The 65,857-nt window shown below is 37.8% G+C and overlaps 3 protein-coding genes across 3 annotated transcripts in view; 2 read left to right on the forward strand and 1 right to left on the reverse strand.

Annotated features, from left to right (window-relative positions):
* Nucleotides 1–2,650, forward strand: part of LOC121267888 (E3 ubiquitin-protein ligase CSU1) — a 6,183-nt gene extending 3,533 nt beyond the window's left edge. The window contains exon 2 of the mRNA XM_041171993.1: nt 1,658–2,650. Coding sequence (XP_041027927.1) covers nt 1,658–2,333 — 676 coding nt within the window. The 3' untranslated portion in view covers nt 2,334–2,650. The remainder of the gene's footprint in view (nt 1–1,657) is intronic.
* A 30,563-nt stretch (nt 2,651–33,213) lies between these two features.
* On the forward strand, nt 33,214–37,060 carry LOC121268072. The gene is made up of 5 exons (XM_041172193.1): nt 33,214–33,638; nt 34,574–34,637; nt 34,852–35,016; nt 36,191–36,256; nt 36,372–37,060. Exons 1-5 carry the CDS (start codon nt 33,349–33,351, stop codon nt 36,567–36,569), a joined length of 783 nt encoding a protein of 260 aa, XP_041028127.1. The 5' UTR covers nt 33,214–33,348; the 3' UTR covers nt 36,570–37,060.
* A 2,671-nt stretch (nt 37,061–39,731) lies between these two features.
* LOC121267153 (transcription factor MYB23-like) lies at nt 39,732–41,660 on the reverse strand. The gene is made up of 3 exons (XM_041171018.1): nt 41,516–41,660; nt 40,932–41,061; nt 39,732–40,269 (listed from the first exon to the last, which is right to left on the reverse strand). Exons 1-3 carry the CDS (start codon nt 41,658–41,660, stop codon nt 39,732–39,734), a joined length of 813 nt encoding a protein of 270 aa, XP_041026952.1.
* Between the last annotated feature and the right edge of the window lie 24,197 nt (nt 41,661–65,857).

Genomic DNA, 65,857 nt, shown 5'->3' on the forward strand with positions numbered 1-65,857 from the left:
GTCAATGACTCAAGTTGCCATTAATTCTTAAAGATTTTCTATGAGATGCAAGTTGAAAGTTTTCAGCTCTCAGGGACCTTCTATGGAGGGTTGGGACATGACAAATCTCTGGTTTTCGTGGGTTTTCTTAAATTTGATGATTTATGTTTGCTTTGAATTCCAACGAATTCTGTACATTCAGGAATTGTTTCTTGAAGATTTTGGAGCCTGGGATTCTTTCAAGCAGCCAAAAAGCTACCTGCTTGTACATCCATGGCCTTCTTTTTGTTTTTCCAATGTGTCCTTGTAACCTTCATATTTTTGTTGTATGGAGGAAGAAGATATGAAAATCATGTTTTTAATGTCCAGTTATCCGTCCATGGCCTTCATATTTTTGTTTTACTGGCAGTTTCTTGTTTAACCTGCAGTTCGTATATCCATGGCCAAATGTCTTTTTTTTTTTTTTTTTTTTTGTTGTTGTCATTTTCACCTCTAAAAGCAGCTTTTATTTTTATTACCATGTAATGACTTTAAAAGTACTTCATATTTATGGTTACCAAACAGTAAGCAACTTTTTAATAGTAGAGCTTTTTGATAAAGTTCTACAGACCAAAGCTCTACAAATAAAAGCTCTATCATCCACAGGAATCCCAAACAAGCACTATGTTTGGTTGTTGAACCAAGCTCAACTAATCTCAACTCATCTCAAACCAATCACTAATAGGGCCCACTACTTTTTCAATTTCCTAAAAAAAGTTAAACCCATCTTAAACTAAAAAAGTTAAACCTATCTCAACCTATACCTTTTGGGATGTGTTAAGGCCTGAGAATGCTATGGCTAGATGGTTGTGGGGTTTGACCTTTTATAGAACTCCCAGAATTCAAATAAAAATAGTTTACATCTTATTCATAAATAAAAGAGATAGGTACCAAGCTTTCTAGATGGATTTCTGTCTAATATCTCTATATCCACCCGGCTGGTTAGATTCCTTCTTATTCGGTTTTCTTTGTGGTTGTAATCTCCCAGCCAAAAGAAATAACACTGCATATTCCTCACTGTACTAACTTGGCAAATCTAGGTTTCAATTTTTATTGTCTTCTCAAACATATTATGTTATGTGCACTTGGATGGTTGGACCGTGTATTCTTGTTCTGTTTTAGCTTGTATTTGATTGGAGAGATGATTGCTGGAAGCGTTAGAATTATTCGGTTTTCTTGGGGGAAGATGGCTTCTCTTGACCACAATTTTTGTTTGGATAATATGCTTACTTCAGTTTGTATTTTATTTGTCATAAAAAAAGTCTTGTTTGGAACATGAAGTCCGTATTACTATGTTATAGATGCTCTGGTGGTGCATCTTGATGGTTGCTGAATTTGTATGTTATAAATTGCATCTCTGGTCGCCTTCTGCATTCTTCATTAATTGCTTTTGGAAAAAAATGACATACGTGTCTTGGCTGTTCTTGATCTATTTATGGAACTGAATATGATTTTGTTATTTTCTACTACATTTAAGAAAGATAAAGAACAATGGTTCTATTGTATTTCATTATACGGGAAAACAGGGTTGGGGGAACCTATTTTGTGCTGCCCTTGAGGTTACATTTGAATGAAGATTTCCATCCACTTCTCTTTCTTTTGCTTAATGGTGTACTGAGAGTGGCTTATTAACTGGCAGGAGGCTAGCTGCTCATACTGCTCAGCAGAAGCAAGAAAAGGAAGAGGAAGAAGAGAAGCTAATGTTGCAGAAAGCCAGAGAACTTGATGCATTTGATCAGCAAAACCATGGTGCAGTGCCACAGTACAATGATAGAAACCACAGCCAAGACAAGAATGGTTTCCATGGGGCAAATAGTGTGAAGGTCACTTCTTATGAGGAAGAGGCTCTTCGGACAATGAAGGCATTTTGGCTACCTTCTGCCACGCCTGAAGCTCCTGTTAAAGTAGAAGCCCCCTCCATTAGTACAGTCTGTCCACAAGGCAATGAGAAACTCAAGCTGAAGACTCTCTTCCCTATCTACTTCACTGAAGACACTAGTGACCAGAAGAAATCCAAGTTTCTCGATAAGACCCATATCTGCCCTAGCTGCAAGGTTACTTTGACCAATACCTTGTCACTTGTGGCCCTTAGCTCGTGCGGGCATGTCTTCTGCAAGAAGTGTGCTGACAAGTTTATGGTGGTTGATAAGGTTTGTCTGGTCTGCAACAAAGCATGTAAAGAGAGGAATTTGGTGAACTTGGAGAAAGGTGGGACAGGCTTTGCTGGCCATGGGGATCACCTTGAAGCCACAGCCTTTAAGCACTTGGGGAGTGGTTCGGGATTGGGTTTGACGAGACCTGCGACGAAAACTTGAACTGCTGGATTTCTTTCGACAAACTGTACACACAACTACCCTCGTCCCAAAAGAGCAAAACGTGCAGCAAGTTGCTTCTGTTTTGATTTTGGATTGGCCGACATTACCCTTAATGCTTGATCTGTTATTGGGGTTTTTATTCTGAGATTGGGGATTACTAATGCATCCTTAACCCTCTCTCTCTCTCTCTCATCTTTAAACCTTAGTAATTTTATGCAGTTTGTTCAACCCCAAACGAATTCTTTGGTTCTTGGACATATATTAGTTGTAGTGATCTTATGACAAAGCATCAAAAGGATTTTCTCCTCTTACGATTATTACTCTCTTAAACTGGTTTCAGTTATCTGCATCGGGGTGTAGATTTGGACGTGGATATTGGAATCCGGATATGTATTTTTTTTGTAAAAAAAGGATTTTTAAAGTTGAAATAATAAAAAACAAAAATAGAAACAAAAATTTAAAAGAAAAGGTCACCGTCACCCCCGAGGGGGAATCAATCCATTGGTTAGTTTGCTGTACAGGTGTGTGATAAGCGAAGATTATAGGCTGAGATGTTTGTTATAAAGCTAGTGGCTGCGTCTACAGTCTAGTGTGCAAGGGTGAGAGTAGGTCCAGTTTTGAGTTGGCTCATGTATTTGCCTTGTAATTCTTGGCACTTGCTTGCAACCCAATATATAACTCAGGCAACAAAACGTATTAATTATTTTTCTAAAAAGGGTAATGTTAAGAGACATTACAGATTCATATGAACTGTATAAACTTCTGCAGAAAAATTTATGGTATCTTTTAACCTTTCCCTTTGTGAAATGATATACTATTACTTGGAATGTGACCACTCAGGCCGAAACAAAAAGGTCAGCCCCTCTCTCCCTAAAACACAAGCCGCTTGAACTCCACCAACGGCCCAGCATAGGGGGAAGAGCATCAGCTCCACTCCGCCGCGCCCATCTCTCTCTATTATGCTCGGTTATCTTTTTCTTGGAAAATGATAGAACTATCGAGAGTTGGGTCCCGATATCGGTCCTAACAGTTTTATTTTTTATTACTTAGTAATTAAGGATGCATTTTTTTTTAATGATATTATGATTTTTTTTTAAAAATGTTTTAAGGATATAAGAAAAATCTATGAAAAAAAAGGAGAATTTGGCTTCTCGGGATCCATCCTTCGATTACACCCTTTCGGCCTACACCATTTTCCTTTCCTTTCTTTAAGCTTTCCTCTCTCCCTCTTTTCATTGGTTTTGCTCTCCATTTTTTCCATATGTCGAATGCTAAATCTATTTTCATCCACCTGTCACCAACACGCACACACCACATCATTGGAATCGTGCCACTCTAATATTCAAAAGCCATGTCTTCATCCCCATTTGATCCAACGTGTAAGCGTCACGCACTATCTCGAAAGAGAATTTGTCACGAAAGAGAATTTGGGATGAGAAAAAAATCCGTCTCAAAAAATATTTTTTCGGACGAAATTTTCCATACCCGTTCGAAGTTTGTTCAAATGGTAAAAAATGTCAGGACGAAGTCATTTTGTCCCTAACAAGAATTTGAATAGCCAACTTTCATTCCAACATAGAATATTGTTCGAACTGTTACGATGTGAGGCTAGTATTTGAACTTTGTCACGTTCGAATGGGTTGAGAAATGTTCGAAGGGGATGCGATGTAGTTCGAATATTGAAAGCATGACCATTCGAATAAGATTGACGTTAGTTCGAATGCTGAGATTGTAAATTGTTTGAATGTGTGCAGTTACGGTTCAAATAATAACTAGAATTGTTTGAAGATGAAAGCTCCTAATTCGAATGACGCTTGAATATGGGAAATAATCGTTCCAACGATGTGACTGTAAATGGTTTGGACGTACAACCTTTTCGTTCAAACAAAATTGGGTAACACTAATGCAGTTTGAATAGGAGTGATTAGCATTCGAATGCTTTGTTATACCTATTTGGATGAGCATAAGATGGACTTGATCCTTTCGAATATTGAACCATATGTGGTTCGAACAATTTTTGTTATGGTTCAAATTTAATTTTGGTAAAAATATTTACGTTCGAATAGAAGTGGGTTCATCCGAATGAAAAAGGTTAAGTGTTTGAATGAGATTACGACTTGTAGTTAGAACTAATATCGTAACTGTTTGAACATCCTGTGTTAATGTTATACCATTCAAATAGCGATTAGGCCATTCCAAACATAAAATGTCGTACGTGTTAAAACAAATGAAGTTCCTTTCCAACAATAGGCAGTAAAGTGAAATTCAAACAGGATATATAATCCAACAATTGTTCATGAAAATTTTATGATACTACAATAAAACTCTAAGTTAGGGTCATGGTACAAAATATTAAAAAAAACTACAAAATGCTTGAAATGGAACTGGAGGCATAAAATGCTGGAACATTGTCATCTGCATCTCTTGAAGCATTTTTTTGTGCTAAATATGCAATCGCATCTCCATGGTGGATCTTCAAACTTTATCTACTTATTTTGTTGACAAGACTCCTACAATAAGAAGCAAAATTAGATTGGCAATATAACAAATAAGAAAAATGAATGGAATTAATATAATAAAATAATGCATTACCTGGTATAATAGCTCCTCAGTATTGGTGCGGAGAAAGTTGTATTCCGTATGATAGGATTTTACTTATTCTTAAATGATGTTTCAATTTCCACCTGAGTAATTTGAAAAATAGATCTAAACATTCATATGCCAAAATTGTTAGGCCATCACTTCTCGAATTTTAGATACTGTCCACTCAGTGTTATTGCATTTTTTGAGATCCAAGAGACTGTATAGTCAAATAATAATAAGAATGAGATATTTCTTTAAGATCATCCTCTGGTACAACTTGTGTAAGACAGGAAGGCGGTATAGACTTATTATTAGTTGCCTTGTAATCTTGTAAGACGGATAATAATAAGTTTATACAAACTTCCAGTCTTGTAGAGGTCAAATGGGTAATGATATTGAGAAATGCTTGACTTTCATGGTTACTTGACTTGTCAAGGTCGGAGAGATTGTGCAGTGCATTAACAATAAAAGCCTGATCGCTTCTTCAAGATAATTCTATATTTATTCTCTACAAGACCAAAACCTGTATAGACTTATTATCAACCGTCTTGTAAGCTTGTAAGACAAATGATAATAAGTTTATTCAAGCTTCTTGTCTTACAGAAAATGAATGGAGAATTATTTTGAAGAAGTGATCGGGCTTTCATTGTTATTGCAGTGCACAGTCTCTCCGACCCCAGATGTAATGCCCCGGTCCCGTAGGGATCGAAGAGTTACTCCCTATAACTTGAAACTCACAATTTATCAATATATTTACAGACTCCAAAATATAAAGTCATCAGAATACTACAAAATCTCTTATTAAAATTCACAAATTCTCAGAAATCTTCTATGAGTAATCCACTATGCTTAAATAATCATCTCACTGATGCTTTATAATCTTGATCCTTAGCTGGACTATTCAAAATCATCTGAAAAATATATGGAGATAAGGGATGAGTTATCAACAACTCAGGAAGCAGAGGACATATACTAGTGTGTAAACATGAACATTTACAGAGTTCAGAATGCAGAACAAAATAATTCTTTTAGAATGCAGAATTAGAATATTGTTTTCAAAATGCAGCGTCAGATCACGTTATCAAAAATTTCAGAGCGAAAATTTGAAAATATTCATAATCAAAATCCCTTTGGCATAGCATAAACTGAAACATCACATCTTATCTTATCATATCAGAACAAATACCATATTTAACCCCCATGATAGGGTTGTGCAAACCCCGGTAGCTAACCGAGCAGAAACAAAATGTGAATCTTCTCCTTATTCATTCTCGGAGTCTTGAGTGTGCACATAGGAAAAATCACACAGAAAACCATTTTGTTTCCAAAGTGGGTCCACCAGAAACAGAAAAGTTGGTACCAACCCGAACAAAGGCCACAGTTTTACACCCGTGGTGAGGTCAGAACGGAACAAAAACAGAAACAGAATGTTATGCCAGAGGTTTTCAGAAATCACATTATATCATATCAGAGTACAGAAAATCTTCAGAATAGAACAAAATCATATCATAAAACATAATTTATGTACAAAATGTCATATTCGCTCTCTTTTCAAAGTTTAGAAACAGAATGTCAAAAATAAGCTTATGTCTACACCAGTCATAACAGAAAATACTTTATTCTTAAACAGAATCTCATGAGTAATGTAGAACAAATAACTGAGGTAGTTCAAATTTATTTTCATAACCAAATATGTATGGTTTCCAAAAATAACCTCAGCTCATTTTATTTTAATGCAAAGTCTAGCATAGGAACCCCGCTTACCTAAACTTCTTAGCTTTTTCAGAATTTTTCTCAAAACTGTCGAACAATAATTAATCGCCACCTATAACATAATAACTCAATTTTTCATAAATTTCCAATCGAATACATATTTCAATATTTAAGTCTAAGATGCTAAAATAACCTATTTAATTCCTTAAGACCTAAAATTTTATAACCTAGAATTATCAATCATCACTTTCTAAAATCATCAATATTGATTTAATAACTTTGACTGAAACATTTAAAAGTCTGACCTATTCATTAATGAAAACAAACTATAAAGTTTAATACTAGATAATATAACTATCCCAAAATATTTTAAAATAAACCATAACTATTTTTAAATAGACTAAATCATATCTAAAGTGTAAAAACAACATTACACCAATATTGTTTACTCAAATCTAACTCTAAAAAAAAGAACTTTAATACCATTAGGTATCATTTAAAAAAAAAAAAATGAGCCGGAGTACATTTAAACAAATAACAAAGAGTTTTATAACTAGAATGGCAAAATGTAAAAATACTTAAAAATAGGTTTGAGGTGTTTTACAGAAGAAGAATCGATGACCAAAAGATAGATGGCATTTTCGTAATTCCAAGGGATGTCATGACCATATAATTTAAAACTATCTATACGATAATATTTTCAATCCAAAGCTTCTAGAAACAAGAAAACAGAAGACACAACAAAAAGAAAGAGGGAAACTGAAAGAGAAGGAGGTGTGTGATGGAGGCTCACCGTGACCAAGGAGGTCGTGAAGGGGCAGGCGAGTGGGAGGTGGCTGAGACACTACAACGGAACACTGAGAGAGAGAGAGAGAGAGAGAGAGAGAGAGAGAGAGAGAGAGAGAGAGAGAGAGAACGGGGAGTGAGAGAGAGTAACCGTGAGGGAAACAAATATGGAGGAGAGTCAGTGGGCTCACCGATCGGCACAGGGTGACGAGGGTGTCACAGCAAGTGATTGCTGCTGCTTTTACGGTGGTTTCCAGCACGAAAGAGGATGGTTTGCAGTGGCTCGCGGTGGAATAACACTGAGAGAGAGAGTTGTACGCATCACGCGGCGTGCATGGGACTTCGAACAGTGGCGCTGGACATCACTGGTTGGTGGAGGCTTAATCTCTGGCGTCATCTGTTGCTGTTGACTGTGGCGTTGCTGCCCAACTGTGGTAAGGCATGGCTCTCGGTTTGACGATGATGCTCTGTCTCCATGGCTCCAAAACAAAGCAACTGCAGTTTCCGCTTCCCATGGAAGTTGGTGATGTTGGCAACCATTTGGGTTGTTTCCGAGGGTGGAGAGGAAGGCTACGGCTGCTTCAGGTGCTGCGGCAAGGTTGCTTCCAGTATAGGCTTGCAGTGGTGCGGGTCTGGGTAGGAATTTATGTGGGGTGGAGGCTGTGGCGCAGGCTTACCATGGCGTGGAGGGTTGGCCTGGAGGTGGGATTGGCTGAGCTACCGTGCATGGGATTCCAATGGGGGCTGCAGCTTGCTGAAGTTATAGCAGGGGCTGCTGTAACCCTAGGACTTGAAAGAGGCGATCGAGCATGAAGGTGTATAAGGTGTATTTATATAGGTGATGAGGAACAAACGAAAATGGAAAAAAAAAGACGTGCACGTGCTTGGGAGTAGAGTCGTGCGGGGTGGGGAAAAATGATCATAAACTATTGGTAGTTGGTTTTTCATGGTTTAACACAAACGAGTGTGGGCCTTTTCCGCCAATTATAGACCCCGACTCAAACTCAAATAAAAAAAATCAACTTGTTTTAAAAAAATTATCTCTTCCCATAAAATAATATTTGAAAAATTTTTCCGGGCTTTTTCATATACTTAACCCGAAAATATAAAAAAAACTTGGCGCTAGGCTCGGGTGTTACACAGGACATGATGGAAAATCTTGCAAATAAATGTTTAGTTTGATTCTTTAAGAGAATCGGGAGGGAAGGGAATCGTCGTTTAAGAGTTATAATCGAAATCATATGGAACTAAACTTTCATCTGACATCATTATGCATACAAAGCAATGTATCTAACTATCTTGTCAGATCGTTTCCTAGGCATCGTTGTTGTTGATTAAATACACTTTATGTGTGCTGAAAATGACAAAAACTACATCACTAAAAAAAAGTTGAATTAGATCCAAGTTCAAACTCATATTATGTAACACTTAACTGACTAGGACGTTTTTTCTTTTTTCTTTTTATTACGACTAATATTTTTATTGTTTTTATCTTATTCTAGTTATAATTTTAGTTAATGATATTTTATTTGCTTGAGTAGTTAAAATTAGTGTGTTGGTGTTATTAACTAATTAGAACTAGTAAGTTAATTATAATGATCAAAATAGTATTTTATAGTGTGTGTGTGTATATATATATATATATATATATATAATGGACTAAGCATCTTTTTGATTTTATTCTAATTATAATTTTTATAACTAATTGTTACTTCCTTGATTAAGTATAACTAGTATTTATTTGATTAACTAAGTATAACTAGCTAGTATTCTAAATTATGAGAAAATTAGGGAGTTCGTCTTCTTCTTCTTCTTCTTCTTCTTCTTTTTTTGATGGAGTAACACTTATACTATGTGTTGCCTATTGTCTAATTATAATTTTTCTAACATTTATATTTCCTTGACAAATTATAAGCAGTAGTTTTTTTTTTATCTTATTAATTATAAATAGTATTCTAATTGTAATCATAAAATATTAATTTTTAGTACTATTATCATGGCATCCAAATTTTTTTACTTTTATTCTAATTGTGCGAGATATAACTAGTTAAAGTTATATTAATTGTAATTAATGTTCTCTTTCTAACTAATTATAGATGATGTTCTCTTTTTAACTTCAATGTGATATGGAATTCTAATTAAATACTATAATTTTTGTTCTTTATACACTTAATTATTCTAACAAATAATATAATAAATCTCAAGTGACATACATATATAGTGGCATCATTATATTAGAAAGCCCAACATGATTGCTAATTCCAACATCCATTATTTAATCCCAACATGGATTAAATCCCAACATGCAATATTAAATATAAAGTAATAAATCCACAACTTATAGTGTGTATCCGCAATTAAGGGTGTGCAACCAGACTGGATTTTTTCGAGATCCGGTTCGAAACCCGAAAATCTGGGTACATCCGGGCAGTTATCAGCCCGGATTACACCTGGGCGGGTGAGAAGAATCCGAATCCGGTTACGGATCCGGTTCTATGACCCGGTTATCCGTAACCGGGTCATTTAAAAATGAAAAAACCATCTCGCCTGCAAGAGTGCAAAACGCTGCTGAGCTGCTGAATATCAAACCCTTCTCTCTTCGACTCGGGCGTCTCTTCTTCCTTTCCGAATCTCTTCTGCCTTCTCTGTTGTACGTGGCGTCTCTTTTGCTGCCTTCTCTCTTTGACACGCCTTGTCTCTTCTGCCGAATCCCTTCGTCTTTGGAAGTCCTTTGCAGTTTGAGCATCTGGGAGAGAGACACGGAGGCTACCATCCAACGTTTCTCAAGTCTAAGCTCGTAAGTCAAGTCCTTCTCTACTCTGTCATCTCTCTTTCTCTACTCTGTCAGTTTATTGTATTTCTGGGTGTTTTAGGATTTGGTTGTAAACGATGGGACCGAGTTATGAACGAGAGAAGAAGAGGGTTTTTTTTTTCCTTCTTCTTTTTTCTCTTCTGCGTTTTCTTCTTTGCTTTCCACTTTCTTTTCATGCTCATTGTTTTCCTTCAGCAAGATAAAGCATTGGGATATTTTGTCAAAAATGTGAGCTAAGAATCGAACTCTCGCTCAAAAGAATTTTGGTAAATTAGAACAGATGAAGAAATCACCACACCCAAAACAGTGTGTGATCATATATATTCACTCAACTTTCTATCTTTTTACAAAAGGATAATTACAAGTTGAAAGGCTAAACTCAAGGCTGTTATCATGCTAGAAATATTTACAAGGATTGCTAAACTCAAGGCTGTTATCACGCTAGAATTATTTACAAGGATTTGACTAATCTGTAGACTTGATCTTCGGATGTGTATCTCCCAAATCTTCATCCATGATTCCAGCAGAAATAATAGGCAACGAATCCTCTGTTTTATCACGCTCCACCCAACCCATTTCTATGATGATGCTTGGCAAAGTTTTCTACTTCAGATAATATATTGGCAAAGGCAAGTTGTTGTGCAAGCGGTGGAGACTTCTCTGGTTCACGCTTCACCCTGTCTTTCTCTCTGTATGTGAAAATGTGTGGGGAAGGGGGCAGGAAGGACATTTAAGGAACATGGAGATTCTGCACATCTGACATGGAGTGTTTAATGCATTAAAAGAATAAGACAAAATGGTCTAATATTTCCTTCAGCAACTCTTGACCCATGTCTTTACATCAAGTACTTTGGTCCTAGCCTACATGACTACATTGGTTCTGATTTTTGTACAATTTTAGATCACAAAAACTATTTTACTCCCCCAAGGTAGATTTCTACAAATACCGAATCTCCGGTTTGCATTGCATATGTTCAGATTTCTAACAATTGAAGGGCGGGCAAGAGATGAATGTGGTTGTAGGTAAGTTTTTCCTCATGTAACCCTTTTTATAGATGTTAAAAAAAAAAAAAAAAACACTTCTAGTGTAGAATTAGTAGTATACGAATGTGAGTAGGCTAAAGTGAAGCCATGCTGTGTGTGAATGTGTGTTTGTTTAAAGCTGCATATAAAAAAAAAGGTGTGTGTGTTTATTTAAAGTCAGATGAAGTAGGAATTTGAATTGATTCTATAGTCCTTTAATCTGTATTATTAACTTGGCTTGTGAATTAACAGATGAGGAATACCTGAGTAATTTTTAAAGCCAATCAAGTGCATGTTTTTTGGCAGTAATTTTTTTAAAAGCAAGTTTTTTATATTTTAACAGATGAGGAATACATGAGTAAAGGATCAGGATGAGGGATCCCAACAAACACTCCATTATAACTAATGCAATGTAAAACAAAAACTAAATGCAGGTGTTGAAAACAAATGCATGTTGCCTTACCTTCCCTTGTCAAGGGAGAGCATGCAAAGTGGGCAGTTTTTAGTAGAATATCAAACTGCCTCTATTTGGGGCCAAAATACATTGTTTACCCTTGAACTGTTATTTGGGGCCTACGTATAGGAGTCTATTACAAAAACTATTTTAGAAATTTTATCTGTAATCTCACCCTCTTTCGATTATATTTGCTTTCATTGTTGGTTCTGGTAAATCAACTTTTGTAAAAGCATATATATTATTTTTCTATTATTGTTGGTGTTTGAAGATGTTGAAGCATGTACATTAGACTAGTTCCTGCATTTCTTTCCTGCCAGAGTAAGGCTTGTAATTTTCATAGGACAAGACAATGAGCTATGATGAGACTTGATGGCCACCCTTTTGCTACAATTTTCATTCTCATGTCTTGTTCACTGGTTAGGAACATACTTGGACGCTCACTTTTTAATTCTAAGCTTGCATGTGTTTTTCAGACCCACTAGAAATGAGCACATAATGGAAAGAGCTCGGCACTTGCTTGGATTGCAAGGACCAGAAGTTTTTAGGCAGATTCATAACTAAACTAGTTTGCAAACAAACCTTGATCAGGATTGTGTAGTTGTTGTAATATATATATATATATATATTTTTCTTCCCGGGTTCATCACAAAAAAAAAAAGGATTAAATCCGGTTACAATCTGGATATCCGGATTGAATCCGGTTATCCGCCTGGATTTTAGCATCCGGATCCAGATCCGGTTATGGCCGAATATCCGGATCCGGATCTGGTTGAACACCCCTATCCGCAACATCCATTAATTCCCAACATGCATTAAATTCTATGTAATCAATCCACAACATGTATTAAATCTCAACTTCCAACATGTTTACTAGCAAGTGTTCGAACAAGACCTCAAACAGATGTTTACACACACACAAGCCATTCGAACACAAACTCAGAGGTGCATTTGAACACGAACCAGAGCTTTCGATTAGTAAGGTCTCTGGAATCATAACACTTCGTTGGTTCAAACCCTCATCGACCATTCACACAGTAAGCCATGTGTGGAATTCCTCTATAGTAGGCATGACTTAGAAAACTAACATATCAGTAAACACACACACACACTCTCTCTCTCACCCCTTACTCTCTCTAGCAAGTCACTGAACTCTCTCCCTCACTGCATATACATCTCATTCTCAAACAAATCTCACTCATATTCTAAAAGAATCACACAAGTAATCCCACAATGTGTTACAAGCATATATCACATAAATACACATTTAAACCAACAATAAAAGAAAATAAGTGAGAGAGAAGCTTCTACCTCTCTCTAGATCTGTCGCACATTGGGGTTTCTTTCTCTAAATTCTTTGCACGATTGTCTCTCTCTCTCTCTCTCTCTCTCTCTCTCTCTACAGAGGCACGATCTCTCTCACTCTCTACCGAGTCTCCCTCTTGGTGTTTCTCTCTCTCTCCGGTCCTCTCTATTTGCTATCCCCTCAAGCCTCAGCGACCAAGGAAGCTCTCTCTCACTCTCTCTCTCCCCAGGCAAATTGATTTCTAAAAAAGGAGGAGGCAATGAGGATAGGAGGTCTAGAATGATTTAAGTGTTTGAACCGTTTGTCCCTTAGAATGCGAAAATTTCATTTAGAGCGCAAGTTTTCCCCTGCATGATGTCAGGGCAATTATTGTTCGAACAAATGGTCTAACAAGTTGTTACATTCGAACATTTATTTGATAATATTATATCCTTTCGAACATCCTCTGAATTGTTTGAACACCAAATTTTTCCTTTATCCCGCATTTTTGCACGTGCTTTAGTTCAAGGCACATTTGTTCTAAGGGAGATGACTAGCATTCGAATAAAATAGAATCGATACTTGTTGACGTTCCAACAATGTAAAAGGTAAATTCTTTTGAAAATTCGTTCGAACGGACAAAAGTACCATTCGATACTTGTTTTTGTTGTCCCTTGTAACACAAATGTGCTTGATGTAAATCTTCTAGGACTTCACTGGCTACTTGGATAACCTTTCTCAGACTAGTGAATTGGCCTTCAAAGATAAAATCATTTCTCCTAAGCCATATTTTTCTCATGGTAATTATAGTACATTCCAACTCCTTTTGTAACTCTCTAATCAAGTTTTCCCATAGTTGCATGAAATCATCTTCTCCATTTGACCAAAGGATTAGAGGTATTAGCCCACACATCACTAGTTGCTAGACAACTTCGTAAGACATGGGCCACAAATTCCTCTTCTTATTGGCATGTCAGGCATAATGAATTGTCTATGGTTTTTTTTTAATGGAGGTTTTTTCCTTGTTGGGACAATATTTTTCCATGCCTTCCAAAGATAATTCTTCACCATCCCTAGCACATCTGGTCCCTACAGTCTCTTCCATTTTTCATCTGAGTCATTCTCCATATAAGTCTCACCCTTCAAAGCCATCCTTGATAGAGCCACATAGTAAGCACTCCTGATTGAGAAGATGCCACTATTAGTATAGTCCTATATTTACTTGTCTTCACCTCCCATTTTACTTATAGGAATGTTGCAGAGCTATTAAGCCTCTCCTTTCTCAAAAATTGCGTTGATAACATTCTTCTTACAACATCTAGACTCCTCATCAATAAGCTCATTAACTCTTGAATCATAGTCTAGGATCAATACAGGTGACTGTAGACAGAATGATGATGGAGTTGGCAACTATTTGTCACCCCCATATTTTGATATTTTTCCTATTTTTGACTCTCCATCTAATGCTCTCTTTCAATAGGTCTATTGTTGACCACAACCTTCTCCATATTAGAGATGGTCCACAACCTAGTTTTGCATCCAACAATTGGCCATTTTTGAAGTATTTTTCCTTGAAAATAATAGCAGCCATTGAATTTGGATTATGCAACACCCTCCAACACTGTTTTGTTAACATGGCTTTGTTAAAACTCTTTTTATATATCTAAATCTCATGCAACCTTTTATGTTTGATTCTCCCATCTTGCTCTAGCTTTTTCATTGTATTATCTTCTCATGATGCTTATAACCCCACCAAAATCTATAAAGCATAACTAAGATATCTTTGATTATTTACATAAAGACCTTGGCAGCTTGAAGACACTCATTGAATAAGTTGGGATAGCCTGTAAGATAGCTTTTATAAGGACTTCCTTTCCATCTTGGGGTAATCTTCCAATTGTTTATCCTTTGCCAAACTCTTTCCTACTACTTCTAAAGGTCTTATATTTCGATCTCCCCACCATGGCTGGAAGCCCCAAATATTTCTCAAAACTCCCATAGACTATACCATCTTCTGCTTGAATAATCATTCTCTTAGCATTTTCTTCTGTATTGGAATTGAAAAAGATGGAGGATTTCTGCCAATTCAATACCCACCCAGAGCCTCTTTCATAAGTGTTTAAGATGTTATGTAACCTCGACCATTTAGACAAATTTGCTTTACAAAACAGAATACAAATCATTCACAAATAAAAGATATATAGTTTATTCTAGTTCCACCCCTTGTCACTATTACTCCTCTTGTGTCACCTCTTCTATCAGATTCATTAATCATGGGGCTCAATCCTTCAGCACACAAGATAAAAAAGATAAGAAGATAGAGGATCTCCTTGGCTTAACCCTCTTAAAGGAAATATTTTCTCCCCAGGCCTCCCATTGACAAACACTGACTAGGTTATTGAACTGACACAACTCATAATCAGTGCAATCCATTTCTCTCTAAACTCTAGCTTCCTTATCACCGCTTCTAGGTAAGGCCATCCAACTCTGTCATCGGCTTTGCACATATCAAGCTTCATTGCCATACTCTCAGTTTTACCTCTTTGTCTAGTCTTCATCGAAGGTAACACTTCAAAGGCTACCATAATATTATCAGTAATTAGTCTGCTGGGTATGAAGGCACTTTGACTGTTAGATATAATATCAGGAAGTACTTTTTTAAGTTTGTTATCTAAAACTTTTGAAATAATTTTGTACAATACATTACACAAGCCACTCACAATAGCCTAAAGTCACTCACAAGCAAATGATTTTTCACTTTAGGAATTAACGCAATATAAGTAAAATTAAGATAATGGTTCATACCCTCTCCATTCAAGAACTTAAGCATTGCATTTACATACCTCATCACCTACTATGATCCAATGATTTTGGGAAAGAAAAGTTCCAAAACCATTTGGGCCTAGAGATTTTAGAGGTGCCATTTGCCGAAAATTTTCTTCAATTTTTGCTCTGGTGAAATCCTTCTCCGTTCTTTCATTCATTTCCCCAGTCATTTTGCTTCCATTGTCAAGAGACACTTTTCTATATCTTCTTTTGATGTGTCATTTGCTGAAGAGCTTCTTCAATTTCTGCTCTGGTGAAATCTTGGCCTATTCTTTCATTCATTTCCCCTGTCACTTTTGCTTCCATTGTGAAGAGAAACTCTTCTATATCTTCTTTTGATGGATTAGAGGATATAAATAGATGATCAAAAAAATCCTTGAACGCTCCTTCAATCTCAGCTGTCTCAGACAGAACCTTATTTGGAGGATCAATAATCTGCTTGATAGTGTTTTTTTCTTCTTCTCTAATTAGCAAAGTATGAAGAAACTTTATTTTAGTCCCCTAATTGGTACCAGTTTCTCTTTGCTCTCTTTCTCCATTTAAGATCTTCTTGCTCAAACGATATACCTAACTCTCCTTGAAATGTCTTGTACTCAAACTCATTGTGATCCCCCTCATCAGCTTGTAAAAGATTAAGGTTTGATTTAGATTGTGAGTTTAGTGAGATAAGTTGAGATGATTTGTAAATAGTAATGAGATATTTAAGTTGAGATGAGATGAGTTAGTAATGGTTTGAATTAAAATGTTTTATAGGGTTTTGAGAAATGAGAGAAAGTTGAATAAAAATATTATAAAGTTAAATTATTTTTATTGTGAGGGAAACTTTCCCCTCTCAAGAAAGGCCTATAGAACCTCGGCCCAAAAACCCAGCCCAGTGAGGATCTAATCTGGATAAGATGCAGACTGTCAACCAGAAAGGGGTGCCGTTTGGTCGACAATATAGCTCAATCTGACACATCGGCAGCCTCCCTCGAGAATTGGGTATGCTTGGGGTATGCAAGGGGCGCAGAGGACCCTCGATCCATCAGCATCAGAGCATTACCGGCTCCCATAAGACAAGTTGAGGCTGAAGAAACTGCCTCATATTAATGATGATGAAAATCGAGTCACTCGACATCATCATGAAACCGACACGGAGCCCCTCCGCATTTAAAGATTCTGATAGGGAGAACAGTGTGAGGACTTCAAGTCTCAAAGCAACGGGCTTGATCTGCTCACCAGACTTTTGATATAAATAGCTGATCCCAGGTACGATAAAGCTATCTGGTTTTTACGTTTCCTTACTTATTTACTACATTCCAAAAAAACTTACTAACTTTGGCATCAGAGGCTCCCCGACCGCCCTCTCAAGCCGCATTTATCCATCTCTTTGTAGGGCCCGTCGTGAAGGCTTGAGTTGTTGAAGCCTGACCCAAGGGTGTGCGAAACACGACATCAACAGTGTCGACATATATGGGATTGGTAATAGATCTTGCGTGTCCTTCGTTCCTTCGTACATCTGAGGCAACCTGGTCCATGTAACTCAGAGGATCACTAAACCAACATGAGAGGGGAAAGTATGCCAGATGGAGGACCAGACATGCGAGAATGAAAAAATTACGGCAGCAGAAGGCCAGACAAGCGAGGATAGAACGCGACAAGTAATGAAGGAGGTTAGCACACCGCCTCCAGTCCCTGATCATGTGGAGGTTGCGAGTGAAATTCGAGACGAGCGAGAGCTCTGAAAGGTTGAGCCAATTGGGCTGCTAGAACTTGTCATTCTCCACTTGAGCTAGCTTAAGCCACGATGACAATCGGTGGGGGAATGGTGTAGGAAGCTCGAGACATGCGACAACTTCTCGCTGAGCACATTGATGTATTCACATGGGATCATGGAGACATGCCTGGGATATCCCCTGAGATCATACATTATAGTTTAAATGTAGACCCAAAGATCCGAGGAGTATGGCAGAAGCGTCGAAGCATCAGCACGGAGAAGAACGGCCTAATAGCTGAAGAAGTAGACAGACTGCTGAGGGCGGGGTTTATCTGGGAAGCCCACTACCTGGAGTGGCTGTCGAATGTGGTGTTGGTTAAGAAGTCAAGCAACAAATGGAGGATGTGTGTTGAGTTCACCGACCTCAACAAAGCTTTCCCTAAAGACAGCTTCCCGCTCCCTCGGATTGACCTTATTGTTGATTCAATGGCGGGTCATCGCATGCTTAGCTTCATGGAAGCCTACTCTGGGTACAACCAAATTCGCATGAATCTTGAAGACGAGGAGAATACCTTGTTCATCACGGACTGAGGCCTATATTGCTACAAGGTAATGCCATTCAGGCTAAAGAATGTGGGAGCCACCTATCAACAACTAGTCAATCGAATGTTCAAAGATCAAATTGGGCGGAATATGGAAGTTTACGTGGACAACCTATTGGTCAAGAGCGGGACCTTGAGACAACATCTGGACAACTTGAGGGAGGCTTTTGCAATATTGCGGTGATATCAGATGAAACTGAATCCAGCAAAGTGTGCCTTTGGCGTTGGGTAGGGAAAATTCTTGGGGTTCACGGTGTCCGAGCCAGGTACTGAAGCCAATCCTGAGAAGGTAGATGCTATCATCAGCATGGCTCCACCTCGAAGCATGAACGAATTACAGAGGTTAGCTGGGTGGATAGCCACACCCAATAGGTTTGTCTCGAGATTGACCGACAAATGCCAGCCTTTCTTTAGAGTCTTGCGGAAAACAAAAGTGTGGGATGAAGAGTGTGACCAGGCATTTGGGGCCCTCAAGAAATACCTCATGAGACTTTCGTTACTTAGCCAACCCAGGTATGGGGAAACGCTTACCCTATACCTAGCCATTTCCCCCCAGGCGGCTTCCTCAGTATTGGTACGCGAGGAAGGCGGGATCCAAAAGCCCGTATACTACGTCACCCGAGCCTATCAAGGAGCTGAAGCCCGATACCCCCGCATAGAGCAGTTAGCCTTCACATTAGTAGCAACCACGCGGAAGTTACACCCTTACTTTCAAGCTCACCTTGTACGAGTCCTCACAGAGACCCCTCTGAAGAAGGTACTACAATGGCCAGAAGCCTCAGGACGTCTCATGAACTGGGCAGTGGAATTAAGCGAGTTCGATATCGAATACGCTCCTTGCTCCACCGTGAAGGGGCAGGTGTTGGCAGACTTTGTCGTTGAGTTTACCAGTTTCCTAATAGTGGGCGATGGTACGCTCCCTATAAGACCCTAGCAGGTATTTGTTGATGGCTCATCTTGCCAGGCAAGGGGAGGTGTCGGGATGCAAATTGTGACCCCTAGAGGGAAAGAGCACAATTACACCTTTAAACTGGCCTTTAAGACAACGAACAATGGAGTGGAGTATGAAGCGTTGCTCGCGGGATTGCAGGTCGCCAGAGCACTAGGAGCTGCCAAAATCGAGGTATGGGCCTACTCCCAAGTGGTGGTGAACCAAGTGTTGGGAGAGTTTGCCGTCAAGAACGAGAAGATAAGGAGATACCTCGCATTGGTGGGAGTAGAGCGGCTTCACTTCAAGTATTTCCAAATTCAGCAAGTACCGAGGATGAAAAATCAGAAAGCAAACAAACTGGCACATGCAGTGTCTGGGCAGGAAGACTCAACCTTGCTGGATAATACAGTGGTTAAGATAGTAGAAGTGGCTGTTATCGGGATTGAGGTCATGACAATATAGCCAGGGGTCCCAGACTAGGCAGCGAATATAGTCAAGTATTTGGAAACCAGCGTGACACCTAAAGACAAGCAGGAGGTGAGAAAAATCAGAAATAGAGCGGCGCGCTACACCATGATCGAGAGAGTCCTGTATTGGCAGGATCACTCAGCCCCACTTTTAAGATGCATCTTTTTGAAAGAAGTGCAAGATGTGTTAGGAGAAATACACGAGGGTATCTGTGGGAACCACTTGGGAGGATAGGCACTAGCCATAAAAGTGATGAGAGCTGGTTACTACTGGCCCAAGCTCTGCAAGATGCCAAAGACTATGCATGAAAGTGTCATAAATGTCACGAATAAGCCCAAATTCCCCATTGTCTGCTGGAGAAGCTGGTGTCGATCACCTCACCTTGGTCATTTGCCCTGTGGAGAGTTGACCTGGTTGGTCCCCTTCTCCCGAGAAAGGGAGGGGTCAAATTTGTAGTGTGGTGGTTGACTACTTCACTAAATGGGCCGAGGCAGAAGCTTTAGCCACCATCACTGCAGGCAATATTACGTGATTCTCGTGGAAATCATAATTTTCAGGTTCGGCGTCCCATATACTATCATCTCCAATAATGGGAGGTAGTTCGACTCTGATCATTACCGAAACTGGTGCGGAGACTTGGGGATCGAATTTCGGTACTCATCCCCTGGAACCCGCAATCCGACGAACAAGTCAAAGCAACTAACAAAATGTTGATGGGACTACTGAAGAAACAACTTGACGACCGAAAGGGAGCATGGGTTGAGGAGCTCCCCACCGTGCTTTAGGCCTATCGGGTCACGGTAAAAACACGGATTGGTGAGACCCCTTTCACTCTCACCTTCGGGCACGAGGCAGTGCCGCTAGCAGAAGTCGGACTTCCTACATATAGAGTGTAGCACTTTGAACGAAAGTCCAATGAAGGATGACTGGAAGAACATCTAGACATGCTGGAGGAAGTACGACTAGAAGCAGAGATAAAAGCTGCTTCAGATAAAAGAAGGGCCTAGAGGTATTTTAACAAGCACGTGCGACCGAGGACATTCCTAAAGTGGGGGAGTTTGTACCCAGAGAAACTGGAACGACAATGTGGGATGAGGGAAAAATGGGTCCCTGCTAGGAGGGCCCCTACATGATCATCGCCACAAGTTGACCAGGCTCTTATCACCTTAAGGACTCCTAAGGAAACTAGCTACCATACCCGTGGAACGCCAAGCACCTGCAAAATTATTACTTACCTTCCTTGTAGGTGTCAATAGGCAGGAACTGGTCCAGTAAGATACTACCCGAACAACTTATCTCCCTACAGGATACCATGGGAAAAGGTAGGCCGTAAGGTTACCTTATCCTCCCTCGCGGAAGGGAAGAGCGGGGTCAGCTTACGACTACCTGAATGACTTACCCCGACCTCTATTGTGACGAAGTGTGGGATCAGCATCGGCGTAACCCAAACCTACCCTGCCCTGTGACGTCAATGGGCGGGAACGGGTCCAGTAACAGACTGTCTGAATAGATTACCTCCCCACGAAGGGTGATAGGCAGGCGGCTTGGCCTCCTCGGCTGGGAGAGCGGGACCAGCCTCTGGGCGGCCCGAATAACTTACCCCGACTCCTCTCACTAGGAAGGAGCAGCCAACCAACTACTGTCTGAACTTACCTCCCTGCGGGATACCAAAGGGAAATGTAGGCCTTAAGGTTGCCTTATCCCTCTTGCGATGGAGTGTTGGTTAGTTCTCAGCTACCTAATGTTAGAAATCTTTACCTTCCTCGTAAGTGTTAACAAGCGGGAGCGGGTACAGGGACAGACTACCTGAAAACTTACCTCCTCACGAGATACCATATGGAAAGGTCAGCCCGAGGGTGGCCTTATCCCTCCCGCGGAGGAGAGCGGGACCAACATACGGCCCTCTCGAATACTTACTTGACCTTCACTGCGAGCGAAGAGTGAGTCTAGCACCAGCTTCGCTTAAAGTATTACCCTACCCTGTGATGTCAACGAGCATAAGCTGCTCTAGTTACAAACTGCCGAAACAACCTACCTCCCTTACGGGGCCAAAAAAGGGAAAGTTGGCCCAAGGGTGTGCCTTACCCCTTCTGCAGAGGAGAGCGGGACCGGCACATGACCCTCCTGAATAAATTACCCTAACTCCTATCATGGTGAATGAGCAGACTGCTCTACTGGCAGCCTGAAGAAGTTACTTCCTTGGGGAAGAAAAAAGGGTAGGCTAGCTTGAGGTAGCCTGAACCCTCCCCAATGGAGAGCGAGTATGAGTCATGACTACCCGAAGAAAGGAAGCTTTATGAAGAAGAAGCAAAGTGCTAAGAAAAGAAGTTGCACAGAGCGTCACCGAACACAAAACATTCGGAGAAGGTGCAACCGGGTACACATATTTACTTTATTACTTAATGTAGGGTTACAAAAAAAAAGAGAAAAAGGAAAAAGGAAAAAGGGGGAGAGTAGCGGGAAATGCGAGAAGAAATATAGCGAGAAAAGCATGGAAACAACACTGCGGGAAAAACTGGGAGCAATATGCGAGAAGTACACAGTCGAACACACAAAATTATTTTATTAACCTCGCCACAATGTGAAAGGCAAGTTACATCATGAAGTTAAGTTGCAAGGGGAAAGTTACATCCCAAGGCTGTAGGAAGTCACTAAACTACAAAGAATGATTCACACTAGAGAACTTGCACATTTTGATAAACCTCCTGCAGTGCCATCTACCTCATTCATACACATAAAGGGGAGAAGTCTTGGGAAGGGTCCAGAGCCCCAAACCTTACCAAGATTGGCCTAATGCCGGAAAGAGACGACCGCAGGATTGCTGAGCCGCACTAAGACAACCAAGTTCGACTGAGTCAACATCACACACGCAACAGGGGTCATGGACTACCATCATTATGACATGCCAATAACGCTCGAAAAAAGTCAATAGGGATATTACGAGGCAGTTAATCGAGTTGTGCGGTGGGCACACGGTTAGGAACCCAACAACAGAGGATTGGCAAGGAACTTGCGCGGGAGCTCTACCCGCATAATCTGACTTGGTCCTAGCGTAGCAACCTCCAAACCTCCAAGTCAAGCCACCAACCATGGAAGATGATGGCGGGGTCGAAGCATGATAAGCAAAAAGGGCAAGAATGAGAGCAGGAGGTTCGAGATCCCAACAATGAAGAATACGCAAGGAAATCCGCCCAGTGAGTCTGCCCTCATGAAGCAGGTTCATTTTTGGTAGGGCTATCACCAAGGCCACTCGGGATCAGGCTCACCTGAGTATGTCGCGTGGTCACAAGGACACTTCGAGCGGGGCCGACGCTCACAGTCCAAAGGTTGCGTTGGGGGTTCTGGAGGAGGAAGATCTTCATCTGCTCTAGGCCCTCCTAGTAGTCAAACTTCCACGTTTCATTTCGTACCACGCTGAAAAAAGACAACTCATTATGCAGGCTGTTGACAGTTGGTCTCTGTGTCCAATTTTCACCACTTCTCGTCTTTCCATTGCTGTTTCTTCTCCGTCAGCGACTCATTGGCTTCGTGGTGTTTAGATTCAAGCCACTTGATCTGCCGATCATCAACATCCAGCTGCCTATGAAGCTCTGGAACATCGGCCTGCAACTGCTCCAATTCTAACTGGCACTGATCTAGAGATTGCTGCAGCTTGTCCCTAGCCTCGCAAGCTAGTGAGGCCTTGATGCAAAGTTGACCAACCTCCCATTGGGATCGGACCAGGTTGGTCAGGGCCTCCTCAGCTACCTCTCTTTGTTCCAGCTCGAAGGCAATACGTTTCGTGGACGTCTGGACCAGGGAGCGAAGGTCGCAGTTCTCTCTCCCAAGTACTGCTAAGCTGTCCACGAGGAAGGCGGCCAAACGCCTCAGTCCCTAAAACAAAAGGCTAGTTAAAAAAGAAAAAAAAGAGAGGGGAGAAGAAAAGAAACGCATGAATGAAGTGGCGATCAAGCGAAGTTTACCCTGGTGAGTAGCATCTTGGCTTTCCCCTTCGCTCTGCGCACACATTCGGCACGACCGCACGGCTTGGTCATCTAAGACCCTCTGGGGCCTTCCCAGCAATCTCCCTACCATCGCCGGCAACACCTGTAGTTACCTTATCGAGAACGTCGCCCACCCGCTGTGCCATCGAGACATGTCGCTTCGATCATCGAGGTTGCATTGACAAAGCCTCTCTGGGTGGGAGGCATTGAGCATGGCGGGATGGTGGTTGGCATTAGTACTGGAGACATTCTCGGGGGCATTGGGAGAGGAAGCACCCACGATAGGTATGGGAACAGTAGCAGAGTCTGAATCAATAGAGGAGGGAGAAGGGCTACGTGGTCTTTCCCTCTTCCCCACAATTGGCAAGCTGGCAAGATGGTGGGAGTCGGGCGCATCGGTCCGCCCTAGGGGAATCCTCGCGTCAGAGCGCTGGCAGGCAGGAGGAACCAGGTATCGACGAAGGCTATCATTTGATAGTAGAGTCTCCGAGTACACTTCGCTGGAATGTGCCACCATGCAAGTCTTGACAATCGCTAGTCTTGCTCTCTCACGAGGATTTGGGTCGGGACGGTGGATTGAAGCATTAGAAACTATGCCCCAGTTGGCACAAATGAAGAACAACCGCCTAACGGTTTGCCCAGCTGGGTATTCCCAACCATCGACTGGCAGGAAGAAGAACTTGTAGTTGTATCCCTTCACCACCTTGTGCTGGCCTTCTATTCGGATCAGCTCTTGGACGGGTTGAAAGCTATAGATACACTGACCCTTCCGCACCAAGTTATGGGTGATGAAGAATTAGCGAGCAGTCAAGTCAGGATAATCGGACCTGACCTCTTCCAAGGCACGATGCCAGATGACGCAACACGAGACCAAAATCTTCCATGCGACTGGAAGAAGTTGCACAGGAGCTAGAGCTAAGAAATCTAGCACTTCGCACACCAGCCAAGGAACAGGCAACCTCAGCCCATAAGAGAACATTGCAGTACTCTGGTACCGTAGCCTTCCCCATCCACTGCCCCGCCGGTGGGTGAGGGTACTTGCAATTCTAGATTTGAGGGAATCCCGTAGGCCGCCTTCAGCTCTGCCAATTCCTTGGAGGTAATTGTCGATCGCTAGAAAAATCCAACAAAAATCATCCGTGAAGGGATCATCATGAGCGGTAGTAGTCGGCACAACGCTAGAAGTTGCCGGGAGAGAGGATTTCTTTGGGCCCATAACTATCTGGAGGTAACCACGAAGGGACTTTGGAAGAATGATAAGGGAATGGGATTGTAGAGTAACGAAACAGAGCCTAAATTCGGAGAGGACACTCAACTAAAGAAGAGTCCTTACATATATATATATATATATATATATAGGGGATTCCCCATATTAAAGTATCATAGCACCGTGCAATTCACACGTGTCCCACTCAAGTACTAGGATCCCTCAGTTAGCGCAATTACTATAAAGCGTATCCCTCGGGATAACATGCAAATGATGACAAGAAAAGATATGAATGTGGCAGGGAAATTAGAGGGGTGCCCGTAAATGCAGAAAAGTGGCGAACGTTGCGCAGCCATATGAGTGGAATACATATGGTCATTCAGCATGCGGTCAAGCAGATTGGGAACTTAATCGAGTCTAAAATAAAGGAGATAAAGGGGCATTGTTTGGTCGATAAGACATCTCAACCTGACACATCGGTAGCCTCACTCGAGAACTGGATATTCGTGGGGTACGCAAGAGGCACAAAGGACCCTCGATCCATCAGCATCAGAGCATCAACGACTCCCATAAGCCAAGTTTAGGCTCAAGAAACTGCCTCATATTAATGATGATGAAAATCAAGTCACACGACATCATCATGAAACCGACACAGAGCCCCGCTGCATTTAAAGATTTTGACAGGGAGAACAGTGCGAGGACTCCAAGTCTTAAAGCAACGAGCTTGATCTGCTCACCAGATTTCTGGTATAAATAGCTGGTCCCAAGTACGATAAAACTCTCTAGTTTTTAAGTTTCCTTACTTAGTTACTATACTCAAAAAATATTTACAGACTTTGACATCAGAGGACCCATCGTGAAGACCTGAGTTGTTGGAGCCTGGTCCAATGGTGTGCGAAACACGACTTCAACATTTATAATATAACTTTATAATATAATTTTTGTTTTGAAATTTGAAAAAATTGAATTATTTTTTGTGTTTTGTTTGAAATTTTGGAAATGTTGTAATAATTAGGTAATAATTAAATGAAAAAAAATTGAAGACTTGAAATTGAAAAGTGTTTGTATTTGTGGTGTTTGGATATTGAGACCAGACAAATTTGTCAGACTTAGCTCTAATATCCTTCTCACTGTTCTTGAATTTTGGATAACTCCATCTGGTCAGGGCACTGACATATTTACTTAGAAACTCTTGCACTCTATCCAATGGAGCATGACTGGCAGCATCATTCAACCAATTGGCCCCTACGATTCTTTCACAATCTACATCAGTAGCCCAATTAGCTTCATACCTGAAAATTCTTGCCTTATTCCCTGACCCTTTGCATCTCTCACTGAAACACAAAATAATTGGTTTTTGATTTGAGCTCTTGACAATGATCCCGTCTAACCAAAAATCTTTATAAATCCTAGACCATTGTGGATTGGCTACAACCCTATCAAGTCTTTTTTTCCTAAAAGTTCCATCTCCATACTTATTATTCCAAGTAAATTTGTGCCCCCTACAACCAAGATAAAAAAAGATTGCTTGTTGCCAATACCTATCTAAAATTGACCATCTGTGATTCATTACGATGCCTACCGCCTTTCTTCTCATCTTGGTAAGTAATTGCAATAAAATCTCCAATAACACACCAAGCATATTGGTTGGAAGGTTTAAAAGCTACCAATAATCCCTCGCCTCTTTCCTCCTGCGAACTTTAGGCTGTCTATAGAATCCAGTCAGAAATCACTTTGACTTTGCATGCTCATATGTTATCCAAGCATTAATATGCCTTTGTGAGTAATTCACTATTTTAATATTCATCTCCATTTTCTACATAATGCCAGACTCCCCTTTTCCCAAAGGTTCCACCACACAACAACCCACAAAACCCAACATTTTCTTTAGCCCATCAAATATACTTGTCTTTAATTTTGTCTCTATCAAGAAAACAAAATCGGGTTTCTCTTCCTTCACAATTAAGCAAAGGTTCTGAATTGTCTAAAGGTTTCCAAGTTCTCGGCAGTTCCAACTTAGTAGCATCATTGGAATTGGCCTGCCAATACCTTATCAATAGTACCCACTGTCAATTCTTGCCTTCGTTGATCCCAAAAGCTATGAATCTCCTTTTTCCTTAATAGAACTAGTTCTTTTTGTGTTTGAACATTTAATAATTAGGTCATATGACTTACCCCTTTCTTTGGCATGCCTTTTCCAGCTGGATTGGCTCTTGGCCTAGATTCTTCATTGAACTTATAGGGAGGCCATTTGTCCACTTGGCCCATCAAAAGATCATTTCCCGCTTTAACTACAATATCGCTTCCTTTACTTTTTGAAATTTCATCCATGTTTTTCCCCTAGATTTTTGTCTACTTTCCATTGAAACCAGCCTCTGAATCTTCATTTTGGTATGTTTCCCCATCACCTCCATTGCTTCCGTTATTTCCTTATCAGTTCCCAAAGTCTCGTGATTTTCGTCTCCATTTTTGCTTTTCCCTAAATCCATCTTACTCACTATATCCTCGACCACTATTGGTCTAATAATTGTAAAAAATCCAAGGTCGTCCTTCCATCACTTTCTGTTTATCTGTTTCAGTGGCGAAGGCAATGATGAAAATATTGTGCCTGAACTCCATAAACGAAGCCGATTTACTTACCTCCCAAACTTTCCCCAAGTAGAACGGAATGACGTCCTTTCCAATGGGTCTTTCCAAACACACCTTACCCACCAAGCTTCTCTCTCCCTTTCTTTTAACTTCTACTAGTATTTCTCCATCCAAATCAATCGATGTGTTCTCCTCTTCTATTAGGCGAAGTTGATTCCACAATTCCTCTAGCCCCTCCATCTCTTCTTTGTTGACAACCACGGTGACTGGTGGCTTTTTCCACTCTTACTTCAAGAGGAATAAGTTGTGACTGGAAGAAATCCTCCCCTATCCTCTCGAGCAGGATGACAGATAGAAGATTAACTCAAAAATTATTATCTATTGACTACGACTATTCGAGGCATGTTTATATTGGTTGAGTGTGAAATAAACTGTAAAAGAAATAGAAAAACTGTAAGTGTAAGTGTATTATTATAAAAAAAGAAAAGGTAGAAAAAATGTAAGTGTATTATTATTATCAAACTCTCTAATAGTCTAGGTATAATCATCGAAATAGATGATTTTAGGAGTCATTATAAATTTAGGGGTGGTTTGTATTCGGAAGTCATTTCAAGTGATCTCAACTCATCTCACTACTATTTACTACTATTCATCAACTTTAACTCATAAATTTCACTACTATTCACAACTCATCTCACTACTATTCACAACCCATCTCAACTCATCTTCGAATCCAAATGATAATCTAGTCTAATGATACATACATAACCATTTTTAAAAATTATTTTATTAGTTATATTTTAAAATGTGGATATTTATATAAAATGATATTAATTTATTTATTATTTTATAAAAAGTAATAAATAGTATAACTCTCATATAGATAAGTTTCAAATAGTCATTTTTAATTTACTATTATAAAAAGATATAAAAAAAATATTTTCATTTTTAATAAGAAGCACTTCTTCATGAAAGAATAATTTTACTTATCATCCCCACACATCACACACTACATTTATTTTAATTTTTTTTTCTTATAATAAGTATGTGGTGTATGGATGATAAGTAGAAGAACTCAATTAGTTTAACAAGAATAAAATAAATTAAAAAATATTAAAAAAAAAAATATTAAAAAATAATTTTAAAATATATAAAATGTGTGGTGTGGGATGATGAGTAGCATCCCTCTTTACAGAGACAACTTATATCAGTGGCAGCACAAACTGAACAGTTGTGAAGTTCAGTTACTCAAATGGAATAAGAAACCAAAGAAGGAAACATTAGAAGCTATCGAAAGCAAGTTAGAAAAAGTACTATAGCTGCAAGAAAGGAACCAAGGATCATATCAATAAGCAATAAAATAGATTCAAAAGTATGTTAATTTGAGAATGGAACAAGAGGAATTGAAGTGGAAACAAAGATCAAAATAAAGATGGCTTCAAGAGGGAGACAAGAACACTAGTTATTTTTACAAATGTGCTTCTTAGAGGCACAAGACTAATCCAATTAACATAATTTGTGATGGAGAAGGGCATCTATATACTTCCTCACAAGAGATAAATCAGACGTTTTAGAAGTTTTTTTTTATAGATCTGTATGCTACTTCAAATCCAGTGGGTCAAACACAGTGTGTAGAGTCTATGCCAATTCTGGTCACAGAGGAGATGAACAATAACTTGTTGAGAGATTTGGACTTTTCTGAAATTCAAGAAGATGATCTTAATATGCACCTTATGAGTTCTTCAGGACCAGATGGATTTTCAGCTGATTTTTTTCAACAATATTGGGAGACTATAGGTAATGATTTGTGTGAGATAGTTACAAAAGCACTCAATACCAATAGCTGGGATAGTTCCATCAATGAGACTCTCATAGTTTTAATTCCAAAGGTAAAGAATCCCAACAATGTAACTGAATTCAGACCAATAAGCCTGTGTAATGTGGTGTATAAAGTGATGGCCAATGTACTAGCTAATAGATTGAAGAAAATTCTGCCAAGTATCATTTCACCAACTCAGAGTGCATTTGTCCCAGGGAGACTAATAGCAGATAATGTTATGGTTGCTTTTGAAGCATTTCATTCAATGTAGTGTAAAATGAAATGGCCTAAAGGATGTATGGCTCTAAAGATGGATATGAGTAAAGCATATGACAGATTGGAGTGGTCTTTTATTGAAATTATAATGGAGAAGATGAGGTTCAGCAGAAGATAGATTGATCTAATCATCAAATGTGTATCTACAGTTTCTTATTCAATGTTAATCAATGGAATCTCACAACTAGCTTTCATATCGTCTCGAGGAATTAGACTGGGTGATCCTCTATCACCTTATCTATTTATCATATGGTCAGAGGCACTCACTCAAATGCTTAACAAGGCTGAGAATACAAAGATGATAAATAGCCTTCCTATAGCTAGAGGAAAAATTCATATCAGTCATCTATTCTTTGCATATAAATGCTTGATATTCTGTCAAGCTACAACTCTGGAATGGAGGAGAATGATGTAACTTATAAGTCAATATGAGGAAGCAATAGGTCAGCGATTGAACAAAGACAAGTCTTCTCTATTTTTTAGCAAAAATACCAAGCCTTCAACAAGGGAGAGCATCACTAGCATAGCAGGGGTCAGAATTACCACTTCATATGGAAAAATATCTTGGGCTTCCAGAATTGATAGGCATATCAAGGAATAAGGAGTTCAAAGTAATTCTTAACAAAGTCAGTGCCAAGATGAGTAATTGGAAGCTAAAATTTCTGTCACAATTAGGGAGAGAAATCATGTTGAAATTTGTCATTCAAGCTATTTCCACTTATTCTATGAGAGTTTTTAAACTTCCTAAAGCATTGTTGAAGTAATTGAACAAGATGATAAGAGGGTACTGATGGGTCAAGCAAACCAAGAAAGAAAATTGCATTGGTTAAGCTGGTCTCAAATGGGGAAGTCCAAAGACATAAGAGGGCTTAGTTTTAGAGAGTTTGAAAGTTTTGACTTTGAAAGCAAGGATGGAGGATCCTCACATATCTCAACTCCCTAGTATCAAGAGTTTTATAGTTCAAATATTTTTCCAAGTTTGATTTCCTTTGTGCTAAGATGGGGAGCAATCATTCATTTATATGGAGAAGTATCTTATTTGCTAAAGAACTGCTTCAAGAAGGGCTTTGCTAGAGAATTGGTAATGTGAAGTTAGTTAGAATCTGGTATGATCCATGGCTACATCAACCTACATCTTACAAACTCCAAAGTGAAAAAAACTTTTTAGGGGATGAAGCTAAAGTGGAGATGCTTATACAGCCAGAAACAAAAGAATTAAATCTTCCCTTAATTCAAGCAGTGTTCAACAAAGAAGAGGCTGAACTGATTAGGCAAATACTAATCATTCAAAGCATTCTGTAAGATAAGCTGGTTTGGAGAAGTAGTGCAAATGGAAACTTTACAGTGAGGAGTGAATACCACTTACAATGGGAGTTGCAGGACAGAATTAAAGGACAAAACTCTTTCAACAATAATCACAGAGAAGAGTGGATCAGATTATAGAAACTCGACATACCTCCAGCAGCCAAGAATTTCCTTTGGAGAGCATGTAGAAAAATATATTGCCCACCAAACTCAACTTGCACAAAAGGAAAATTCTAGGTGATCCTAACTGTCCAATGTGTCTCATGGAGCCAGAAACTATTGAACACATTCTATGAGAATGTGTTTCAGCTAATGACATATTGAGCCAATGTTCTAGGAAAATTCAGAAAAGTAAATGTTCTTATCAGAGTGTAAAGGAGTTGTTGCAAGATATGTTCAACAAGTTTAACAAGGAAGAAATGATGGAGCTGTCATTAACTCTCTAAAATTTATGGTGGAAAATGAATGAATTTGTGTTCAAAGACATTCTCATAGATCCTAAAATAGTGCAATATAGAGTGAATTAGATGGTGTTGGATATTTCTTTATTATAGTCAAGACATGAACATAATTTTTTTTCCAGATAATACAAGGTCAGTCATTTGGGAATGCCCACCTTAAAGTTTTTGTAAACTCAATTGGGGATGTGGTAGTTGATAAGAAACAATGTATAATAGGAATATGAGTTGTTGTGAGAGATGAAACAGGCAACTTTTTGGCTACTTGAGGAAAAAACAAGCACCAATACCTGATCCTCTTTTAGCAGAGGCAATAGTAACATACACAACAGTCAATTTTGGCCTCAAATTGGGTATGAGAAAGGTATTTCAAGAAGGAGATTCCAAATCAGTGGTTAATGAACTCCAATTGGAGAAGTATAATAGAATCTATTTTGGAATGATCATTTCTAATGCTCAAGCAACAATGTCCAAATATGAAGCATGTCTAGTTTGTCACAGACTACGTGGGGCAATTACATAGCTCATGATCTAGGGAAAGTTCCTGTAGTGTATTGTAGAAATGGAGGAAAGTCCAATGCTTTCTCAATTAATGTAGTAGAACATGATATCAATGAAGGAAGAGGTTTTTCAAATAAAAAAAGAAAAAGAAAAAGAAAACAACTTATATCAAAGTTATCTGTTTAAAACTTATTCTTATCAATCTTTTACAAAAATAGCACGAAGTCAGCGAGACAAAGTGATATCCAAAATAAATTAGGATGTCCATGATTTGTTGTCGGCTTGCTGGTAATAGAATAACAGGCTAACAGCTACTTGCACGTGGGTCGGCTGAGAAAAGAGGTAGACCTCTCGGTTGGAATCAGAGACTTATCCGAACCAAAAAAAACACGACAGCACACATCCCCACTCACCAGATTGGGTCTCCCCTGATGGATTTGCACTCTGTATCTTCCAATTCCCAACCCCACCACAAATATCCACCATTCAACACCCTGCGTATGTGTGCATTTATTTCCATTGGATTACAGTTAATACAGCTCAGTGTCCTGCTTCTTGCTGCCCTCCATTGCAATTTGGATCGGTATTTTTTGAATTGTTTTATTAAAAAAAATATTTAAAACATCATATTTTAATTCATCTCATTATTATAATTTATTAAATTTTTATATAAAATATAATAAACAATTTAATTTTTTCAAATTCAAAAATAATAATAATATTAAAAAAAATATTTTAACAAGATTTAATTCAATTTTAAATTTTTATCTAAAACATATCATCTCTCCAAACTTAATTTAAATCTTAATATATTAATATTTTCTTTAAAAGTTTACGCTATTTTCTTGTCATTTTCATTTAATATAAAATATATGATATTTTGATTATTTTTAATTACACTGACAAGTGGGATAACCAAAATATCGATATTTTAAATTAAATTGATATTCACTTGAATTAGAAAATCATATAGGATTTTAATCTTACGTAATAGTATATTTTTCTATAAAATTTTAAAATATAAAAAGGATAGACACAATATTTGTATATATATATTTATATACATATACATATATTGCTATTACTTCCCACCATCAATATGAATATATTTTGAAAAATATATGTTGATATTTTTTTTTTGAATTGAGAGGATAAAATAGAGGCAAATGATTGCATTAACATCAACTTCTGCTGTGTGGCGTCTATTTTCTCAACAACTGACAACGAATAAAGAATGGACGCCTGTTTTTTTCCAAATAATAAATTGAACAATAAAACTCTCACTATAATAATTCTAATAAATAAAATAAATAAGGGGATAAATGAGATCAAACGATGTGGACATCTGCTGGGTTGGGTTGGGATGGGTTGGTGGCCGTTAATGTGGTTGCAAGTGGGTTTGATGGTAAAAAAAAAAAAATTAATAAAAAAGAAAAATAGATTATAAAAATAAATAAAGTTTTTGGTCTCCACGTGGCAACAGCTATAACGTCAATAAAATAATTAAGCATCCTCCGGTGGCGGCGGGTCCCAAAACTCTTTTTTTAACTCTTTCCTATCGTTTCGGCTGCAGATTACGATAAAGTAAAGCGCATTTTCGGAGGAAACCAAAACGAAGAAGAAAGACGCAGGAGAAGACGAAGACGAAACCCTAAAAGCTTGCTTCTTTGTTTTAACTCTTTGTGGTTACTGTTGGTGATGGCGGATTTGGAGAAGGGAGAGTGGGTGGGGCGTGAGAAGGAGGAGGCTGAGGAGAAGGAGGAGGCTGAGGACAACGAGAGGCTTCTGGACGGAATGGCGGTGTTGGACTTCGATTTGCTTTGCTCAACGGTGGCTTTGCAGTCTCAGCAAGGCAAATGGAGGACCTTTGACAGCCTTGGAGAAGATTTACAAGAAGACGAAGGGGAACTCGGCGGGGTCCTTAGGATGTGGGAGGGTGAAGTTCTTGACTGCTTCGAGGATCGTCGCATCGCTCTCGAATCGGCTTGGTGCGTGCGTTTCCATCCCTCTTTCTTTTTGTTCTTCTTTTGCCGTGATTCTATAGGCTGGGGCCGTTTGTTTTTGCGGAAAACTATTTCCCAGAAAACTTTTTGTTTCTCGAGAAAAGAGAGGAGAAGAATAAATTTCCGGTTTGAAGAAGCTCAACTGACTTTGCAGCCATGAGATATTTTTCTTTCAGAAATCTTCTGACGGAAAGCGTTCCGAGGAAAAAGCGTTCAGATCATCTGGAACAAAATTAGTGCAGAAATTCAGGTTTTTAGGAAAGATATTATTCAAGCGTATTATTCTTAGAAAGGATGGGAACGAAAAAGAGATTTCTTTCTTTTTTCTTGGAACATTTTTTATTTTTATTTTTTTTAGCTCCAAATTCTACGGATTTCCTTTACGCTCGAGCAGAATCCTAGTAATTTTTATTTTGTCGCTAGGCTTGGACCAGGAGAGGACTAGTCATGATTTGCGTTGGTTATGTTTTGATTTTCCCTCTCTTCTGGGTCGTTTAAATATTATGGTTTAGTTTAATTCTAATCATAATTCATAGACAATTTTATCCGCTTTTTCCTTGTCTGTCTGCCTTGGTAATAATTTTTGGCACATGCATTGCGTGACTACTACGCTCGATGGGCGTTGCTTTCTTGCTCTTTGAGCTTATGGCTGTGTCGGAAAAAACTAGAAAATGATAAAAATGTGTTGCTGTTTGTACGCATAGTCTTTGCTCTTGTATATGTCCGTCTACTTCGGCTGCCTATTCTTATGATCAATAAAATCCTGTTTATCGATGAAAAAAAGTGTTGCTGTTTGTGTTTTATGGACACATAATTTATTTGAACGGCATAGTTGAATTTTCTTTGTTGTTTACTTTTCCAAACTATTATTCATAGTTTTATTACCCTTGTGGGTGACCGTGTAATATTTGATGTTGCAGTTGTCCCTGCTACAGATTTGGGAAGAACATGAGACGAGCTGGTTTTGGTTCTTGCTTTATTCAGGTAGATTCCGCAGCAATTCAATGGAAATAAAAGTTCAAAATTTTTAAGATTCCCGGAGTGTGTGGGAAGTAACGATGGCGTTTTGATTTGCTTTGCATTTAAGCAATTAAATAGCTTGACTATATTTGTTCTATATTTCACTTCTAAAATTGTTCGTGTTCAATTTATCTTTTAATAACTTGTCTAAAAACTTATCTTTTGATTTTTTTTGTAGGGAGCCGTTTATTTCATCCTTGCAGTTGGTGTTCTTCTGAACTGGATTGCCTTTCTTGTCACCAAGCGGCACTGCTTTCTATATTTGGCAGTTGCTTTTACAATTTGTATAGGAGCATATTTGGGCTTTTTCCGTACGCAGATAAAGAAGAGATTTAACATCAGGGTGAGCATTTTGTCTACCATTGTGTTCAATTCGGCCTCATTCCCTGCCACTGCTTCGTATTGTCTTAGCCCAATGTGTTTATTTTGATATGTTAATCATATTTTTTCTATAAGTTTTGTGTTCGTCTTCAGAATTATGTACCATATTGCACAAGAGTAATTACTTATCAAAAAAAATATTCCACAAGAGTAATGATACACTTACACCTCCTTTACTACTGATTTACTGCCCAAATATTTTTATTTTTTCCTTTTGCTATTTGAATCTAGATTAAAAATCTTAGAACATAACTTTCTTGAATAATCTAGAAGAAAATAAATTCAATGAACCAACTAATCATGTAATTTAATTAAAAATTGAATTTATTTTTAATGAAATTACATGATTACGTTAATTGATTGAATTTATTTTCTTCTAGATTATGCAAGAAAGTCATGTTTTGAGACTTTTAATACGGATTCAAAGAGCCAAAAAAAAAAAAAAAAAAAAAAAAGAGTGGTATAAGAATAGTAAAAGAAATGTAAGGGTATCATTACCCATTGCACAATGGTTTCTCCAAAATCCAACATGATTGCCACCATTAGTTGGGTTTTTGGTTGTCTCTAATCACATGTTCGGCCAAATCTGGCCAAAAATTCTATGCTCTTTGGATGAGCGTAGAAGGTTCTTTTCCACACCTTATTTGTTTGTGGGTCTGTTATGGTATTCAATAGATCTTTCATGACTTTCTTGTATCATTTTCTAGCTCCAACTTGTAACTGGGTGTTCTCTTTCATATGCTTTGCTACACGTATTTACTTGTTTCAATAAAACTTTATATTACTTTTGAAGGGGGTCTGGAAATTGAAGGAATTGTGTTCTGCATGGTATTTAGACTAATATTATTGCGAGTCTTTCACCATAACACATGCATAAAGAAACATCCTTTCGTGAAGGATCTGTTTCTGTTTTGCTTTAGTTAAACTCTCATAGTGGCAGAAATTTTATTCTCTCAGTGGAGTGTGATCAAGCTCTTGATATTTTGAATACCTTCAGGCTCTTCTTTGTTTCCTGCAATCTCAATAAACTATCAGCAAAATTTTGCTGCTTTGTCTATCTAATCCCAGTTATTTTTTGGTTTCCTTTTCCATTTAATGAATGTTATTGAGTATGTGGGAAACATAACTGTTTTCAGGGCAGTGATAGTTCCGTGGACGACTGCATCTACCATCTTGTCTGCCCTTGCTGCATGATATGCCAGGTCCTCATCTTATAACACTGCACAATTTGACCGCATTCTGTAAAATGCTTTGGTAAAATTGGTTAAAACACTAATATTCCTGGAGATTTATTAGTATTCTGTTAATTTGGAGTAGGAGTCGAGAACATTGGAGATGAACAATGTCCAAGATGGAATTTGGCATGGTCGGGGTGACACAATATGCATAGGAGGCTTTCATGAAGGGAGTAAAGCATTATTTGAGCTTCATCAACCATCTCCTGTAACGATTATGGCCCCTGAACCGTGCAACATGCAAAAGGGTACAGAGGGTAGTGATCACGTGTCAACTTAAGAACTTAGGCATTCAGAAACATTGGTCTGCCATTTCAATAGTCGCCAGACCTATGAGTTAATGCTGACTTCCTATGCAATATCTTTCCCTAAGAGAGCAATGTTATGCAGGCTGCATGGTATAAAGCCAGTTTGTTTTCAGGACTTGGCAGTTGCTTGCATCTGAGGGGAAAGGTTACCTGTTCCACCTTCAAAGTGCTGGCTTTGTGGATCTGCAATATTGTCTCGCTACAAGAAAAGTGATGAGGAAGGTGCTCGTAGTTGGATGTACATAAAACAAACCATGCTTTTAAGAGCGATTCCCTGTTCTCTAGTATGTTTTCTGCAATGCTACCCTTTGTCCTGTATTTTATCATGTTCAGTCGCCGATGTGATACATCTCAAATGGTTTCATAAGTCAACTACCTAGATGGAAACCAATTTAAGGTCTGACATATTGTCCAATACGATTGAGAATGATAAATCTTAGAATGAAGAACAGTATTTCTCAAATTTTTAAGGTTTAATTCAATGGTAGCTAATGCCATTGTCATCGTTAACTTCTGTTTGGTGGAATGGTATTTACGATCATCTATCTTTCTGGGTTCCTTTGATACTCTGTTTATTTGGTTGGGACCATGAGATCATGACATTATATGCAATGATTCTTACTTAAAACCCCCAAATTTGTATATATCCAGAAAATCCCATTAGTCGCTTGAAATTAGATTTATTTCCTCACACATTGTTATCAGTCTTGGAATTTGCAGCTTGTGGTGTTGTGTTTGTAGCTGGTGTCATCACGGTCCAACTGGATTGTTGTTTTTCCCTAAAAAGTAACTAACTATATAAGACTAACTTGACTCGAATCGATGTTGAGTTTGATTGAATCGAGCTCAAGCGCCGTGTCGAATAACATGTTTATTTAAAGGGGCGGTGCTGCTCCCACCAGGGCTCCCGCTAGTGGTTTTTGGATTTTTTTTTTTTTTATTTTTTTACATAATTTTTTAACACATTTAAATATTTTTTAAAAAATAAAAAATTCACAATATTATTAAAAAATATTTACTTAATCATTAAGTAAAAAATAATAATAATAAAAAAAAAACTCACAGCAATAAAAATCAGCAGTAGAAACAAATGGTAAGAATAATATTTTCGTTATTTAAAGTCCCTAACCATGAAAAATGACGAGAATATGAAATAGGGTATCTCAACCTCACTTGCTTTCTACAATGTGAAATGAAGCATGCCTTGTAATTTGTAAAAATGTGAGAGAAATCGAGATGCAAACTGTCTCATTTGGGAATACAGGCACGAAAAGACGAAAAACCCAAACCAGAGCTCACTAATTTACATAGAGCAAAACAACCATCCAGGAGAACGGAAGGACAAGGAAGTAACTTAATGCATCGTAGTTATAGAAAAGCCATACACATCTATATGCAACCAAAATTAAAGCGCCACAAAAGAGCATATATATTGTAGTAATTACATATATCTCAGAGAAACAATTGAAAAGGGAGAAAAATGAAAAAGAAAAATAGAGTGTTTGTAGGTGATTATAAGCGCTTGGTCAATGGGTGGTACAGAGCATAATTCTTGGATTTTCACTTTGCTTTTTATCACAACTCGCAAAGAAAAGTAGTGAAGAAGACGAAATGAGAAATTCTCAAAATTTCTTTCTCAAACATCATTTAAATATAAAATATTTTTTTAATTTTTAATTTTTAACTTTTTATCCAATCATTATCTAATCACTACAATTTTTATAAACTTTAAAATAAAACACAAAAATAATACAATTTTTTCAAACTTCAAAACAAAAATATATATATATATATATATTTATAAAATAATATTCACATAATGTTTTAACGTAGTAATATTTTTATTCATTTCTTTTTTCTCTCATTTCTCGAAACTTAACAATAATATTATGAATTTGCCATGTGTTTTTTTGAGAACAGAATGAATTTAATTAATGCCATGTTTGATCGATGTAACAGATCAGGAGTGTTAGATATAATATCTCATCTAATTTTTATTTAAATGCGTGGTACTTGATTGGTACACAAAACAACCTTCAATGTCTACTTTCCAAAATAATTAACCATGAATTTAAACATTTTAAAAGTTATATATGGAAATTTAAAGGTTATAGAACTTTAAAGACGTTAAAAAAAAAAAGAAACTTAATTTGTCATTTTCATTACTAACATTTTGTCTTCTTTCCATTAAACGACATTATCCGTTATGTGATAAATGATTATAAATTTAAATAACGTCATGTGATAAATCATGATTATATATACAAATCTAAATAATTTGAAAGGCCATGCATGGAATTTTAAAGGTTAAAAATACTTAATATATATTTTTTTGATTTGTAACATTTCATCTTCTTTATTAATTTCATATATAATATTATTTTGTCTTATTTTATATTGATGTATTTTCATTAAAATTAGTGTAAAAAAAAAAAACGGATTATGCTTAAAAAATTTATACAATTAAGTTAGAAAATAATTTAAAACTTTCCCTTTTGTTAAGATTAAAGAATATTACCGAGCATTCAAAAGGTGCTCCTCACGCGCGAGCATAAGACTTTCCAGCCCTGGCCTCTCGAAAAGCTGTCGCAATCAGGCAATTCGTTAAAAAAGTATTCCACAAATCGCGGGGGTGTGCGACAAGTTCCATATAAAGACCATGAGGAAGAAGATGGCAAGGACTTTTATACCTAAAAGCTTGACAAGTCGACTTTGAAAATAAAAACCCTAGCCTGGCGCACTCAAATTAGGTCATATCTGTTAGCATGGCTAATAGATGTACGTCTAAAACCATCCCCACACTCTTTAGTAGGCGCCATGCATATGTTCGATTAGATCTTATATATTTTCTGATACTGCTCTAATGGAGAAGATATGCATGCAATACACTATACTAAGTCGTTTACAATACAAACTGCATGCCTAATTAACCTTAATCTTGTACTACTCGAGCAACTTCACCAAGAAATTAAAACACTTGGATTACCATTTCCTGGATATTCAAATGCATGATGCAGCTTAGTTACAAGCTAACCATTTGAAGATGAGTCTCACATACAACTTCCTCTACCTCAAAACAACACTTGAAAGCACTGTTAGTAGATTATCACATGCATTTCTGCTGCTTACATTGATCAATTGACCCAAAATTCATGTCCAGCATCATAGCAAACATCTGGATACATGGAGTACTCTTGGTGCCACCTCGCAGGAGTTGGAGCCATAAATCCAGGGTCTGTTTCAGGCATGAATATTTCCTGGAATGAAAAATATGGCAGCTCCCATATGCTTTGGATTATTTCAGATGGGTTGGACGAACTACAATTGATCTCGTCCTGATCTATCATGTATTGGTTTCTAACATCTTCAACTGGAGGATCAGTACTGCTTGAAGAAGAGATCACATTAGTGGACATATAGATTTGTGGTGACGTCGGGATACCTTTAATGCCATCCATATTTGGCACTTTTGGGGAATCGCTAAGTAGGAGATCTTGACTCCCAGAAGAATCATTCTTGTTAGCTTCAACTTCCTCGGACGTTTTCACCATTTCTGATATAAACGTTGTTGATGACGAATTTTTCTTACCGCGCTTTTTCAGGTGGGCGTGCCAGTAATTTTTTATTTCATTGTCACTTCTTCCTGGAAGCTTTGCAGCAATTGCAGACCATCTAAAATAAATTGAAGACAGTAAGACCGACATTATCAAGTACTCATGTTGCGGTTTAGAAGATCCAGGTTTTTTTATTCACAATAATATCTTCAACATTCGGATTTAACTGAAGTCTGAAAGCTTTTGCTTTTCCATCTTCTAGAAGCCATATATGTTGTAGTTTATGCATGTGATGTCAATCGTGAGAGTTTAAGAAATGCTAATTCGATTGAAAACTTAAATATTGTTGTTAACTTCAAACTGATTCTAAAAGCCTACCAGACTTCAATCACCATTTACAAATTATAATGCACTTTAGACATGTACGTAGTTGATCTGCATGTAGCTGCATTAAACATGATGAGACTTTGAAGTGTCAATTTTTTTGAAAAGACTCACACGACCTTAGAGCAATATTGTAGGTTTGAGCTCAAAAAAATAAAAAATAAAAAAAGAAGAAGAAAAAATAAAGAGGAAAGATATACATATAGCTTCTAATTTGCTTATAGCATGTCCACTTTTTTAAAGTATCCTGCATCCATCTGAATTAAAATCCCACCACAAAAATAGAAAAAGAAAAGAAAAGAAATTTTTTGTTTGTGTGTGTGTGTGTGTGTAATATAGCGAGGTGTGCATTTAAAGAACTGTATAGTTTCCATATAGAATTTGTAATGTACTTACCGATTTCCCAGCAGTTCATGCCACTTAAGTATAGTTTCTTGGTCTTCATGGCTGAAGTTTCCCCGCTTAATGTCAGGCCTAAGGTAATTCATCCATCGGAGCCTACAACTTTTTCCGGATCGCGTCAAACCTAAAATAAAAGAAAGTGCTAAGAAAAATATGTAAATAATTAAAACTAAATCTTTCTGTCAACTGATTTAAACTTTTAAGATAAGTAGTGATTTTATATGATATCAGAGCATAAGTTTCGAGTTCAAATTTTGACTCTAAGCTTCAATTGTTTAACTAAATATTGCATATGTTGGATCACTTATTAAGAGAGAGTTTGTCTCACAAGTTAGTGAGAGTATTAAGATAAGAAATAAACAATAAAATATGTACTTGTTCCTATCAACTTAAATTTTTGAGACAAGTTATCATGATATCACGAAAGTAGGTATAATATATTGATGACAGGCTGAACACGTACGCATATACGTACACCCAAAACAAGTAATATTGCATGCAGACACCCCGAATGATAAAGCTAATAGCTAGAAATATATATAAAGCCTAAGAATATCATCTGCTAATTAATTTCCTACCGGAAGCTTCAGGCATCTGATTCCAATTCCAAATACCGTATCGCTTAATGTAGGCTTTCAACTTCTGGTCTTCTTCAGGACTCCAAGAGGTTCTTGATCTCCCGTGCATTTTCTCACCATCCGAAGTCTTCTTCATCATCATCATCTCTAAGTAGTACTGCGCTAGTCATATATTTCAACTTGCAGAGACCTCAAAACCATATACATGGTTACGAATATTAAATTAATTGCTTCGTAGTACTGTCGTAGGTTTGATGAGTCAAAAACGTGTTTGAGAAATTTGGCTTTTCAAGTGACAATGATTTCTTCAAAAGATTAAAAAGAAAGCTTATTTTATAAGGTCCTGGAGCAGGTCTTAATACTTTATTAATTATATTCAAATGAAATTCATCATTTGAATATAATTAATAAAGTTGATGCATGGCCAAATTGATCATATATATGTGTTTTTTATTCCGTCAACGATCGAGAAACAATATAAGGTCAAGCCAATGGTACGACGTTGTTGTATTAGCAAATCATCAAGAGGATATTAAGTGGAAGATGCATGGAGCTGGATAGCACCGAAGTTCATTATTGAATGGAATTCTTTGTCTAAAAATTAATGCTTGATCGAGTAATCCTTAACTTGAAAAGTTAGTAAATACTTTAAGGTAATATTCCAAAAGAACATTAATTATATATATAAGATACGTACCAGTTATCGAACGGCTAATAATAAAAGTACTTGCATGATCGTAGGACAAAGAAATCTTCCATAAATGACTTTTTAATTAATGAAAGTGGATGACCATGAATGATACATTGATACCCCACTTCAAGAGCATTCTAGGTACAAGCGGTTTGGCATAGCATATCGATGCTAACATGTCATTTTTTATTTAAAAGAAAAATAAAAAAAGAAAATTTTTGAGAAAAGAAAAGGTTATCTATATCATAAAAATTATTTTCGTCTTCAATTCGCACTATTTTATTAAAAGGATGTCTTACATGTAAGTATTAATGCATAATTTAGTACGCGAACTCGTTTGCAAGAAGACTTTTTCCACTTTCAATAGCTAGCTAGGGATATTAAAAGAAGGAAAATGATACTCCTAGCTACCAACAATTTCTTCCGATAAAGTATATCGATTATTATTCTTTTTCGCATTTGTGCATTTATTTTTTTGAATTTTAAAATAAATATAAAAACACAAATGATTTAAAAAAAAATTAGCACAGTCAGTACTCAATTCGGTACTAATTAATGTCCGCGACTACAGCACTACCCTTAAAAGGAATTACAAACATTTAGAAGTTTTCATGGAATAATTCAGCACTGTCATGAATATGTTATATGAAAGAAAAGGGATGCGATATTTGACCTGTTTCAACTTTCTCAACTACGATGACATTTCTCAACTAATTCGAGTTTATTAATTATGTCATAAGATTGTTTAATTTCAACCCTCCGTCCAACATTTGATTGGTTAGTCAATTAATGCATGTACGTGTGGACTGATGCAACTTCAATCAAGAAAGTAAAGAAGATCGAATTAGAAGGAAAGAAGAAAAAAAAAACTTCTGATATCATTCAACCTACACTGTACATCGAGTTACCATCTATTTATATATAATGAGTTAACTAACTCTTAGCAAAAGACTAAAAAGATAAAGGTAACTAAACTATTCAGTAAGGACTAAAGTGGAATTTACAACTTGAACTAAAATGAAATTTATAACTTGACAATATTTACAATAGTCCCCCTCAAGATGAATGATATATATTATGAACATTCATCTTGGACAACAAAGAATGAAAAACATTAGAGCCAAGAGGCTTAGTTAACAAATCTGCAAATTGATGAGAAGAGGAACATGCAATGTTCTGAGAAATCCAGCTTCTATTTTCTCTCTAATGAGATGACAATCTAATTCAATATGTTTTGTTCTCTCATGAAAAACAGGATTGGCTGCAATATGGAGTGCAGCTTGGTTGTCACAAAATAACAAAGATGGTTGAGAATGTGGCTGATGAAAATCAGTGAGCAAAGACTTTAACCATGTTAATTCACAAACTGCATACGCCATAGTTCAGTATTCAGCTTTTGCAGAAGACTTCGAGACAGTGGTTTGCTTCTTGGATTTCGAAGAAATTAATGAATCACCAAGGAGAACACAGTATCCAAAGATGGATCTTCTTGTATCAGGACAACTTGCCTAATCCGAATCAGCAAAGGCTTTTAAATGAACTTTAGATGGGGCTGGAAGAAAAATACCTTGACCTGGTGCCATCTTTACATATTTGAGTATTCTGAGAGCAGCTTGCATATGAGGAACTCGAGGGGATTCTAAAAACTGACTCAAGTAATGAACTGGGTAAATGATGTTTGGCCTGGTATGAGTAAGATACAATAACTTGCCTATAAGCCTTCTGTAGCCAGTTGTGTCTTCAAGCAACTTTCCATTAGACTTAGAAAGTTTATAATGAGAATCCATAGGAAAATTAACTGGCTTAGAAGCCAATAAGCCAACATTAGATAACAACTCTAGTGCATATTTCCTTTGGCCGATAGAAATGCCCTTTTTGGATTGAGCTATTTCCATCCCTAAGAAATATTTGACAGGATTTAAATCCTTTAGTTTAAAATGTGCACTTAGAGATTCTTTAATACTCTGAACTGTGGCGCCCCTGACCCCCATGTGAGGAAACACGGGAATCGAGACGCCGGGATGATGACAACACGGTCACGCATCCCAACGAAAGTGCTAAGTGTGTGTACATGCAACAATGTACAATAAACAACGCAACGGATAATTATAAATAAGTCAACTAAGCACCAGAATTTTTAATACAATCTAACATAAGTAAAATGATTTAAAAGAGTTATATAGTCATCCCAAATAAAAATATGATACAACTCCCAAACCAAATACGAGTGATCCAAGTCACTCCTCGGGCGGAGCCGAATCCTCAGGCTCACCCTCATCCTCCTCTGCATCAAAATCTGCATTACCATAAAACGGTACCGCAGGTAAGTATAAACCAAATAACCACGAGATAAAAACATATTAATGCAACCAACATGGATGCATATGAAGAAATATGCGATAGACCCAAAATATCATTTTCTCCAAAAATGGATATTTTCCAACACGAGCCAAAATTCCATTTTGGCCCAAAAATAATAATCCGTCATTTTCCCAGAAAATGACCTAAATCAATAAAACATCATTTTCCCAGAAAATAAATCACATAAAAAAATCCTTTTATTCAACACAATAGCCCATTAGTCCATTTTACCATATGCACCATGATCTCCCCTAGAGACCATTTGCACGTCTTGGTTTCGTAGCGATGTCCAGTTCCGCGCCTAGTGTGGCGCCCCCGACCCCCATGTAAGGAAACACGAGAATCGAGATGCCATGATGATGACAACACGGTCACGCATCCCAACGGTAGTGCCAAGTGTGTGTACATGCAACAATGTACAATAACCAACGCTGCGGATAATAGGGCTGTGCAAAAAAGTAAGTAACCCGGTACGACCCGAAAAGCGGTTTGAAATAGATTGCGGGTTGAACCCGCTGAAACCGACTACACGTTTTCACAATTGATCTCAAACCCTAGCTACCAGCCTTCCCCATTTCTTTCTGTCGTCATCACCACTTGTAGTCGATTTAAAGCATGAGTTGGAGCATATTATACAGGTTGTTGATCCATTGTTCAACCACAAGGAAATTCCTCAGTTTTATGCCGATTTGGAAAAACAAAAAGAACAAAACAGAGCATTTCATCACGGAAAAAAAACCAAACTTGATAAACTACACGAACAAATGAATGATTAAATTGAAGAAGAAAAGCAGAGCTTGCTTGCATCAACCGTGAGGAGCTCGGTCCAAGCACCATCCAGGAATCCCCCTAAAACCCATATCGAAGGCTCTGCAAAAAATGCCCATTTCATCGCGGGTCCGATGAAAACCAACAAGAACGCGACAACGCAGCACCTGAGAAGAGAACCCCTTTCATCGCAGGGCCATGATTGTCACCGTCACTCGCGAGTGCCATGGCTAGAGCCAGCAGGATCCACGCAACGATGACTCCAGGAACGCAGCTGCAGCCATGGCGAGCTCTCCCACTCCAGGAACGCAGCTGCAACGATGACTCAACGGTTACGGTTTCGTTTCGATTTCCTCCTCTCACTCTCGCTTTCTCTCTCACTCTCGCTTTCTCTCTGCGTTTTTCTTGTACAGAATGGCAAATAATTTCACTTGGTTAAAATTATAATCGACGCTCGTGAACTACTCATCAAACGCAGGTCGGGTCGGGTCAGGCCGTCTTTCTAGTCCTGGAAGCCGGGTCGGGTCGGGTCGGTCCTAAACACTAATTGGATCAGTCAGTGCTCACCCCTAGCAGATAATATAGATAAGTCAACTAAGTACCAGAATTTTTAATACAAACCAACATAAGTAAAATGATTAAAAGAGTTATACAGTCATCCCAAATAAAATAATAAAAGTCTCAAACCATAAACGAATGATCCCAATCACTCCTCGGGCAGAGCCGAATCCTCAGGCTCACCCTCATCCTCCTCTGCATCAAAATCACCATAGAACGGTACCACAGGTAAGTATAAAACAAATAACCACGAGATAAAAACATATTAATGCAACTAACATGCATGCATATGAATAAATATGCGATAGACCCAAAATGTCATTTTCCTTGAAAATGGATATCTTCCAACACACGCCAAAATCTCATTTTGGTCCAAAAATAATAATCCGTCATTTTTCCAGAAAATGACTCAAATCAATAAAACATCATTTTCCCAGAAAATGAATCACATAAAAATCCTTTTATTCAACACGCTATTTTCCCTTAAAACAGCCCATTAATCCATTTTACCATATGCACCATGATCTCCCCTAGGGACCATCCGCACGTCCTGGCTTCGTAGCGATGCCTAGTTCCGCGCCTAGCGCGTTCATGGCCAAGCATCCTCTAGCCCCCGCCAGCAGAGGGGCCACGGAGTTGGCACGAGACCATCTCGTCCGATCCCATTGTCACCCAGCGACAACTCAGGGGACGTCACTTAGTATATTCTTCTCCCGAGTGACCAGAAGAGCTCCACCGAGATAATGCCCCATCTCGGCTTGGGGTCGTGATACACACGCACCTAAAAATCCTTTAACAACATCAACCAAACACACAAACAACTCCTTCCTCCAATCCATCCGACCCTTGTACTCCTCGGACTCAGTCTGACATAACCAACCAGATCACAATAAATTGAGTTAGTGCAAAAATATATTTAAATCACGATAGTTTTTTAGAAAAATACTTACAGTGCTATATAATAATTTTCGAAGGATCACGAAGGTGCAAGAAGTGGCGACACAGCAACGTAACAGTGCAAAATGCACTATGGCCGTGGGTCTCAAAAACTCACTTTTGAATGGGAACGAACCAAGACCCGAAATTGATAGGGTAGGGCTTAGGGATGTCGGTGAAACTAGTGGTGGTGGTGGTTGGCCGTGGGTGGCGGCGTAGAGGATGGTCGAAGACCACAAAACCCAAAACGGAAATGTTGATGGATGTGCTTCACCGGTGGTAGATCGGGGCTAAGGATGGGTGCATTGGGTTACTAGGAGGTCGAGGATGAAGTGGTGTAGAGATGGTGGCCGGAGGTGGCGCGACGGCGGCGCGCGAGCTCAAAGGGTACCGCGGCTTGGTGTTGGGCGTGGGGACTCACAGCGGTGCAAGGGAGGCTGAGGTTGAAGGGGGGTGGTCGCCGGAGGGAGGGAAAGCTAATGGGATGGGCGGTGTCGCCGGACGGAGGCGCACGACGGCGGGCTGGTGGAGAACGACGCGGATGCAGGGAGAGGAAGAAGACGTCGCGCGTGGGAGAGAGAGAGAGGAGAGAAAAAAGAAAAAGAAGAAGAAAGAAAAAGAGAAGGAAAAAGAAAAAGGAAAAGGAAAAAATTGAGGGAAAGAAATGAGGTCCAATCCTCACATCTTGGGTCACCAAAAATGATCTAACGAAAAAGATTTCAAAACAACAAGTCAATTAAAATAATTTAAACGTAATGATAAAATGAAAATAAAATAATTAAATTCAACAATTAATTAATATAAAATGAAGAACAATTTCAATGCATAACAATAATATATTAAGGAAACATATCAAATTTAATTTTCACAATTAAAGATCATAAAATAAATCATTTAAAAATTTGACAATTTTAAAATAAGAGAATAAATTATTGAATTAATAAAAATAATCATTCAATAAAAATACACTAAACTATGGGGTGTTACACCCAGCGCATTCATGGCCAAGTATCCTCCATCCCGTTCGATCCCGTTGTCACCCAGCGATAACTCAGAGGACGTCACTCAGTATATTCCGCTCCCGAGTGACCAGAGGAGCTCTACCGAGATAATGCCCCATCTCGGCTTGGGGCCGTGATACACACGCACCCAAAAATATTTTAACACATGAAAACCCAGTTTTCAGTAAACACATGAACATGAATGCAATTACAAGAAAACCCAGTTTCCTTTACAAACATGATCATGCATGCAAATATGCCATGTACATGAAATGACGCCTTAACCAACAACCAACAACTCACAACACAAACCAAACACACAAACAACTTCATCCTCCAATCCATCCGACCCCCGTACTCCTCGGACTCAGTTCGACATAACCAACCAAATCACAATAAAATAAGTTAGTGCAAAAATATATTTAAATCACGATAGTTCTTTGGAAAAATACTTTCAGTGCTATATAATAATTTCTGAAGGATCACAGAGGTGTAAGAAGTGGCAGCTCAGCAACGTAATAGTGCAAAATACACTGTGGCCGTGGGTCTCAAAAACTCACTTTTAAATGGGGATAAACCAAGACCTGAAATTGATAGGGTAGGGCTCAGGGATGTCGGTGAAGCCAATGATGGTGGTGGTTGGCCGTGGGTGGCGGCGTAGAGGGCGGGTTAAGGCCAAAATGCCCAAAACGGAGATGTTGATGAATTTGCTTCACCTGTGGTAGATCGGGGCTAAGGATGGGTGCATTGGGATGCTATGATGTCGAGGATGAAGTGGTGAAGAGATGGTGGCCGGAAGTGGCGCGATGGCGGCGCTGGAGCGAAGAGAAGGCCGCGGCTTAGAGTTATGCGTGGGGGCTAACGGCGGCGCGAAAGAGGCTGGGCTTGAAGGGGGGTGGTCGTCGGAGGGTGGGGAAGCTAATGGGAGGGGCGGTGTCAGACACGGCGGCGCGCGGCGGCGGGCTGGGAAGGGAGAAGAAAACCCACGGGGAGAGAGGGAGAGCGGACGCAGCGTGCGGGAGAAGAGAGGAGAAAAAGAAAAATGAAGAAGAAAGAAAAGAGATGGAGAAAAGAAAAAGGAAAAGGAAAAATGGAAGGAAAGAAATGAGGTCCAATCCTCACATCTTGGGTCACAAAAATGATCCAACGAAAAAGATTTTAAAACAGCAAGTCAATTAAAATAATTTAAACGTAATGATAAAATGAAAATAAAATAATTAAATCCAACAATAAATTACTTTAAAAAAGAAGAATAATTTAAATGCATAACAATAATTAATATTAAGGAAACCTATCAAATTTAATTTTTACAATTTAAAGATCATAAAAATAAACCATTTAAAAATTCGACAATTTTAAAACAAGAGAATAAATTTTTGAATTAATAAAAATCATCCTTCAATAAAAATACACTAAAATACGGAGTGCTACATGAACAACATAAATGTCACTACTGGCCAATAATATGTCATCTACAAACACCAAAAGAGCCACAAAACAATTGTCTGTTTGCTTTGTAAACAATGAGTAATCTGATTTGGATTGTGTAAATCCCAAATCAACCAAGGCTGTAGTGAACTTTGAGTTCCACTGCTTAGAAGCCTGTTTCAATCCATACAAGGATTTCTACAACTTGCAAACTCGAGTGTCCCCCTTTCTAAGATACCTAGGTGGTGGTTTCATATAAATTGTTTCATCTAAATCACCATAAAGAAATGCATTATTCACATCCAAATGCACTAGATGCTAATTATGAATTGCTGCCAGAGATAGAAAACACCTCAGTGTCACCATTTTTGCAACTGGGGAAAAAGTTTCTAAGTAATCAAGCCCTTCCCTGTGAGTAGAACCTTTGGCAACTAATCTTGCCTTATACATCTCAATCGAGCCATCAACATTAAACTTAGGGCTGGTTTGGATTCAGAGATGAGATGAGATGAGTTAAGATAAAAGATGAAAGTTGAAAAAAATATTTTTAAAATATTATTCTTTAATATTATTATTATTTTGGGATTTGAAAAAAGTTGAATTGAGATTTGGAAAAGTTGAATTGTTTATTATATTTTGTATGAGAATTTGAGAAAATTGTAATGATAAAATGAGGTGAAATAAAATGAGATGAAATGAAATGAGATGAAATACTTTCTAAATCCAAAAGGGGCCTTAGTCTTATATACCCACTTACAACCGATGGAATTTTTATCTGTAGAAGGTTAGTGAGAGTCTAGGTATTATTTGATTTTAAGGTAGCTAACTCAATGGACATAACATCTCTCAAATGAGGATTCTTAACAGCTTGATGATAAAATTCAGGTTCTCTTTTAGATGAGATAGAAATGCTAAAAGCTTTATGAAAAGGAGACAAATGCTTATATGATAAAAATTCAGAAATGCTATATTTTATACATTTAGAACCAATATATTTTATTTATTTCATTACATTATTATTAGTTTTAAATGGAAAAATGATTAAGATGAATAAATCCGAGTTGTGATTTAAATTGGTTAATAGCATGATTTATGCATAATTTTATAAATTGTGATTTAATTGGACAATATTTATTCACATGCACAACATATTTTTAATATTCTATTATTTTATTTATTTTTACTTTATTTTATTTTTAATTTTTATTATTTTTATAGGTAAACAAAAAAATTAAAAAGCACCAAAAGAGAAGGCTGGGTGACCAAAAAAAAAAAAAAAAAAAAAAAGAGCAAGAAAAGTAAAAAAGGCAACCAAAAGTAAGTCAAAGAGGACCAACACTTTTACATATCTGGGTGTTTGGATTTTGGACGGAAGCAACATATAGAGGGCTTTTGGATTTATTGCTCAGGTACGACGCAAAGACTTTTTTCGTTTTGGAGGCTAGAAATGGACGCAACACGCACAAATAAAAAGAAAACTTTTCGGCTGAAAATAAAAGAAGATGTAAAAAAGGAAAGAATGCAGCGCCGCTTGAAGAATCTCGAGGATCCAACTATTGCACTCCAGCTCTCTCCTCCATTGTCTATCACATCCATCTCCATTCATTTGGCTTGCTTTTTTCACTCTCTACTATTTATTTAATTTTAGTTTAAAGTTTGTGATGTATTTTTGAGGTATTTGTCTTTTTTGGACATTTTATTTGTTGTTTATTTACTTCGTGTTCTTTATTTTTCTCGTTTCTTTAAGCTTTCATTTAACAGTGATTACAATTGCTATGGATTGATTTTGAGAATTTGTGATTTGAATACAAGGATGAACTCTAGAATCTTGATTTTGGGACTTTTCAATTCTCAATTCGTATTTTGTCAATTACTTTCTAATCTAGTTTAATTCTTAGATTAGTTTTATTAATCTCTTAGTTTCATTCCATATTAGATCGATTAAAGGTTAATTAGGACTTAAATAATTTTAGTTTTATTATTTAATTTTTAGATTAATTAAGATTGTTTGGTTTAGTTGATTCTTTGATTGTTAATTTCAATTTGTTGGTCTTTTACATTTTATTTCGACACTCAAAAATCTAAAAATATGAATCTAGTCCATGACTAGTGCCCTTTTCATTTTTGTTGCACTCTTCCATTCATTGCACATACCATCATTTTTATTTTCTCTTTGTGAATATTTTTACCGTTTTAAACGAGTTTGATTTTAAGTAATTTTCCTTGGGGAGACGATCTAGGAATTTATTCCTAATTATTACGGGACACCCTCCTGCACTTGGGATAGCCTTTGTGCTACTCATTTTTGAGTGAGTCAAGATTTTGGCGCCATTGCCGAGGATAGTTGCTTGACGTAAATTTAGACTCGTTATTTTTTTTATTTATTTTTATCTCAAATGTTTCTTTCACTATCTTATTTCTGATTACACATTTCACTTGTCAGCTACTACTCAGTCACTTGAACCTTACTTATGCTATTTGGACTATTGTTTAATGTCATGGGTGAGAGACAATTCAAATAGGTTGGTTAGAGTTACATTGAGCACTGAGAGTAGTATACACAGCTCAGAGATAGATTACTTTTCTGTTTTTTCTATAGACGAGGACATTGAAATTGAACAAACGATGGCTGCACTTGCACCACGTACTCTTAGAGATTATTTGTAGGCCACTCGCACCACTACACCATCATGCATTATTTTACGAAACGATGCACCTAATTTTTCTATTAAGCATGGCATGATGTCAGTGATACCTCAGTTCCATGGGATGGATTCTGAGAGTCCTTATTAGCAGTTGACAGATTTTGAGTTGGCCTGTACTACTTTTATCAATAGAGCCACTACTGATGAATTTATTAGACTTCGTTTATTTCCTTTCTCTTTAAAGGATAAAGCGAAGATTTGATTTAATTCTTTGAGGCCTAATTCTATCTCTAGTTGGTCTGATATGCAACGTGAGTTCTTACAAAATTTTTTTTCCTTTTCAGAGAACTCAGTATTTACAAGAGCAGATCAGCCAGTTCAATCAGAAATCTGATGAGAGTTTCCAGGCCAGCTGGGAAAGGTTTAAGGATTTGGTGAACATCTGTCCACATCACGGTTTTGAATCCTGGAGGTTGGTGAATTATTTTTACACTAGTCTCACTCCACAATGCAAGCAGTTTTTTTAGACTATGTGCAATGGAGAATTCTTTAGCAAGGACCCTGATGAAGCATTGCCATTTTTTGACTATCTTGCTGAGAGCGCACGACAATAGAACACTCATACTGATTGAGTTTCATGGACAGCACAGCCACTGGGGGCTATTTCTGGTGGGGGCAGATATGAGCTTAAGGAGGACACTGACATTCAAGCCCGAATAGCTGCATTGACTAGAAGATTAGAGGTCATGGAGATGGAAAAAGTGAAGGCCGTGAAAATAGTAGAGGCATGCTCTATATGCGTTGATTTGAACCACAAACCCAAGATTGCCCAATTATGACAGTATTTCAGGAGAGTGGTTCTGAGCAGATACAATCAACAAACTATGTTAACAGAGCACAAAATCAGCCTTTCTCTAATACATATAATCCGAGGTAGAGGAATCACCCAAATTTCTCATGGAGGAATGATCAGCCTGGCCAGTCTCCACCACCTTCTCAACAGCCATTTCATCAGGCTGCTCCTCAACACCAGTATCAGCCATATCAGAGTTCTCAGAGCTATCCTTTTGTAGCACCTCCAGGATTTCAGCCTCTTGTAGATGTACAGAGTTCTCAGCCTCAATCATCTGCGAAAAAGTCTCTAGATGACAGTATGGCACAGATGGCTAGTACATTTCAGCAATTCATGCAGATTTAGGCCACCACAAACAATCAGAACACTCAGGCCATAAATGACTTGCGAGGCACCATCAATAAGATGAGCACGACATTGAGTACTCTAGAGAAAGGGAAATTCCCAGCACAGCCTCAGCCCAATCTTCAAGTATACCGGCAACAACAACAACAAGTGCATAATGTCTCAGGAGAGGTTTTTGAGACAGTGAAGGCCGTTCTTACTCTGAGAAGTGGAAAGGAAGTTCCCCAACCAGAGATGACTATGGACACACAGGTAGTTGCTCCTACACCTGAAGATGCAACAGAGACTGGTGAAGCTGAAAAAGAACTAGAGGTATTGAGACCAGAGTTGAAGAAGCCTGTGAGTGTAGATGCTGAAACTAGTAGGGGGTACCAACCTGTGGTTCCCTATCCTTAGAGATTGGCAGCTGACCAAAAGATTAAATACCACACTGAGCTTCAAGCAAGTAAAGATTAATATTCCACTGTTGGATGCCATACAACAAGTTCCTTCATATGCAAAATTTTTGAAGGACTTGTGCACAGTGAAGAGGAAGCTGAATGTAAAGAAGAAAGCTTTCCTAACGGAGCAAGTCAGTGCATTGATATTGAGCGAGACTCCTAAGAAGTTTGGAGATCCCGACTCTCCCAACATTTCCATTATGATCGGTGAGTCACGCATTGGGAGAGTTTTACTTGATTTGGGGAGTAGTGTGAATTTGCTACCGTTCTCAGTGTATGAGCAGTTGGGATTGGGTGAGCTGAAAAAGACCTCCATCATGCTATAGTTGGCTAACAGATCAGTTAAGGAGCTGAGGGGTATTGTAGAGGATGTGCTGGTCCAGTGGACAAATTTTACTACCCAGCGGATTTTGTAGTTCTTGATATGCAGTAGCCAACCTCCACTATTTACCAAGCACCTGTAATTCTTGGAAGACCATTTCTAGCTACGTAAAATCATTTGATTAATTGCAGAAGCGGAGTTCTGAAACTTACTTTTGGGAACATGGCACTTGAGTTGAACGCTTTCAATGCTTGCAAGATGCCAGCACATTTTGATGACACAAGTGATTTGAATGCTGTGGAGAGTTTGACACCAACAAAATTTATTTGCTCAACTTTTCCTTTCTCTGATAATGATTCTATTTTTCAGACACTTGAATTTTTATTTGATGAAAAAACTGACCATGTTGATGAAAATGTCTTTGAATTTTTGGACTGTTTTACAGATTCTTTTTTACCACTCGAAGTATAATTTGCAGGCGCGAGATGGAAACCCCAGTTTGAAACTCTACCACCACTAGACATACTTAAATCTTCAGAGGAAGAAGTTCACCAGTTGGAACTGAAACCACTTCCACAAGATTTAAAGTATGTTTTTCTTGGTCCTGAAGAAGGCACTTTTCCTGTGGTGATTTCTTCAAAGTTAAATAAGAAGGATGAAGCTCAGTTGATTGAAGTCTTAAGAAAGCATCGAGTTGCAATTGGTTGGACAATAGCCGACATCAAAGGTATTGATGCTGCTGTTTGGACCCACATAATCCATCTTGAAGATGATGCTAGACCGGTTCGTGATGCTCAACGTAGGCTCAATCCTACCATGAAGGAAGTTGTCAAAGAGGAAGTGCTTAAACTGCTCACAGTGGGTATCATTTACACCATCTTAGACAGTAAGTGGATAAGTCCAACTCAAGTAGTACAAAAAAAAATCTGGTTTAACTGTTGTTAAAAATGATAAAAATGAGTTGATTCCAACTAGAATGGTTACTGGTTGGAGAATGTGAATTGATCCTAGAAAACTTAATTCAGCCAGTAGGAAGGATCATTTTCCTTTACCATTTTGGATCAAATTTTAGAAAGAGTGGCTGGTAATGCATTTTATTGCTTCTTGGATGGATACTCTAGTTATTATCAAATTGCTGTAGCGCCTGAAGACCAGGAGAAAACCACTTTCACCTGTCCTTTTGGCACCTTTGCTTTTACTAGAATGCCTTGCCTTTTGGTTTGTGTAATGCTCCAGCTACTTTTCAGAGATGCATGATGAGTATTTTTTTCTGACATGATTGAGGATATTTATGAAATATTCATGGATGACTTCTCTGTTTTTGGAAAATCTTTTGATAGTTGTTTGCATAATTTGGCACGTATTCTCTAGAGATGTGAGGAAAAAAATCTTTTACTTAATTGGGAGAAATGCTAATTTATGGTTACTTAGGGCATTGTCTTGGGACATATTGTTTCTTCTGAAGGTATAAAGGTCGATAAGGCCAAAATTGAATTAATATCTAAACTCCCTATCCCTAGGACGATTAAGGATATTTGTTCTTTTCTTGGTCATGTTGGCTTTTATAGGCAGTTTATTCAAGGGTTTAGTTTTATTGCAAAACCTTTGTGCACTCTTTTACAAAACGATATTGAATTTGTTTGGACTGATGACTGCCAAAAAGCTTTTGATACCCTTAAAGAATCGCTTGCCACTGCCCCTATTATGCAACCCCCGCAGTGGGACATTCCCTTTGAAATCATGACTGATGCAAGTGATTATGTCTTGGGAGCTGTTTTGGGGTAGCGTGTGGATAATAGACCTTTTGTGATTTATTATGCTAGTAGAACCTTGAATGATGCACCAGAAAAATTACACCACTACTGAAAAAGAATTGCTTGCAGTGGTTTTTGCACTTGATAAATTTCGGGCCTACATTCTTGGTTCTCCTGTTACTATTTTCACTGACCACTCTGCTCTTAAGTATTTGTTGGCTAAGAAAGATGCAAAACCACGCTTGATTCACTGGATTTTACTACTTTAAGAGTTCAACATCAACATTAAGGACAAGAAAGGAGTTGAAAATGTGGTAGCAGACCTCTCTAGATTGCCATCATCCTCCTCTTCAAATGTCGGCCTTCTTCTTGATGATAGTTTCCCGGATGAGCAGCTGTTTGTGATTAATAGAGCTTCCTGGTATGCTCACATAGTCAACTATCTGGTGACTGAGCGAATGCCTTCTGAATGGTCCACCCAAGATAAGCGTCGATTTCTCTCTGAGGTACAACACTTTTACTTTGATGATCCATACCTTTTCAAATATTGTTCGGACCAATTGATTCGAAGATGCATTCTTGATGATGAGTTTTCTTCTGTGTTGAGATTTTGTCATATGGGTGCATGTGGTGGTCATTTTTCAGCAAAGAAAACAGTCGCTAAAATTTTGCAAAGCGGTTTTTATTGGGCTTCCATGTTTAAAGATGCTTATAATTTTTGTAAGGCTTGTGAGCCTTGTCAAAAATTGGGATCCATTAGCAAAAGAGACATGATGCCTCTTTCCCCTATTCTCACTTTAGAAATTTTTTATTGTTGGAGAATAGACTTCATGAGACATTTTCTAGTTTCCTTTGGAAACACATATATTTTATTAGCTGTGGATTATGTTTCAAAATGGGTGGAGGCCGTCGCTTGCAAAACAAATTACCAACGTGTTGTCCTAAAATTTTTGCAATCTCTGTTTGCTTGTTTTGGCATGCCCAAAGTTATCATTAGTGATGTGGGTTCTCATTTTTGCAACAAACCATTTTCTGCACTCATGAAGAAATAAGGTATCACACATCGAGGTTTTACCCCCTTTCACCCTCAAACAAATGGGCAAGCATAATTGGCAAACAGAGAGATAAAAATAATTTTAGAGAAAACTATCAATCCTAATCGGAAAGATTGGTTAGTTAAGCTTCTTGATGCTTTGTGGGCTTATAGGACAACTTTTAAAATAAATCTAGGGATGTCCCTTTATCGATTAGTTTATGGTAGAGCTTGTCATTTACCTGTTGATATTCAGCATCGTGCTCTTTGGGCTATAAAACATGTTAACATGTCACTTGATGAAACTTCAGGGTTGAGAAAATTGCAGATCAATGAATTGGATGAAATTCGTCGGGATGCTTATGACAATGCTCAGCTGGAGAAGGAACGCATGAAAATTCTACATGATCAGAAAATTCATCCCAAGCATTTCACACATGGCCAGGAAGTTCTTCTTTACAACTTTCGCTTACATATTTTTCCTGGTAAATTGAAATCTCGATGGAGTGGGCCATACATTGTAAAGAAGGTTCATCCTCACGGCGCGGTAGACATTGTCAATCTGAAGAATGATAATTGCTTCACTGTCAATGGACTACGTCTAAAGCCGTTTCTGAAGGTCTTTGGTCCACACGAAGAGATCTTGCTTGTGCAAGATTACAGGGAAGTGTTTTGATCTTTCCCCCCTTTACAGCTTTCTTTACTTGCATTTTGTTTTTTTATTATTTATTGTTTTGCTTTGATTTGATATTTCATGTTGATTTGTTTTTTGTTTTGTTTTTTTATTCCTGTGCACTTTGTTTTCTTTCGTTCGATTCATTGAGAATCATGTCTCTCACTAGTTGGGGGTAGCATGTGTGCACAGACCTAAAACCAAAAAAAAAAAAAAAAAAATTTGTATTAATGTGATGTGCATTGATACACACATGATTGACACTCTATTTCTAGTATTTTGTGAAATCTGAGCATTTTGGTGGAGTAGTCGAGTGGAATCATTTTGTGAAGATTTATTTTCAAGCTTAAGCATAATGCATGGTTTTGATGCATCATATTTTGTTGATGTGTGGCTTGAAACACCGGGATGCTATACTCATTGAGATGAGACTTTGTGAGATTTTTGTAGAATGAAGGGTAAATTTTGAAGGACATTTTGCACATGCTTACGCTTGTAGTGTTCTTTATTTACTGTTCACTGATTTAACACAGGAGAAGTAAACTGCAGGACTACTGAGCCATGTTAAAAAAAAAAAAAAAAAGAAAGAAAGAAAGAAAAAAAAGAGAAAAGAAAAGAAAAGAAAAAAAAAGAAAAGAAAAAGAGATTTGAAAAGAATAGAAAAAAAGGGATAAAAGCGACTTGCTTTCCTAAGTAAATGGCTAGAAATAGTTACCCAAGACTTTGGGGGTTGAGTGTTCAATCTTTAAAAACAGAGTTGGCGTGAAAACTGCTAGTCCCCTAGTCCCTTGGGCTTTGAGGTAGTTAGAATCAGCAATGATTAATCTTAAGGTTGAAAAATCCTATGACAAATCATGGCTAGTAATGAGAAACACAACCAGTTTAGCTCCACACACACATTTGAGTTCTGAGTCATTTGCCACAATTCTATGTGAAAGATTGTTGAGATAGTCTTGGTGGGTATAGCCCCTGGGGGTTAAGTAGTAACGTGTCACTTTTGTGAGAATTCAGAATTGTGTTTGATTGTATCTGTTTGGATTTCGATCTTTATGCAATATTCATCTCAATTAATTTTCAGTATTTTGCTCAAGGATTAGCAAAAAGCTAGTTGGGAGGATGTGATTGAGCTGAGTTATTGCATATTTTATACATTTAGAACCAATATATTTTATTTATTTCATTACATTATTATTGATTTTAGATGGAAAAATGGTTAAGATAAATAAATCCATGTTGTGATTTAAATGGACAATATTCATTCACATGCACAACATATTTTTGATATTCTATTATTTTGTTTTTTTTACTTTGTTTTATTTTTAATTTCTATTTTTTTTATAGGTGAAGAAATGAAAAGGCATGAAAAAAATAAAAAAATTAAAAAGCACCAAAAGAGAAGGTTGGGTGACAAAAAAAAAAAAAAAAAAAAAAGAAGCAAGAAAAGTAAAAAAGGTAACCAAAGGTAAGTCAAAGAGGACCAACCCTTTTACATATCTGGGTGTTTGGATTTTGGACAGAAGCAACATATAGAGGGCTTTTGGATTTATTGCTCACCTACGACGCAAGGACTTTTTTCGTTTTGGAGGCTAGAAATGGATGCAACACGCACAAATAAAAAGAAAACTTTTCGGCTGAAAAGAAAAGAAGACGTAAAAGAGGAAAGAACGTAGCGCCGCTTGAAGAATCTCGAGAATCCAATTACTGCGCTCCATCCCTCTCCTCCATTGCCTATCACATCCATCTCCATTCATTTGGCTTGCTTTTTTCACTCTCTACTATTTATTTAATTTTAGTTTAACGTTTGTGATGTATTTTTGAGATATTTAGCTTAGACTTTTGCGCATTTTTTTGCTGTTTATTTACTTCGTGTTATTTATTTTTCTTGTTTCTTGAAGCTTTCATTTAACAGTGATTACAATTGTTATGGATTGATTTTGAGAATTTGTGATTTGAATACAAGGATGAACTCTAGAATCTTGATTTTGGAGCTTTTCAATTCTCAATTCGTATTTTGTCAATTACTTTCTAATCTAGTTTAATTCTTAGATTAGTTTTATTAATCTCTTAGTTTCATTGCATATTAGATCGATTAAAGCTTAATTAGGACTTAAATAATTTCAGTTTTATTATTTAATTTTCAGATTAATTAAGATTGTTTAGTTTAGTTGATTCTTTGAATGTTAATTTCAATTTGTTGGTCTTTTACATTTCATTTCGACACTCAAAAATCTAAAAATATGAATCTAGTCCATGACTAGTGCCATTTTCATTTTTGTTGCACTCTTCCATTCATTGCACATGCCATCATTTTTATTTTCTCTTTGTGAATATTTTCACCATTTTAAACGAGTTTGATTTTAAGTAACTTTTCCTGAGGAGACGATCTAAGAATTTATTCCTAATTATTACGTGACACCCTCCTGCACTTGGGATAGCATTTGTGCTACTCATTTTTGAGTGAGTCATGTTACTTGATGTTGTATCAATTGCACCAAGAGATGATGTGGTAGAGGTAGAAGCTGCTGAAGATGCTAAATTGCAATGATAATTTTGCAAATAACTAGGAGCTTTGTGATTCTCATACAAACTTGATGAGGTAATACAAACTCAGATGGTAAGCAAGTCTGCTGTGAAGAAACTTTAGTCTGAAAAGGGAATGTATGCTCTTGAAAAATAACATCTCGAGAAACGAAAAAACTGTGTGAGTCTAGATCATATAACTTGTATCCTTTTGTTCCAAGAGGATAACCAACAAATATACACTTTCTAGCTCTAGGGGAAAACTTCGATATGTTATTGCTTAAGGTAGAAGCATAACATAGACAACCAAAAACTTTAAAATGATTGTAAGAAGGAATATCACCATAAAGAATTTGTTGTGGTGATTGATTGTTGAGAATATGAGATGGAATATGATTAATGATGTGGATTGCTGTTAAAACACATTCTCCCCAAAAATTTAATGGAACATTTGATTGGGATTTTAAAGCTCTTGCCACATTCAAAAGATGTTGATGTTTCCTCTCAAGAATTGAATTTTGTTGAGGAGTCTCAACACAAGAAGTTTGATGGATAATCCCTTTCAAATTAAAAGAATTTTCTCATTTGAAATTCTAAGCCATTATCTGTTCTTATACATTTTATTTTCTGTTGAAACTTTGTATAAACCAGATTGTAAAAGGCTATAAGAATGTGTTTAACCTCACATTTAGATTTCATTAAGTATACCCAAGTTGATCTAGAATGATCATCAATAATTGTTAGAAAATACTTGAAACCATCATGAGTAGGTACTGAAAAAGGACCCCATATATCATAGTGGATTAAATGGGCAGATTGTACAATGATGTTCATGTACAAATTTATTTGAAGGAAAATTTGGAATTGAGTAGAATCATATATGGAATTTACACTAGATGAAAGCATGGAACTAGTAGCTGTACTGACTGATGGTTGTTGCAGAAAATAGAGACCAGCTGCCTTTCTACCCTTCCCAATCATCTTCCAAGGGGTAAGGCCCTATATATAGCAAATCTCAGGCATAAAAATAAAACAACAATTCTGATAAGATGTAAGCTTAGTTACTGAAAGAAGATTATATGCAAAATTGGGAACACATAAAACATCTTTCAAAACTAGGCCTTTTGATAAATGGACAGTACCAAGATGCGTTACTGTAACATTTTCTCCAATTGGCAGTTTAAAAAATGTATTAAGAACTTGTGTAATTGTGGTAGAAAGGTTAATAGAATGAATAATGTGGTATGTAGCACCTGTATCTATGATCCAAGTGCTAGAAATAGATGTCGAGTTCTCATTTTTCATAGATGAAAAACTTGAATGACAAACTGTTTTACCTGAAAGAGAAGGCAAATGATTTAATTTGGATATGACATTAGTTGCTTGATGATTGATTCTGGGTGGTTCAGTTGATTGTGGTCGAATTAATGCCAGTAGTTGCTGATACTCTTCTTGAGAGAAATACATGTAATTCTGGTCAAAGGGTGTACTCGAGGGTTGGGCTATGACTAGGTTTGCTGATGAAACTTTCCCTTTCTATTTGAAACTTGGAGGATATCCATGCAATTTGTAACACTTGCCTATATTGTGATCAGTCATTCCACAGTGAGTGCACAAAACTTTTTCTCTTCTGTACTGTTGTTTTCTAGTGTTAATCTTTGGACCTTCAAATCTTTTCTTCATGAAGGCTACATTAGGTTCGAAACATACTCTTCCCATGGAGCCAACCTCCCTTTGTTTCTCTTCTTGAATGACTAAAGAGAAAACTTTGGTAATCGGTGGAAAGGGTTCCGACCCCTAACATGAGCAAATTCCTCATTCAACCCTATAAGAAACATGATTACATGTTGGTGTTGTTGATATTCGAAAAATAGATGAGAAGCACCCCAATCGCAGTTTTTATATGCCCTACATGTGCAACTAGGCATTTGATTATAGTTTATAAGTTCATCCCACAAACATTTGAACTTTTGATAATAGACACTTACTGAGGTTTGATCTTGAGATAAAGAAGAAAGCTCATTTTGCAACTGGAAAATCAGTGGTCCATTGCCTTAAGAGAACTGATGCTTCAACTCATCCCACATATCTTTAGCAGTTTTCGCATAGACGATGGTTCTCCCAATATCTCTAGACACAGAATTGAGAATCCATGATAAGATCATGTTGTTACATCGATCCCATTTAGTATACGAGGAATCTGTTTCAACTGACTGAGTAATCGCACCGTTGATGAAGCCTATTTTGTTCTTGGCCTTCAAAGCCATTTCCATTGATCTACACCAACTATTCTAGTTGTCTCCGGTAAGGAGATTAGAGACCAAAATCAAACCAGGGGAATCTCCATTTTGAAGAAGATACGAACTAGAATCCTCTGCATTCAACGAAACAGACGAGGAGCTAGCCATTCATGTAGCGAAAATGAATCTTGTAGTGAAACCGAAGCAAAGCCCTAAAGTTACTGCTTTGGTACCATGATGCAACTTCAATCAAGAAAGTAAAGAAGATCGAAGAAGGAAAGAAGAAAACAAACTTATAATATTATTCAACCTACATTGTACATCGAGTTACCCTTTATTTATATACAATGAGTTAACTAACTCTTAGTAAAAGACTAAAAACAGAAAGGTAACTAAACTATTCAGTAAGGACTAAAGTGGAATTTACAACTTGGACTAAAATGAAATTTACAACTTGAGAGTATTTACAATATGGACAGTTAGGTGAATGGAAGATTCACACACACACACACACACACAAGATTTACAATTCTTTTATATATGCTTCCTGTCTATTTGCACTGATCGATCGATCTAAGAAACTGATAGGAAGATACCCGGATTCCCAGACCGGAACCCGAATGAACACTCCTAGGGAGATGGGTTGTTATGTACTAGGTTATCACCATTAAAAGTATCTCATAATTATCGATCGATCGTAGGTGTTGTGGACGTGTTTCGCACCCCTGTGATCACCCTTAGCGAACCTACACCAAAAAACCCAGAGAAGGCCTGAAGGGTATTAATCACCTTCGATACCGAATTCAGATTGTTTATATAATCACTTTATGAATTTGAGATTCAAATCAACTTAATTCGAATGTGGATTTTCCCCTTCTATATATAGAGCATAGGATGGAGTGATAAGGCTTATGTAACAACCCAATCCTCTATTTGATATAAAGCTCACCACATTTATTATTTGAATGGTTTACTATTGGATAATGGGTGGATAAAGGGAAGAAGTTTTGTATCTTCAAGTCTCCCTTTGAATATGACTGTATCCTTGGGTTGGCCTTTTAATTTGGGGTCTGTTACTAATGCGCCCACTGGTGATTATTTCGTATCTGATATTGGCTGGTGGGCTTCGATAGGGCCTAGGCCTTTAAGGAGTAAGGGTGGTCTGTAGGTGAGGGGAGATCATTGCCCCTCCCGTTACCTTGCAAAGTCTCATCACATTTATGTGATGGGATTTTTCTTTCTCTTCCTGCCACTTTGTTACTCATATTCTGTACTTATTTGTTACGCATGCCTTTATGTTAGAGGTGTGCGTCGTCTACCTTTGTGTCTCTTCAAACAATTTGAGAGGCTGTTCGTATCAATTCTTGCTTTCTTTTTGGCACATAATACGTTTTTTTTGTCTTATTGGGTAATACTCAAAAGACGCCAAGCTTTCCTAATTGGTTCGCTTGTTCATATCACCTCTTCTACCATTTTATTCTTTTTCCAACTACTTCTCTTTCATCGTGCTTCTTCTCACTTCTACTCTTTTGCTTTCGAGTTTCCTATTCTCTCTTCTCAAAATCCTTACTTCTTGATGGCTTCCCACAAAGTCTCATGCTCTGGTGCCTGCAATGTGGGGTCCTCCAGACCCCACAATTCTTTGGACTCCCCTAGGGAAATTGGCGTGCACCGTTCTTCGAACTTGATGGGAACGAATGGTCGGCTGCAACATTTTGAGCTGACCTAATTCTGTGACATTAGACTTTCCAGAGTCTTGTCGAGGGGTGGTTGATTTTGAAGGTTTTCTACCCGAGTGGCATTGTATTCTCTCATGTTTATGATGGGGCTCTGCTTTCCATTTTGTCACCCCGTTCGCGATGTGCTCGAATTTTTGAGGTTTACTCCCTCACAACTTGTTCCTATTGCCTGGAGGATCCTAATGGTCTGTTGTGTCGCATCGCAACAATTTCTGGGGCCTGCTGGTAAGGAATACCTTGATCTCACGGCAAGAGAGTTTGAAGTTTGAATTGTAACCTGGAAGTTGGGAGACAGACAATGAAGCATTTCCGATAAGAGGGGCCGGGTGAGGGGGGGGGGGGAGGGAGGGGGGTTATGTACTAGGTTATCTCCATTAAAAATGTCTAGTAATTATTGATCGATCGTAGGTGTTGTGGACATGTTTCGCACCCTTATGAACACCCTTAGCGAACTTGCACCAAAAAATCCCGGAAAGGCCTGAATGGTATTAAATGCCTCCAATGCCTAAGTTTGATTGTTTGTATAATCTCTTTATGAATTTGAGACTCAAATGAACTTACCTCGAATGTGGACTTTTCCCTTCTATATATGGAGCATAGGATGGAGTGATAGGGCTTATGTAACAACCCAATCCTCTATTTGAAATAAAGCTCCTAGCAATTATTATTTGAATTGTGTACTATCAGATAATGTGTGGATAAAGGTAAGACATTTCGGTCTTCAAGTCTCCCTTTAAATTTGACTGTATCCCTAGGCATGCCTCTTAATTTGGGGTCCGTAACTAATGTGCCTGTTGGTGATCATTCCGTATTTGATATTGGCTGGTGGGCTTTGATAGGCCTTAGGCCTTTAAAGAGTAAGGGTGGTCCATAGATGAGGGGAGATCATTGTCCCTCTAATAACCCCGTGAAGTCTCATTACATAAATGTGGTGGGACTTTTCTTTCTCTTCCCGCTGCTTTGTTACCCAGATTCTGTCCTTATTTGTTATGCATGCCCTTATGTCAGAGGCGTGCTTCGTTCTACCTTGGTGTCTCTTCAAACGATTTGAGAGGCTGTTTGTATATCTTCTTGCTTTCTTTTTGGCACACGATACATTTTTTTTGTCTTATTGGGTAATGCTCAAACAATGCCAAGCTTTCCTTGTGACGCCACCAAATTCCGTTTGGGATTAGGCGAACATTTGAAGCGTCGAGACATGCAACACAAGGTTACCTGCCCCCGTTCATGACATATAAGATGCAATATTCCTAACATGCATCTAACATTATGCAATATTTACAGTGGATAATTATTTTTTCTTTAGCAATACTATGCACCAAACTGTAATATCCCAAATACTTAAAAACATACTTCATACAGACATAAACAACTGAGATCACAACACTAGCTCAAAATAGCTGTGATCAAAAGAGTGCTGGAGATTGAACACCATAAGTGCAAGTAATAATATGAGGTAACTGCTATATTATCATCTACGTCGCACTGTCGCCTAGTCAACCATTTTCAGTTGGTCGATTCCCGGTTCTCCTTCAGATCCTGTAACAAGATCTACTATTCGTGGGGGAATGGTAGTTGGGATTACCACAGTGAGATTTGATTATAAATTTCAGTAAGTTAATAGAAAATATCCACACTGGTTAATGATGCATGCATGGCAGTAAAAGCATGAATGCATAATCAAAGCCATAAGTAAGCATAGATCATAACTTGACATACAACTGATGAGAATGCAAAATGTCATATTTTTCTCCCTTAATGTCTAGTCTTTTATACTTATTTGGAGCCTAAATGTACTCATTATTCTTTTATTTTGATTTAGGATGCAAATGGAGGAGTTAAATGCAAAATGAAGCTAACTAAGCGATTTTGGACAGTTTCGACATTGCTTCGTAAGCTGGACATAACTCTCTCATCTGAGGTCCGATTGAGATGATTCAAAATGATATGGAACAACAGGAAAAAGCTCTACAACTTTAATGTTTTGGGTTTTGAGAGATATTGGTTGAAGTAAGGTCAAAATCGGCTTGAAGTT

The sequence above is a fragment of the Juglans microcarpa x Juglans regia genome, chromosome 5S (assembly GCF_004785595.1).
Source record: "Juglans microcarpa x Juglans regia isolate MS1-56 chromosome 5S, Jm3101_v1.0, whole genome shotgun sequence".
Taxonomy (NCBI): Eukaryota; Viridiplantae; Streptophyta; class Magnoliopsida; order Fagales; family Juglandaceae; genus Juglans; species Juglans microcarpa x Juglans regia.

Excerpts from the sequence above, each read along its gene's own strand:
- LOC121267153 (XM_041171018.1), bottom strand. The coding sequence starts at position 41,660 with ATGATGATGATGAAGAAGACTTCGGATGGTGAGAAAATGCACGGGAGA. Across the intron at positions 41,062-41,515 it reads TCAGATGCCTGAAGCTTCCG|GTTTGACGCGATCCGGAAAA; the intron begins GTAGGAAATTAA and ends CTTTTATTTTAG. Across the intron at positions 40,270-40,931 it reads CATGAACTGCTGGGAAATCG|ATGGTCTGCAATTGCTGCAA; the intron begins GTAAGTACATTA and ends AATTTATTTTAG.
- LOC121268072 (XM_041172193.1), top strand. The coding sequence starts at position 33,349 with ATGGCGGATTTGGAGAAGGGAGAGTGGGTGGGGCGTGAGAAGGAGGAG. Across the intron at positions 33,639-34,573 it reads ATCGCTCTCGAATCGGCTTG|TTGTCCCTGCTACAGATTTG; the intron begins GTGCGTGCGTTT and ends TTGATGTTGCAG. Across the intron at positions 35,017-36,190 it reads AGAAGAGATTTAACATCAGG|GGCAGTGATAGTTCCGTGGA; the intron begins GTGAGCATTTTG and ends AACTGTTTTCAG.